Source organism: Budorcas taxicolor, chromosome 2, assembly GCF_023091745.1.
Source record: "Budorcas taxicolor isolate Tak-1 chromosome 2, Takin1.1, whole genome shotgun sequence".
NCBI lineage: Eukaryota > Metazoa > Chordata > Mammalia > Artiodactyla > Bovidae > Budorcas > Budorcas taxicolor.
The window spans coordinates 53,149,867-53,221,955 of NC_068911.1; the positions used below are offsets into that span (position 1 = coordinate 53,149,867).

A 72,089-nucleotide genomic window follows, 5' to 3' on the forward strand; every position below is an offset into this window, starting at 1 on the left:
AATATTTGCAGTGTTTTGACATATTCATATTTCCTGACCCTTTTATAGAATCCACCAAATATGTGCTAATCTCCTGTAGCTTTTGACTTCAAGCATATTGGTTCAGCGGTGGGACACTTCCCTATCATTTCTGTGTTCAAGCTTTGTGAACCTAGTCCGGGAAGAAAAGTAGTCATACTGTTTTGACTAGGCCCTCCTTATGCAAATTCCTTCATGTCATGTTTCCTTATATCAGCAGTTCCAAGTCCAAAAATTCAAGCAACCATTGATCAGGTAGTACTATAGCATTTATTATTGAAAAAAATCCATATATAAGTGAACCCACATAGTTCAAATCCATATTGGTCAAAGGCCAATGGTGCATATGTATATTTGTGCATGCATTTAAATACATATATATATGGATTCAAGTACTTCATGATATGATTTAGAAGGTATATAGCACTGCTACCAAATATAATTTTCATATTTGCAGTGTCATGAGAAAATAGGATTATCCATTTCATTGGTGATTTTAATGAAGTTTAATGCAAATTGTCATTTATCACTTTATTTATTATTTAAGACTACACTTTAATGATGTATACTGTAGCAATGATCCACTATAGACATAAACGAAATACTCTCTAAATTGTTTTTGATGGAGTATCAGTTCCTGCATTTGTGAACATGTACTGATAACGTTGCTCTTTCCTTCCTGATTCCGATGGCAGCAGCGACTGAGAATGTGCATGCATTCTCTTTTTTTCTCTGCCCATGCTGCATGAACATTACACATTTCCTTCCATTTTTGAATACAAAGGAAAAATAGCCTTTAAGTGTGCTTTTCCATTATTTTTTGCTATGGATCTTTAAATAATTTTGAAACAGGAAGTCTCACTCTTCTCCTGAAATCTGTTTCCTATAGGCTGTAAATGTGTTGATTTATCACTTAAAGTCACTTTTCTGTGAAACTCTCTTGCATGAGATAACTCCCTAAATTGTGGAGAAAAATCGGAGCAAACAACTAGCTATAATGTTAAGGCATTTCTTTTTTCAGCAGTTCTGTTTGCAATCTCATAGAAAATCTGGTTAGGAAATTGTATAAAAACAGAAATATATTTTAAAGGAAACAAAGATGAACATTTGGAGAAGGCAATGGCACCCCACTCCAGGACTCTTGCCTGGAAAATCCCATGGACGGAGGAGCCTGGTAGGCTGCAGTCCATGGGGTCGCACAGAGTCGGACACGATTGAAGTGACTTAGCAGCAGCAGCAAGATGAACATTTAGAAATGTATTTCTGTTTTGAACATGGTAGCAAAGGGAAAGAGGAATCAGAAATTGAAAGTTGCATTCAAGAAATGATAGAAAATTTCAAATAAAAGTAGTTCTGACTCAGAAAAGAATAGTTATGAAAAAGATGTGGCAAATAGAATTGCATATGAAAATGGATCTTAATACATACTTAGTCATGTTGATTAGCATTACCCACGTCTCAATTATTGCTATTTAAGTGTGTATTTTCAAGGCTGAAATATGACCTGTGTATCTGAACATTATTAGCTATATGCATTGAAATTATGTGTGTCTACAATACTGAATGCTAACACACATGTTTTAAATATGATTTATGGAATTCATGAACAGAGATGTATGAGAATACACATTAAGTGTCATAGAATGTCATACATGTCAAAGGTATGCTTAAGATTCCTACTGAATTGTGTATAAATCCACATCAACTCTCTATTCATTCGGTATATCTATGTTTTATATTTCAGACATCTCTGAAATCTTCATTAACATAATGAAGAAAGAACAGATTTTGGGGGTTTCTGTATGTCTGCTGCTTAGCTGTGCCTCTGCCCCTCTTGATGCTATTCCTGTGGAAGGTGAAGAATATACAAACATTACAGGTAAAGTGTTAGAAGCATTCATCCTTTTAATCCAAAAATTAATATATTTTTCTTCTTCTTGAAGAAAAAGAAGTTTTATTGAAATGATACTTTTCCAAAACCTTAGTACAAAAAAAGTCACCTTAAGGAACAAGATCTCTCATTTCTCAGACTGTATATTAAAACCTGAAGTATCTCTGGAAAATTGCAAGTAAAAAAAAATGATACAGATACAGCTGTCTACGAACCTTGATGTCACCTTTGACTGGGAAAAGTGTGAGAAGGAAAAGGAAACAGCAGGCATTGAAGGATTCAGTTTTTCTCTCCTTCCCGTCTTCATATTCCTCAAACAAGAACTTCTCAGATGAGACCAGTGTGAGAATATAGCCAAGCTGGATACCGGGAGATGGGGATAATAGAAGATAGTTCTACTCCCATAAAGTTCTGTGTGTAAAAATAAAATACAGTTGACTCTTGAGCAATGCAGGAGTTGGTGCACCATCAGTGAAGTAAAGCATCCACATGTAACCTATACTCAGCCCTCTGTATCCACAATTCCTCTATGTCTGGTGTTCTGCATGCAGATTCAGCCAACCACAGATCATGCCCTACTGCAGTATTGACTGTTAAAAAAAAAATTTGTATAAGTGGACCCACGCAGACCAAACCCGTGTTGTTCAAGGGTCAACTGTTCTAACCATAAAGCAATAGAACAAGGAGGTGACTGTGTAGTGATCATTATTATAGATTTCTTTCTTTCTTAAAAGTACTATTTTGTGACAAATTAGTAAATTATTGATAGAAACTTCAACTCATTGTTAATAATGAGAGACTGAACAACATGAAATCTTCTATTCATATGTGTGTTTGTGATGTACAAACGATTTCCACAAATACCTTTTTATTTCATCTCTTACGGCTCTTTCGTGTGATTTTGTTCAGTGTACTTCCCTTTGATACAGATTGAGTAAATACCTCTTATGTGTCTGAAACTCTGGTAGATGCTAGGGAAGACCAGATGACTGAGACTGGGTTCTCCAAAATGTCATGATTTCACAAGGAAGACAGGTTATTTCAGTACAGTGTAGTAAGTGAAATGATAGAGGCATGCACAGGGTGCTGCTGTTGATACAAAGAAGAGGGGGCCTCATCTATACTTGGCTGTCTGAGAGTGTGGCCTGGGGAAGTGCAGATATACATCCTACACCACTTCAGCCTGCACCCAAGAATCAGACACTGGGACCAGATTTGAAATCAGCCACAGGTTTGAAGGTCTGACCCAGCTGGACCCATAGATTGAACTCCACCCGCCCAAGAAAGCCTAGCCTACAGCAGCCCCAGCTGACTGGTAGATGAGAAGCAAACCCAGCTGGGATCAAAAGTGTCGGTTACATCCTATCCATGTGTGAAAAGTAGAGGCTTATTGTTATATGCCACTAGAAAAAAATATATTCTTGAGAAATTTTCCTAAAGATGGAATGTTATTTAATAAAGTTAAAAACCGTTATGTGTCTTATCAAAGTAGGAATGTCATCACTATGAGATGAATTCTAATCCTTCATTCTGCTCATTTCTCAAAAAAGGGGATGGCTAAAATTTTAATATTCTGGAGGTAGGTAGAGAAAGAATATGGAGATTAAAGTAAATCCTAATAGGAGAAAAGCAAGCAATCCCATTTTAGGAAGTGGGAGGAGAAAGAGTCCAAGTTTTCCCAGTATTCACCTAGTCCAAGAAGTTCTCTCAGTTAGGCTGAGAAAGTGAATGCCAGTTAATCAGGAGGTTCCTGAAGTTGTTGCTACTGCCACAGTCAGCCAAGAAAACAAAATTAATCCATCAATGTTTAAACCCAAGTTTAAAATATCTGGGTAAATACAGACCAAATCCAGCTGGATAAGAAAAAACCTTGACTGTAAAGCCAGATGTGAAGACCACTTAGCTGACTGGCTGCACAGACTTATGCAGTTTTGTTTTCGTTTTGTTTTCAATTAATCTTGTGTTAGCATGATGCTTTGTCTGTCTCTGGGCTTCCCTGGTAGCTCAGCTGGTAAAGAATCCACCTGCAATTCCAGAGACCCTGGTTCGATTCCTGGATCAAGAAGTTCCCCTGGAGAAGAGATAGGCTACCCACTCCAGTATTCTTAGGCTTCCCTGGTGGCTCAGCTGGTAAAGAATCTGCCCGCAATGCGGGAGACCTGGGTTCGATCCCTGGATTGGGAAGATCCCCTGGAGGAGGGCATGGCAACCCACTCCAGTATTCTTTCCTGGAGAATCCCCATGGACAGAGGGGCCTGCTGGGCTAGAGTCCATGGGATCCTAAAGCGTCGGACACAACAGAGTGATTAAACACAGTGTCTGTCTCAATTTAATTTTGGAGATATCATCTATTACGTTATGCCATGTTCACGCCATCATTTTATAGAAATTCAGTGAAATAATGTACTAGTATTTTATTGAAAAACATTACGAGATTTTATGCCTTCTGTCATAAGTCAATAGTAGACATTTTAAAATTAAGTCAAACAGCAGGGAGGATGAATAGAGAAACTTCTTGATGAAACAAAAATGACAAAAAAATTATGGTGAAAACTTTCTTTAAAAAAAATGCCTGTGGACTAGGAGAGACAAAACTATCAGGGAACATTTAGAGAAAAGCAAGTATATTTCATAACACTCAGAATCAGATGGGCCTAAGTATGCATTTGTAGTTTGTCACATGGCAGCTTTGCAAAATTAGATGAGTTTATATAAACTCTCTGACTCCCAGTATCCTAATCTATAAATAAGTGATGTAAATAACTACAGTCAGATGGCTGTTATATAAATTGCATAAAAGCAGCTGGCACATATCCTAGCACAGAGAAGGCAGAGTACATGTCTGTGTTCTATCTTTCCAGAGAAACCAGTCTTTTAGTGAGAGAGTCAAGTAGCATGTAGACTCCCAGGCAGTAAGTTATCTTAAAGCTCCAGGTTTCCAGACAAATCCCAGGAGGAGGAGGACTCCAACAAACAAGGACTTGACACATCCCCAAATATTACCCTGAGCCCTCCCCTCAATACCCCAGGACCGAGGGGAGGAAGAGTGGAATTGTAATCCTCAGACTGTGAAAAATAAAATGCAAGAAATCAATTATGAACATGATTAAATGTGAACCATAATTCTGTTTATTTCAATACGTCAGATTAATTTCCTGTTACATTGCCTTGTGTGTGTTTTCCAGTTGTATGGCCTTAGGTAGAGCCTTGTCACAGTCAATGCTTTCTTCAAGTCTCAGGAAGGAAAGTTACTCTTGACCCCCTCAGAGCAGCTGAAGTATCTTATTAAACATGCTCACAGCATCTTGAAGTTCTTTAATATTTATATAAGTAAGTCTGAGTGTCTGCATGCGCCATGAAGTGGGGGCGTGGGGCGGAGGTCACTGACACTTAAGCTTCTGTCACACCTGCCATGACAGCTCGATACCAGACATACAGGATCGGCACACAGCTGTTAACTTTTGAAAAGGTTCATCTAAAGTAAAAAGTGAAAACGAGACAGACGTTCATCCAATTTTAGTAGTGGCATGGCTTTGTGTTTAAAGGAGCCCCGTGATCACTCCCCCAATCAGGAATGATGCTGCTCAAGTGGGAGGTCACAAGCTCACTGCACAAAAGAATAAAGAATATTCTAATGCAGGATTTGTGTAAGAAATACCATAAAATTTGAATGGTAAAAATGAATAATTACATAATAATTAGTAAAATATGTTAATCAAATTAATTCATAGTGCTTTCTTTAGGAAATTGCTATAAAACCATTACCTGCTTTCATGTTATGTGGCAGCCTGGGAGGGAGAGGAGTTTGGGAGAGAATGGATACATGTATATGTATAGGTTGAGCCCCTTTGCTGTCCACCTGAAACTATCAGAACATTGTTAATTGGCCCTATCCCAATACAAAATAAAAAATTTTTAGAAAAAGGAATAACAAGAAAAAAAAACTTTTAATTTTTATAAAGTAAAATTTAGAAAAATTTATTGAGTATAAATTGTAAAATTCAATCAACATTCTTGATCTAAATGTCAATTAAGGAATCTCAGTCACACAGATTTGTGACTGTATCACTCAGTTATTAAGAAGGTGTGAGATATCTGATATAAAATTATCTGGGGGTCAGATCTAAAGCCATCACTTAAGAGTGTGAACTGAGAAGTTCATTTGTGCAGTATTATTTTATAATTTGCACAGAGGAGATAAAGATGCCTAATTCAGATGGTTGTTGTGGTTATTAAACAACATAATTGCAAAATGTCCGGCGCACAGTCATCTCCGTGAACCATTTGCTGTCTTTCCTACCCAGACTCTGCTACTCTGCAGAGCAGTTACCTTTTGTGTGTGTGGTGCACTGCCGCCACCTGGTGGCACAATTACTAAATAGCAGGTTGAAAATAGGCTATTATTTCTATCTTTAAAACATAAAATGTAAACTAAAAATTTGGCATGATGATAAAGAACATCACATATATGAAAAGCCAAAAATATTGGAAATTATCAATGAGAAAAACCTGATAAAAATTATTATAAGAAATAGTTCCCCTAAATATACAGTATATGGCAAATCAGGCAATGCTTTCCACATTCTACAGGTGTCCTCTTTAAAGGTGCTTGTCTGAAGAACGGCTGCAATGATTTGGTGTCTGTAAAGTTCCGCAATAACTGTAACTTGGGAATCAGGACCATCATATTATATGAGAAGTGCTATGCTGTGTTGTGCTGTGCTTAGTCACTCAGCTGTGTCCGACTCTTGGTTACCGCATGGGTATAGCCTGCCAGGCTCCTCTGTCCATGGGGATTCTCCAGGAAAGAATACTGGAGGGGGTTGCCATGCCCTCCTCCAGGGGATCTTCCCAACCCAGGGATCGAACCCAAGTTTCCCACATTGCGAGTGGATTCTTTATCATCTGAGCCACCAGAGAAGCCCAAGAACACTGGAGTGGGTACCCTGTCACTTCTCCAGAGGATCTTCCTGACCTGGGAATCAAACCAGGACCTCTTGCATTGCAGGTGGATTCTTTATCAACTGGGCTACCAAGGAAGCCCTAGGGATTTCTGAAATAATGGAATATACCTCTACAATTCACAATGTCAGAATACTTGTATTCTAGCTCACTTCTCAAAATTATTGACATACTTCTGAGATCTGATTATAAGATCAGACATTTATAAAACTGATAAGTCAAAATTTGGTCAGCCCTATCTAGAGTAGATAAACATAAAATGATAATTCAGTGACACATGGTGAGCCATCTCTTAGTCAGATGTACCACATAGTGTCTTTGATGCAAAGCCTTCTAACTTCTCACAACTTTCTAACAACTTGGAATGTCAAGTATAAAATTATCAGTCTTCAAGTAAACATAGGAATATAAATAACATTCACAATTATATAAAAATATATTACTCAGAAAATGCTTTCACTTATTTTTGAATTTGAATTGACAATTGTTAACTTCAGTGATAAAGGGAAACTATATATTTTTTAATAAGTCATTTTTTGTTTATATACAGTTATATATAATACTCTAAAATGCTATTATATATTAATTTCTATAGAAAGAAGTTCTTGTGTGTATAGTGTAAAAGAGAAAGTCACTCAGTTGTGTCCAGCTCTTTGGGGCACAAAGTCTCTTTGGGACCGTATAGTCCATGAAATTCTCTAGGCCAGAATACTGGAGTGGGTAGCCTTTCCCTTTCCCAGGGATCTTCCCGACCCAAGAATCGAGCTGGGGTCTCCCGCATTGCAGGTGGGTTCTTTACCAACTGAACTACCAGGGAAGCCCTTGTGTGTTTACTTTAAGAAAATAAATTATTTGGAATTTATAATAAATTACATAAATTTTCATAATTAGGAAATAGTTTAATGAAGTAAGATGTATGCACACATAAATGAACGTAGATACCCTGTTAATTTTTTTCATAATGCTTGGAGTCATGTACCAGCCCTAATATTGTTGCTTTTAAAGACTTATTTTATATGTAAAAAATGATGCAACTATTGATTAGGGAGATATCTCTATGACTCAGTTACATATTGGTCAACTGGTACAAGTTTAAGCAACAGTAAGAATCTATTACAAATTTCAACATTGTCCCTTGATAGTTGGTTAATAATCAATAAAGTTCGTAAGATCTGTTTGGTGAGTTTATATATTTATCTACCTTTTGGATAACTTTCATAGTTTCTTATATTAGCCTGTTCTATTATTGTTGTACTTTTTCTTCAAATTAAAATGTATTAAAAAGGAAGTGAAAAGGAAGTAACATTATTACAGTGTTGATGAAGGATTATATGTTGTTCTTTTATTTTTACCTTCTAGATGCTGAGTTGCTTCCAGTGCGATCTGTACATTCATTTTGTGCAATGAGAGCAGATGATGGCCCATGCAAAGCAATGATAAAGAGATTTTTTTTCAATATTCACACTCAACAATGTGAAGAATTTATTTATGGAGGATGTGAAGGAAATCAGAATCGATTTGAAACTCTGGAAGAATGCAAACAAAAATGTACAAGAGGTAGGTTTTTGGAGACACTATCATCCAGAAACCTTTCAGGTTATTCGATTTAATCATAGATTTGATCATTTTAGAAAAAAAAAATTTAAACTATTTTAACATTAGAAGGAATTTTTTTTTTTACTTTTTCAACTTTAACAATTATTGTTTTTCATTTTTTGTATCAGTTATTATAAAATACATTAAGCTTATTGTCCTATACACTTCTCCATGATGAAGAGGGAAGCAAATCCTTAAGTGTGCAGAACAGATTTTATATCTGCAACAAATTAAGTGTAATTCCATCTCTTTAGGGAGCTATGAGTTCACAAGAAATAAATCATTATTCACAGTGATTTAGACTTTCCTTTTTCAACATGATGATGTCATAGTTGTTTCCATATCAAGATAATGAACTAATCCATTTTGTGGTTCTCAGTAGTTAGTAATTAGAAAATTATAGAAATATATATATATATGTATCTAAGAGTTAAATCCTTCTCTTTGGAACCTTGGAATAATGTAGAAAATGTTATCTCCAGTGGCTTATTAAGACCTTACTGAACCTGACTTTTCATATTTTACTAAATTATAAGTATTAAAAGCACATCACATTCTGTTATTAAACTTAATTTAATGCTTTTATTCTTTTAATTATATTAAAACTTTTTAAATTCTACAAATTACAATGTTTTATGTGGTTTTCTCTCTTTAGACTAAATTCTGAAAAATTACTTGTCCAATTTTATCTCAACTTTATTCTTCTGAATTGAGAGCTACTTGAGAGATAGAAAATCCTGAGTTAGCCTTATTTCCATAGTTTTTAGACCCAGATTTCTGCCTTGCATGTTCTTAGAGTTGAATTACTGTGTAAGTCTATAGAGAGTTTCTTTACTTAACACTGGTGTCTTGTTTTTTGCAAAGCAGGTGGCTTAGCATTTTCACACTGATAATGCTTTCCCAAACCGCTTTTACAAAGCAGCCTTGGCATCATGATGCTCTTGGCTTGTGGGAAGAATCTCAGTGTGGTGAAAAGAAAGAGCTTTTCTCCCCCTATGATTGTTGTATGCTCCTGAGCTGACAGAAAAGAAATGATGTGAATGTATTTCTTTATTTCAGAGCACTTATTTCCCTCTTCTTCTCAGTAGATGTGCTGGAAAATGTTGCTAGCACAGATTAGGCAGTTCGGTGTTTCTCTCTATCCTGTACATTTGGTTTTGTGATTGCCTGGTCATTTTCCATCCATCACAGATTTCTATACCTTTTCCTCTTCCATACCTGCCAAGTATCCTTTTGCATTGAGTATTACTCAAACTCAGTACCTTGGCTAGAGGTCAGGTTGCCTCATTCTTTGTAATCCTCACTTTCTCATGTAGCAGCCTACTTATTTTCATCAACAGGACTATTTCCAGAAACACATATCTATTTAGCATTTATAATTTAAAAATCTCTTATTTCACCATTGTGACAAGTTACCTTTTTCTTCAGAAATTAATCAAATATAATCATTTTGTTCTTCAGTGAGTTTCCTGTTGTAATATTTTTTCAAATACTATAGTAATATAATTATAATAGTTATATTACTATTATATACTATAATAGTTATATTACTATTATGTAATATAACTATAATAGTTATATTACTATATAATAGCTAACTACTACCATAGTAATATAACTATATGTCCTATGCCCCCCATCTCCTCATTATTTCTTCAAATGTCATTGACAATATACTTGAATATCTGAGTGTTTTATATAATAAGCTACAGTTAAGAATATAGCTGACATATAGAAAAAGAATTACTAAACTTTAAAGACATTACCTAAGGAGAATATTCCATCTTCAGCTATGATGGAGTAACTGGAGCTGAATTTCTCTCCTAATGTAAATAACTAAAAACTGGGGGGGGAAATGTATGAAGTAATGTTTTTATAGACAGTGATCAAAATGCAGTACATGATTGTGATCTCTGAGGGAAGGGAAACAACTGAGGTGAGGTTTCCAGTCTCTCCAGTGTTCTGCATGAAGGTACTTCTGCAAAAAAGCAAAGTGGCTGTCTGAGGAGGCCTTACAAATAGCCGTGATAACAAGGGAAGCGAAGGCAAAGGAAAAAAGGAAAGATATACCCATCTGAACACAGAGTTCCAAAGAATAGCAAGGAGTGATAAGAAAGCCTTCCTAAGAGATCAGTGCAAACAAATAGAGGAAAACAATAGAATGGGAAGGACTAGAGGTCTCTTCAAGAAAATTAGAGATGCCAAGGAAACATTACATGCAAAGATGGGCTCGATAAACGGCAGAAATGGTAGGGACCTAACAGAAGCAGAAGATATTAAGAAGAGGTGGCAAGAATACACAGAAGAACTGTACAAAAAAGATCTTCATGACGCAGATAATCACGATGGTGTGAAAACTCACCTAGAGCCAGACATCCTGGAATGTGAAGTCAAGTGGGCCTTAGAAAGCATCACTATGAACAAAGCTAGTGGAGGTGATGGAATTTCAGCTGAGCTACTTCAAATCCTAAAAGATGATGCCGTGAAAGTGCTGCACTCAATATGCCAGCAAATTTGGGAAACTCAGCAGTGGCCACAGGATGAAAAGGTCAGTTTTCATTCCAATCCCAAAGAAAGGCAGTGCCAAAGAATGCTCAAACCACCACACAATTGCACTCATCTCACATGCTAGTAAAATAATGCTTAAAATTCTCCAAGCCAGGCTTCGGCAATACATGAACTGTGAACTTCCAGATGTTCAAGCTGGTTTTAGAAAAGGCAGAAGAACCAGAGATCAATTTCCCAACATACAATGGATCATAGAAAAAGGAAGAGAGTTCCAGAAAAACATCTATTTCTGCTTTATTGATTATTCCAAAGCCTTTGACTGGTGTGGATCACAATAAACTGTGGAAAATTCTGAAAGAGATGGGAATACCAGACCACCTGACCTGTTTCTTGAGAAACCTGTATGCAGGTCAGGAAGCAACAGTTAGAAGTGGACATGGAACAACAGACTGGTTCCAAATAGGAAAAGGAGTACGTCAAGGCTGTATATTGTCACTCTGCTTATTTAACTTCTATGCAGAGTACATCATGAGAAACGCTGAAATGGAGGAAGCACAGGCTAGAATTAAGATTGCCAGGAGAAATATCAATAACCTCAGATATGCAGATGACACCACCCTTATGGCAGAAAGTGAAGAGGAACTAAAGAGCCTCTTGATGAAAGTGAAAGAGGAGAGTGAAAAAGTTGGCTTAAAGCTCAACATTCAGAAAAACTAAGATCATGGCATCCAGTCCCATCACTTCATGGCAAATTGCTGGGGAAACAGTGGAAACTGGCTGACTTTATTTTTCTGGGCTCCAAAGTCACTGCAGATGGTGATTGCAACCATGAAATTAAAAGATGCTTGCTCCTTGGGAGGAAAGTTATAACCAACCTAGATAGCATATTGAAAAGCAGAGACATTACTTTGCCAACAAAGGTCCATCTAGTCAAGGCTACGGTTTTTCCAGTGGTCATGTGTGGATGTGAGAGTTGGACTATAAAGAAATCTAAGCACCGAAGAATTGATGTTTTTGAACTGTGGTGTTGGAGAAGACTCTTGAGAGTCCCTTGGACTGCAAGGACATCCAACTAGTCCATCCTAAAGGAAATCAGTCCTGAATATTCATTAGAAGGGCAGATGTTGAAGCTGAAACTTCAATACATTGGCCACCTGATGTGAAGACCTGACTCATTTGAGAAGACCCTGATGCTGGGAAAGACTGAGGGCAGGAGGAGAAGGGGATGACAGAGGATGAGATGGTTGGATGGCATCACCCATGACTCAATGGACATGGGTTTGGGTGGACTCCGGGAGTTGGTGATGGACAGGGAGGCCTGGCATATTGCGGTTCATGGGGTCTCAAAGAGTCAGACACAACTGAGCGACTGAACTGACCTGAACTTCTGGACCATAGTATAAGAGGGAAGTACAAGCATAGCACACTAGTCTCTCTGGTAAAGGATGTAGAGATTGGAGACTGGTAAACTGATGTGGCTAGGTTCTGAGGGACAGTATGTGAAACAGAATGGACATACAAAGTGAAAAAGCTAAAAATTCTGGATAAGGGTCCCATTGAGTTTGTTGCTGAATAATAAAGCTGCATGTACTTGATGAAATTCCATGAACTGAGAACGTAATTAAAGAGATTTGTAAGTGGAACACCTCCCAGAGCTCCCACAATTAAGAGAAATTTTGCATTTAATTTAATACTGGAATGAAATTAGACCTAGAGTAAAAGCTACTTAACTCCTGCCATAGTGCAGGTTAAACCAAGCCTTAAAAATTCGTTATTAACTACTTGCCAAAAAAGCACTTCTTTAATTGTTGTGCTCTGTCGCTCATTTGTGTCCTATAGACAGCAGTGACCAGGTTTGCAACCCTATAGACAGCAGCACACCAGGCTTCCCTGTGTTTCACTGGCTCCCGGAGCTTGCTCAAACTCTTGTCCATCAAGTCAGTGATGCCATCTGACCATCTCATCCTCTGTAGTCCCCTTCTCCTGACTTCAGTTTTTCCCAGCATCAGCTTGTTTTCCAGTGAGTCAACTCTTCACATTGGGTGGCCAGAGTATAGGAGTTTCAGCTTCAGCATCAGTCCTTCCAATGAGTATTCAGGGCTGATTTCCTTTAGGGCTGAGTGATTTGATCTCCTTGCAGTCCAAGAGACTCTCAAGAGTCTGCTGCTGCTGCTGTGGCATCACAAATAAAAAGTATCAATTCTTCAGCACTCAGCCTTCTTTATGGTCAAATTCTCACATCCCTACATGACTAATTTAAAAAAAATATGGTTTTTTGACAATATGAACCTTTGTTGGCTAAGTAATATCTCCGCTTTTTAATATTCTGTCTAGGTTTGTCATAGCTTTTCTTCCTAGCAGCAAGCGTCTTTTAATTTCATGGCAACAGTCATCTTCTGCAGTGATTTCGGAGTCCAAGAAAACAAAATCTGCCACTGTTTTCATTGTTTCCCCATCTATTTGCCATGATCTTAGTTTTTTGAATGTTGAGTCAGGTTTTTTCACTCCTCTTTCACCTTCATCACGAGGCTCTTTTAGTTCCCCTCCGCTTTCTACCATGAGGGTGGTGTCACCTGCATATCTGAGGTTATTGATATTTCTCCTAGCAATCTTGATCCCAGCTTGTGCTTCATCCAGCCAAACATTCCACATGATGCACTCTGCATCTAAGTTAAATAAGCAGGATGACAATATACAGCCTTGACATACTTCTTTCTCAATTTGCAACCAGCCCGTTATTCATGCCTAGTTCTAACTGTTGCTTCTTAATCTGCATACAGGTTTCTCAGGAGGCAGTTAAGGTGGTCTGGTATTCTCACCTTTTTAAGAATTTCCCACAGTTAGTTTTGATCCACACAAAGGGTTTAGCACAGTCAGTGAAGCAGAAGTAGATGTTTTTCTGGAATTTCCTTGTTTTTTTCTACGAACCAACTAATGTTGGCAATTTGACCTCTGGTTCCTCTGCCTTTTCTAAATTCAGCTTCACATCTGGAAGTTCTTGGTTCAGTAGTATGGAAGCCTAGCTTGAAGGTTTTTGAGCATAACCTTGCTAGCATATGATATGAGTACAATCGGGCAGTAGTTTGAATATTGTTTGGCATTGCTCTTCTTTGGTATTGAAGTGAAACCTGACCCTATCCAGTCCTATAGCCACTGCTGAGTTTTCCAAATTTGCTGAGATATTGAGTGCCTCACTTTAACAGCATCATCTTTGGGGATTTGAAATAGCTCAGCTCGAATTCCATCACCTCTACTAACAGTGTTTGTAGTAATGCTTCCTAAGGCCCACTTGACTTCACACTCCAGGATGTCTGGCTCTAAATGAATGACCATACCACTGTGGCTATCCAGGTCATTAAGACCTTTTTTGTATAGCTCTTCTGTGTATTCTTTCCACCTCTTCTTAATTTCTTCTGCTCTGGTATGTCCATACCATTTCTGCCCTTTATTGTGCCCATTTTTGCTTGAAATATTCCCCTGGTGACTCTAATTTTCTTGAAGAGATCTCTTGTCTTTCCCATTCTGTTATTTCCCTCTATTTATTTGCATTGTTCACTTAAGAAAGCTTTCTTATCTCTCCTTGCTATTCTCTGGAACTCTGCATTTAGATTGGTGTATCTTTCCTTTTCTCCTTTGCCTTTCTCTTCTCTCCTTTTCTCAGCTATTTTTAAGACCTCCTCAGAAAACCATTTTGCCTTCTTGAATTTCTGTTTTCTTGGGGATGCTTTTGATCACCACCTCCTATACAATGTTATGAACCTCCATCTATAGTTCTTCAGGCACTCTGTCTATCAGATATAATCCCTACAATCTATTCATCACTTCCAGTGTATACTCATAAGGGATCTGATTTAGGTCATACCTGAATGGCCTAGTGGTTTCCCCTACTTCCTTCAAGTTGAACCTGAATTTTGCAATAAGGAGCTGATGATCTGAGCCATAGTCAGCTCCAAGTCTTGCTTTTACTGATTGTATGGAGCTTCTCCATCTTCGGCTGCAAAGAATATAAACAATCTCCTTTCAGTATTGACCTTTTGGTGTGTCTTTGTGCAGAGTAGCCTCTTGTGTTGTTGGAGGAGGGTGTTTGCTGTGACTGACAGTAAAACATTATTTGATGGAAGACAATAAAATCCAGCAGCCAACAGCATAATATTCAAAAATATCTATATCCCCCCTTCCCAGAATACTAAGCATTCAAAGATGAAGCAAATTTGATCCATAATTAGGAAAAAAGTACTCAATTCTAACAGACAAAGATGACAACATTAGTCAACAAGAAATTTAAAATAGCTCTTATAAATATGGTAAAGGATTTAAAGAAAACAGGAACGTAATAAGGAGAAAAGTAGAATATATAAAAGTGAAGTAAATGCACTTTTTTGGTTTTGGAATGAAAACTGACCATTTCCAGTACTGTGGCCACTGCTGAGTTTTCCAAATCTGCTGACATATTGAGTGCATCGCTTTAACAGCATTATCTTTTAGAATTTGAAATAGCTCAGCTTGAATTCCATCACCTCTACTAACATTGTTTGTATTAATGCTTCCAAAGGACCACTTGGGAGAAGGCAATGGCACCCCACTCCAGTACTCTTGCCTGGAAAATCCCGTGGACGGAGGAGCCTGGTGGGCTGCAGTCCATGGGGTCGCTAAGAGTCAGACACGACTGAGCGACTTCACTTTCACTTTTCACTCTCATGCATTGGAGAAGGAAATGGCAACCCACTCCAGTGTTCTTGCCTGGAGAATCCCAGAGACGGGGGAGCCTGGTGGGCTGCCGTCGATGGGGTCGCACATAGTCGGACATGACTGAAGCAAATTAGCAGCAGCAGCAGCAGCAAGAACCACTTGGCTTCACACTCCAGGATGTCTGAAAAGCACAATATATAAATAAGAAATCCAAGTCATCATTCTCAGTTTAGTTGTCACTCAGTCATGTCCGACTCCTTGTGACCCCATGGACCACAGCACGCCAGGCTTCCCTGTCCATCACCAACTTCCAGAGTTTACTCAAACTCGTGCATGTTGAGTCGGTGAGGCCATCCAACCATGTCTTTCCTCTGTCATCCCCTTCTCCTCCTGCCTTCCATCTTTCCCAATATCAGGGTCTTTTCAAATGAGTCATTTATTCGCAGCAGCTGGCCAAAGTATTGGAGTTTCAGCTTCAGCATCAGTCCTTCCAATGAGCACCCAGGACTGATCTCCTTTAGGATGGACTGGTTGGACCTTCTTGCTGTCCAAGGGACTCTCAAGAGTCTTCTCTAACACCACAGTTCGAAAGCATCAGTTCTTTGGTGCTCAGCTTTCTTTATAATCCAACTCTCACAGCCGTACATGACTACTGGAAAAACCATAGTTCTGACTACATGGACCTTTGCTGGCAAAGTAATGTCTCTGCTTTTTAATACTCTGTCTAGGTTTCAATGGTCTCCTAAATAAAACAAAATTTCAGCTTCAAAGACTTGAAATATAAGATATAAATCATATTTCTTCTTTAACTTCTATCGATTGTTTCTCTGAAAATTGTCACGTTCTATGGATGAATTTCTACAGTTGAGCTTCTATAGTTGAATTTCTTATAAAATAAGAATTTCACCAGATATACTTAAAGTATGTTATATATTACAGAAGAAAAGATCAGTAAACTTGATGACAGAACAATAGTAACTGTTCAAAATGAAGCACACCAAGTGCGAAATGAGCAAACAACAAAAAATATTGCCCAGTAACCCATGAAACACAGTCAAGGAGTCTGTCAAAATGTATAATTGGAGTTCTGGCACTTGGGACAGAAGATATGCAAACAAGAAATTGGCAAAGAATTATTCACATTTTTATGATATCCACATTTCATTTGATGAAAACTTTAACTTTCAGAACCAAGAGCCTTGACAAAATCAATAAAAGAATGAATACAAAGAAAAAGAAAGCCATGTCAATGAATCACGTTGCTGAAAATTGTGGCTAAAAAATAAATCATAAAAAAATAAAAATTATACATGCCAGAACAAATACCAAGAGAATACCAATTTCTCATGAAGAAAAAATTCACAAGAGAATAAAATGGAACATCTTCTTTAAGGAGCTAAAGGAAAAGATAAACTGCCAATTGGTAATTTAGATCTACTAAAAATACCCTTATGATGGAGATAAATAATTTTTTCAGATTATCAATATTTGAGAAAATTCATTGCTAGCAGACTTGCACTGTGAGTAATTTTAGAGGATTTAGAACAAAAATAGGAGGGTGAACATATGAGATTACTGTTGTATGGTTCTGATACTACAGGTGAAAGTGGTATAAATTATTTGAAGTCAAATTGCCATGAATTAAAGATGCATATTAAAAGTCCCAGAATAGTCACTAAAAATAAAAGAGATATAGCAAATTGACCAATAGTGAAGGTAAAATTGTTATTAAAATATTCAACTAATTCTAAAAAATATCCAGAAAAACAGGAACTGAAAACAGATGTAAAGTAGAAAACAAAGACCTAAGGATTTTTATGCGACCATGATTATAACTACATTAAATTTTAATGGTATCATCACTCAAAGAAAAGGCTTATAGTAGACAATATAAAAAACTAATCATGAACTAACTACATGTTGTCTACAGGAAAGACATTTTAAAAATATGGACACAGAGGTTAAAAGTTAAAAGATGAAAAAAGATACACTTTGCAAGCACAGATCATACGAATGATTAGTTGAAGTAGACTATAGGACTAGGAATATTGGCAGAAGAAAGGGGAGATATTTTATAGGAATGAGGGTCAATTAATCAAAAAGTCATAACACTCACTGTCTGTGTGTATGCTTCAACTGTAGAACCTGAAAACTTTCAAAGAAACAATTGATAGAAGTTAAAGGAGAAATATGATTTATATCATATTTATATAATATATGATTTATATCTTTGAAGCTGAAATTTTGTTTTATTTGGGAGACCATTGAAAATTATGACTTATAAATTGCCATGCCTGAGAATAAATTCAAGCCAAGTATTTCAGAGAATAGGAATTATAAATGTGTTCAGTTTGATATGTATCCTCAGCTGTCCTTTTGCAGATAAAGGTGGTTTATCAGTTGTTTCCAAATATGTATAGTTTTGTGTGGCGTATTTACCACCGTAATAATAGAGACATAGTAACAAAGTTAATAAGGTAGAAAAAGTTAAAATATAGTTTGTTTTTTGGTTTCTAGACACATGGCTTTCAAAATGGTTGTCTTTTGGTTTAGTTGTTTTTTTCCCATAGCCTGAACAAAACAGGGCTCCCCTAGTGACTCAGTGGTAAGAATCCACCTGCCAATACAGGAGACGTGGGTTCGATCCCTGGGTCAGGAAGATCCCCTAGAGAAGGACATGGTACCCCACTCCAGGATTCTTATCTGGGAAATCCCATGGACAGAGGAGCCTGGTGGGCTACAGTACAAAATAGTCAGATAAGACTTAGCGACTAAACAACAACAGCTAAAACAACATTGCATTTAATTATTAGTTTTCAAAAAACTAAGTGTATAAAGTGTGGAAATTAAAAGAATTAGATGAAAGAGATCAAATTCCCATTTAACTATTTAGCCAGTCCACCTCTGCAGCAGGGTTGGCTGTTTACAATTAAATCATAGACTATAAATTCCTAAAACATCTTTAAAGGCTCTAGTAAGTATGCTGATTATACTTATACCAGGGGGCTTCCCTGGTAGCTCAGCTGGTAAAGAATCCACCTGCAATGCGGGAGACCTGGGTTCAATGGCAACCCTCTCTAATATTCTTGCTTGGAGAATCCTCATGGACAGAGGAGCCTGGTGGACTAGAATCCATGGGGTCACAAAGAGTCAGAAATGACTTAGCGACTAAGCACAAGTATGCTGTTTATATTAATTACTATTTTATTGACTAGACTAACTGTGACTTCTGGTTTTTCATAAGGATTTACATGGGAATTTTCTCCACAAGGAATTAAAGAGTATGTAAATACATTTTCCATTCTCTTAATTTTTAACTTTGTTATTTTATGTTTTATTTGTTTGGAACAGTGAACACCTACCTAGTAACAAGAATAGTCTGCCCATAGAGTCTTTTCCTGTCTAGTTAGAAAATTTCTAGGCTGACTTCAACAATTAAGAAACATTAAAAGTTACTGTTCAGATTTTACCCTTCCTGTTCCCAACAGAAAAGAAAAAGAAGAAGACAGAATAGGGCAAAAAATATTTTTTTTACAGTTGTTAAAATGTATACAATAATTATCGCAGGCTTCCCTTGATAGCTCAGTTGGTAAAGAATCTGCCTGCAACGCAAGACACCCTGGTTCGATTCCTGGATCTGGAAGATCCACTGGGGAAGTGATAGTCTACCCGCTCCAGTATTCATGGGCTTCCCTTGTGGCTCGGCTGGTAAAGAATCAGATAACTGTGAATTAATTTTAATATTACTAATGAAAAGTTAAAATGTAAATTCATATATATTAGAATTCAAGGAATTATTAAAATAATTAATAAAATATACTGCCATTACTTCTTATACCATCATTAATAAATATTATGTTCTGTATAAATCTAAGAAAATATCTTTGATAATTAGCTGTAAACCTTATCTATGTTTTCAGACTATAAGTGGCATAAAAATAAACTGTATGTCCGTGGCTGTTCTCAGGATTCTTGAGGATAATTTAAATATACCTATAATACGAATGTGCTAAAACACATTATTTGAATTGGTTACACATATACCAGATGAATTACTCTGACTTAGGATGAAACCAGCAAGGAAAAAGTTCTCTTTTAATAATGTATAAACATTGAGATCAAGTATCTCTACGACTCTTGTCAGTAGCACTCTATATTCTTTCCCTCCTTTCATAAATTAAAAATATGACACAATAGTTGCACATTATATTTTAATGCAAGCTTACTGTGACAGTCCACTATCTAAAAACATTAACTAGAAGTTGGTTGTTTACAATAAAAAAATCAGATTTTAACATTTAAAATACAATTAGAATTTCACACACACACACACACAGAACTTTTTTAAAAAGAGTTTTGAATAAAACATAGTAAAGCTCAGAAAAGAGTTGAGCCATGTCACCTTATCACTCATAGACATTTTACTGTCCAGAGAATAACCTGACTGGTCACTGGCTGAAAGGGGTATCTAACCAACTCATACTCATATTCATTGTCTCTGACCTCTTCCCCCCACCCCCGACCTTTTACGACCTTTTATGTCTCTCTGGCCATCCAAATAGTGATAAACTGCCTTATCCAAAGCTTTTCTGTATAAAACAAATGATTATATGAAAAAAAAAGTTTCCTTATGTTTATATGAACAAATTAAAACTGTATATATCAATTTGAATTTCATTAGCTATCATTTAACTTAAAATTTAGATTCCATACTTGAAATACAGTGGGTTAAAGACAAGTAGCGGTGGAGTAACTCCAATTATTCTATGAAATTAAACCAAAAATGACATCACAGGTATCTTTTGCTTCATTCCTCCTCTGTATTTGGAAATAATAATGAAACTTATAATTGGATTAAGATAATTGGCAGCAGAAGGAATCAGGAAAGGAGGTAATTCTGGTTCCTTTCACCTCTACTCCCATTCCTCTGTACAAATGACCTGTTTCTACAGGCCAAGTAGGCTGTTTGAATTACTTTCATATTTCACATTATTTTAATAAAGATCTATTTTAACCATAGATATTTTGAATAGCAAATTTACTTCACCATGAATTATTATTTTTATAAGTGGGTTAGAATGTTTTAAAATAGTTTTTGAGACATTATTATATTAAAACATAGGTGACTTCATGGTTATACTGTAATAATTTAACTAATTTAATATCTAGAGAAAATAAAAGGAAATTTATTCATTGACATTCTGTATAAGAATAATTTTAATAGTAATAAATACATCATCCTAGTTGATAAATGGAAAGTCATAACATTATATGATAAATTGTGGTAATTGATACAGATATATTATTTTTCTTGCAGATTATCCAATGAATATTACAAAGAGGAAAATAACACTGCAAAAAGGTGAATGTTCATTTGTGTGCTAATTAGTAGTATTTACATAAGGTACTTGGAAATTCAATTCTCAGCTTTCTCTGATAAGAGATTCATCATAAATCCACGTGATTTTTGAAATAGAGTTTTGTTTCAGTAGATATAATAAAAAAGTAGAAACAACATGCATGATAGTTCATAAGGAAAGACTTAAACACTGTGTTTACTCTTTCTCATGCGGTATGATGTCTGGTATGAGATCAGTAACAATCCAGAGACGTGCACATGCTATTCTAACGTCTCCCAAATAGTGATTTAGATGTTGCTGTTCTTTCTTTAGTTCTTAGATATTTAATCCTTTGATAACCTCAGCACTGTGTGGCTCTAGCAAGTTTCATTCAGTATTCTCCTGAGTAGATATGCCTTTGAGTTGTCAAAATCTACATGCAAAAATATGTGGAGATATTTAACAATAAATAATTGCTTCTGTCAACATTATTTAGTGTTTACATATTTTTAATTTGGGGATTTAAATAATTTTACTTACAGTTTTTAACTAAAAATAATTACATTTTGGTGAATATGTTGCAATAAGAAAGACATGCTTCTTTTTAATAAAGGTCTGGAAAATGACTTTGCTCAATTACCATTCACAGCATTTACATAGGAATGAGAAAATATTGAACAAAAGGACGAAATTATTTAACTCATTACATGAAAATGAAAGAAAGTGAGCCAGCAGGAAAGCCCTAAGACATCAAAGAGCTACACAATTCAAAGCGAATTTTAGTTTTACTGACTTTGACTTAATTATGTGAGAAAGAGCTGAAAAATTCTACAACTCATTAATAAGTTTAAGACAGTTTATGGTCCAGAATTACAATCAAAATTTATAAAATAAATTCAGCAGCAAAGTGTACAACCAACATAAGTAAATGTATTTATTTACAAGTTGTAAAATAACTTTCTGTAAATATTGAATTAATTTTTGTGAAAGTGTTCGCTACCTCAATTAAATGAAATTCTTCCTATCTGTAATATCATACTTATAACTAGGCTTTTTTGTCAATCAAGTAAGAGATGATATGTTTAATATTTAATTGTTAGGATTTTTTTTTCAAAAATGTAGAATTAGGAAAAGAATTATATGCAGGGAAATTTACTAGAAAATTATGCTACTTAATTTATATTTAATGATTCAGAATTCATTTCTATTTTGATACTATATATGAAAGAGAATAAAGCTATCAATTCTATTCACATTTAAAAATGGTCAGATGCTGAAATTAATCAATAATGAAGACCTTTAAACTACTGATTTGAAGTTAACTTTGTCATATGCCTCCTAGTATCACCATCAGAACAGTTACAGAGGCAATGGAGATTCTCTACAACCCGCGTTGGGAGAAAGTTTTGCTTCAGACAGTTATCAAGTTTGCAGCTTGGAACAAATGTTAGGAGTGAGAATTATGTGTCTTATGGAAGTGGTATATAGCTTAAAGTTTCATTCTAGGTTTTAACTGAGCATCAATTTAGAGCAAGAATTGTATATACAGATTCAATACAAATATTAAAAGTTTATTTATCTGAGGAATACTGGAATGAATTTCTTAATTTTTAATCATAAATATTTTAAGCTGTAGGCCTAAGCAGAATAATTTTACAAGTATGCAATATCAATTCCTAAAATAAAATTCTGTCCTACAATGGGGTCTCATAAATGATAGCAACTTCCAGTTGTATAACTCCTTAATTACATTTCAGGATAATTTATTACAATTTTTTCATCTTTATAGTCAATATTTTTTTTTTACCTACTCCCTTTTGTTAAGCTAGAATTCTTGTATTGTTTGTTAATATGATTTAAAGTTTTATAAGAAGTACATACTAAGACCTAAACAAATCAACTTAGTGATCAAATATATTTTTCTTTCTCTTATAGCATATTAAAAAAAATTAAGGAAGTAGGATTTTTCCTTATTTCATATATCATATTTAACCACAAATTGTTACCATGGAAATAATAGTAACAGTCACCTTAAGAATAAAGAGGCAGTAAATAGTGAACAAAATAATTTTCAAATTGGTACTTTGAGAAGTCATAGAAATAGATACTTTACTCTAATTAAAATAGTATATTTTACTTAATAAAATAATTTTTTCATGTAGATTGATTTTTCTACTGTTGCAGAAATCATTAACATTATTAAATACATGTTCTTTTTAAAATAAACACTCATGAATATTGTTTCCTTGAGATGGATACAGTATGCTTTAAGATGTGAAAAGATTGTATAGTTCATTTTTGCCTCTAAAGGCAGCAGCAGAGAGGGCAGGAAATGGGGAAGCTGGAGATTTTCCCTAAAAATCCAAGCACAATATATCTTGCAATCATAATAATTTTGAAAATAATTTGAAGCTTTTCTTTCTGAGTATGCATGTAAACAAGGTTTGTAATGTAAACCACAGTGGCACAACTTTTATCGACAGCTGTGTTTAGCCTGGATTGGAGCACTATCAAAGACGGGGTATTAGGCTTTTTCAAAAGCCTCTCCAATCCCTGAACATGTATTTCCTTTCTGCCTCTGCACTTTTGGAGTCATTCCAATGCCTGGAAGAAAAATAAGAGACACAGTGGTGGAGGATGTCATACCTAATACAGATATTAATTTCAGAATAAGAATTTAGGAGCTTCTAAGTATAGCCGTGAAAGACTCCACCCCGCCTCAAAACTTCCCTGTTTATAAAAATTGAAGCCATTCATAATGAAGCAGCACAGTATACTTTAAAATTATAGTACACATCTGAAAATTATGAAATTTGTGCATCTTTCCTAAATTTAGATGCACATAAAGTTAACAAAAATAAGTAAACCAGATTTTTGCCATAATACTTTACACTTCCAAACCAAGGGTAATCAAACCCCAATATCTTTTATTCTCTCAATTTATGAAAGAGTTGATAGTTAATGTGCTACCTGACACTGAGAAATTTAGAACTTGAAATTCCAATAGATTCAATGTATGACAGTTGTACACACATTGTTCTAAATGTCAAAGGAGATAAAATATAGTTGTGGATAATGTTATATTTTACCTTTTATCTTTATCTTTTCATATGTACTTCTTAAATAACTTCAACTTAACCAGTTGTTTATATTTTTAATTAACATAATTAAATTATTCAAAAAAAGAATACTACTTTCTGATGTTTTAATAATTTCTAGAAAAGCCAGATTTCTGCTTTTTGGAAGAAGATGTTGGCATCTGTCGTGGTTATATTACTAGGTATTTTTATAACAAGCAATCAAAGCAGTGTGAACGTTTCACGTATGGTGGGTGCCTCGGGAATCTCAACAATTTTGAATCACTAGAAGAATGCAAGAACACCTGTGAAGACACATGTATGTTTATTTCTCATCTCCTTTTACTTCATTTTATAGGCATTCTTTTTAAACTAAGACATCTTAAAGGATGTTCAGGGTTACTCAGATTTTGTTGCAGCCATGCAAGTGAAGATCCATTGTATTCACTCTAAATCTGATATAAATTCAGTTCAGTTCAATTCAGTCACTCAGTCGTGTCTGACTCTGTGACCCCATGAATTGCAGCACACCAGGCCTCCCTGTCCATCACCAACTCCCGGAGTTCACTCAGACTCACATCCATCGAGTCCGTGATGGCATCCAGCCATCTCATCCTCGGTCGTCCCCTTCTCCTCCTGCCCCCAATCCCTCCCAGCATCAGAGTCTTTTCCAATGAGTCAATTCTTCGCATGAGGTGACCAAAGTACTGGAGTTTCAACTTTAGCATTATTCTTTCCAAAGAAATCCCAGGGCTGATCTCCTTCAGAATGGACTGGTTGGATCTCTTTGCAGTCCAAGGGACTCTCAAGAGTCTTCTCCAACACCACAGTTCAAAAGTATCAATTCTTTGGCACTCAGCCTTCTTCACAGTCCAACTCTCACATCCATACATGACCACAGGAAAAACCATAGCCTTGACTAGACGGACCTAGTCACTATCTTAATTTTTTGTTTTAAGGAATAGAGAATTAACAAATTTATGTGTGCTAAATTCTTTGTCATGTCCAATTCTTTGCAACGCTATGAACTGTAAACCCCAGGCTCCTCTGTCCGTGGGATTCTCCAGGGAAGAATACTGGAATGGGTTACCATGCCTTCCTCCAGAGGATCTTCCCAACCAGGGGTCAAACCCACGTCTCTTATGTCTACTGCATTGGAGGGTGGGTTTTTTACCAGTAGTGCCACCTGGGAAGTCCTAAGAAATTTATAGTCGAAATTATTTTCATTGAATAAAAATTTGTAGGTTAGATTATCTAATTTTCCTATCTGAGAATACTGTAGTAAAATTGAAGCACAAGAGTAAGACTGCTAAAATCCCTTAGGTTTATAACAATTTGAAGGAAAATGGTTCTTTGGAAACTACCACTGAAGATCAGCTTTATCTAGCTATAAAATTAATTAAAGGAGTGACTTAAACATTAACTGTTACCCCCTTTTGTTTTGACAAAGAACATCAAAGATACTCATGGAAATATTATAAGATATATGTATAGATAGGTTTAAAGATTCACTGTTCACTACTTTCCAGGTGGCTCAGTGGTTAAGAATCCAATTGCCAACGCAGGAGATGCAGGAGACTCAGGTTTGATCCCTGGGTCAGGAAGATCCCTGGAAGAGGAAATGGCAACCCACTCAAGTATCTTTGCCTAGAAAAATCCCATGGGCAGAGGAGTCTGGCAGACTACAGTTCATAGGGTCTCAAAAGTCAGATGTGACCGAGCGAATGAGCATGCGGCACAATTTAACAAAGCAATGTAAATAAAATTTCTAGACATTTACTTTTTTAAACACAACTTCCATGCTTTGTTTTATGTGTACAATTATGAGCTTGTGACAATGTCTTCTATTTTAATTGGCTATATATGTTTTCCAGTGAATGATAGAATCCAGGTTGATGCACCTAGCAAGAAACCCAGCTCCTTTGGTAAGACTCTGTTTTAATTACTGCCAGAAAAATATTATCATGGTAACAATAGAAGAATGTGTAAGAGAACTATGTTTTTTAGAAAATTATACCTCTTGTTCTTTAATGATAGATCTGATGAAATACTGAGTATTTCAGTATTTACTTCAGTATTTATACAGAATATTTCAGTATTTATATCAGTACTATTATTTCAGAAATAATAGTAGATGAAATACTGAGATTCAAAACTGTTTAAGATCTTTAGTTCCAGAAAAATGATAATTTTCCTAATCTATTTTAAAGTATGCTTTGAAGTAGGTTTTTGATTACATATCATATGAAAACTTTTACATGATACTTAACTCTATGCTAAATTTATCTTGTAACATAATATCTAGGGGTTATCAGCTTCACTGCCTAATTGTAAATGTTTGCGACGGCAGCCTAGAATGGTCTTAAATTGGGCCTAGCATTGGCCTAGGTCTCTGGTGTCAGTCACTGGAGAGATTAGGAATTTGGTGACTAACCATCCTTAAGGTTAAGTTACTCCGAAGGACTTTTCTTTTGGAGGTATGCAGAACTCTTTTTCTGGACTCTATCCTTTCAGCATATTTGTAGAATTTAAAGAAACATACAGGAAATATGCCCGCAAAAATGCAGAACTGTGAAAATTCTGGGAAACATAACCAGACACAACAAATATCTAGACAGAAACCACCCGAAAAGTTGGAAGTTAATGGGATGAATGTAAGTCCTTACTGAATTTAAAAAATCACATGTGCTCTTCCAGAAATTGAAGGTTTTGCTTAGAAGTAGTCCATATAATATTGTTAAATGTAAAGTCTGCATTGTTCAAAGAGTTCTGTGACATTAAAATTGCAACTTTAAGGTGAAAAGAGACATACTGTCTCCACCCCAGTCTTGTGTCAAAAACAGATGTGGTTCTGAACGTCTTTGAGCATCTTTCTTTACAAAAAAACAAATAAGCAAGCAAAACTTCTGCCCAGATGGATTTAAGAGACTGTAATACTGACTGATTTGTCTAGAATGAAGAATATAGACCTGCATTGGCCTGATTATTTCTACGGACTTGTTTCAGCCCTGAATGCAATACATTAGAGGTCCTCACACTGTGACTTGGAAGAACTAGAAAGAGTAAGATGTGAGACCTAAGAGAGAACACTATATATGCTCTTGGTGGTTGAAACACTGTCCTGTGAAAGGAGAATTAAATTCTACACATGCCTCACTCAGCCCTCTCTATTTCAATCTTCCCTATTCACACACCCGGACATGGTTCCTTATCTCCCTCAACCCAGCCAAAGTATCAGGTTTATTGAATGAAATCTAAAGCACAGATTTCTTTCTGTAAAAGTGTTTCTTTTTAATGTGAGGTCTTCAAAAATGGATGAGTGCCTCAGGGACTAAAGTCCCCAAATTGTAGGCACTGACCCAGTATTCCAGTAGCACTTGTGATGTCATAAAGGGCATGCAAAATTTCAGAGGGAGTTAGACACTATAGTATATTCAAAATGCTTTCAGGTCCTTAGATTTTATAATTTTAGAGCAGTGAGTTCAGTACCAAATGAAAAGAGTCTAAATTTTAAATACTACTTTTTAATAATGTAATCCTAAGTATCTTTGTACTTCTAATTTTTTATCTGTGAAATTAAATAATTCCACTGTATTGTTTCTTTGTGTCCTTCCAGCCCTGTGTCTTTCAGTGACATTTTATTTTATCCAATTAAATATCCCACGTTGAAAAGCACGCTAACTCTTATTGCTGTGAAAGATGTGAAAGTTAACAACAAATATATTATTGAATGTAAAGATATGTGTGATAAATATATCTACATGTGAAATTAGTTTTTAATGTGTTTCAATTATTTTTGTTTGGGTTACTTTACTAATTCAAATAGAGATCATTAGTTATTTACCATTAAAGTGAATAGAGTAGGTTAGGAGATGGTTTTGTCTTTGAGTATAATACTTGATTTTTAGCAGGCATACTAGAAAAACAGGAAGGGGAAAATGCAGAAAAATGTGAGAAAATAATGCTTTAAATATTATCTGCTAAATGTCCTCCCTAAGTTTTTATGTAGATGCACATTAAAAAGTATATTAAACAAATTAATGGTTTTAAAAGCATATCATTAACTAAGGAAGCAGTAACATTCACACCATAAATTTAAAGGGAAACAATGTTAAGAGATTTTTTTAAATTTCAAATAATAGACATTTGAGGGATAGTTCTTTCATAGTAACTGCATTTAAAATTAGGGCACATGGTCTCCCTTTTTGTCTAGAGAACTATTTTATTTTTGAGGGGTTTGTCCTTGCTTCAAAATCTAAATTCCTCTAGCTATTTTGACCCCTAACCGTCTTTTCCTGGGAGCATTCTCTTATTCTTTTGTTTTGCAGCATTCCTAATTTAAAATATGAAACAGTGTTGCAATAACTTCTCTCCAGTGGCTTAAACATGTAAAGGATAACAATGAAGCTCTGCCTCTAATCTTCCTAAAACCTACATGATCCCATGTCTGCTCCATCCAAGATGAGGCAGGTGGAGATGCAGCTGTTCCTGTCCATCATCTAAGACCTAGATGATCCCTCCTCCATCCCATCCAGAAGCAGAGTGTAGGAAGGCAATTGTGCCCCCACCCTTCCAAAACATAGATTATCCCTCCCTCAACCCTTCATAAAAGGCTCTGTGGAGGTCTATAAAGACACTCTTGATATTCCAAATCAAAAAGTATTACATCCATCACTGCTTGCAATTATATTAATACATGTTACAATAATTTAAGAAACTACAGTTCAATGTTTACAGTAAAACCTTGTTGAAGGTTTTAGCAAATGTAAAAGTTTCTCTGTAGTGTTAGATTCTTTTGAAACGATGTAAATCCTTGAAGATTTTGGTTCAGTATACAGTGCTAGAACATGCCCCACAATACAAACAGAATAGCATTCATTTAAAATTTTTGTCATTGAAAACAATCCTTAGGTATTTGAATATTCCAAAAATACAGTGAGATTGTGTAATTGTTAAGTGAAATATTTGCAAATATAATTTTCATGTTTATCTTTCTGATGATGATAGAAAAACAATTTAGAAACATTGCTGAATGTTACTAGAAAATGATTTGGTAATTTTTAAGATTGCTATTCTCAACCACAATGTTGCTAAGTAGCATGAGAATATGTTTTTTCCAGTGAACCTTCTTGACTCAAGATATTTGAATGCTTATTAAGCACAAGTGTTAGTCGCTCATTTGTGTCCAACTCTTTGCGACCCCATGGACAGTAGCCCGCCTCTCCAGGCAAGACTACTGGAGTGGGCTGCCATTTCTTTCTCCATATTAAGTACAACTGAGGTTTAATTTTCTCCTTTCGTTTCTGTATTTCAATATTAATAGGCTCCTGCTTTGCAAGCAGATTCTTTACTGTCTGAGCCACCAGGAAAGCCCAATAGGCTACACGGATGACCTCAAAGATTGAAACATGCTCTTCCTTAAAGAGGTTTTTATAAATGTTTTGTAAGCATGCCCCTGTGCACAAGTGAGAGAAAATTATTTGAGTTTGATTTATTGTTCTGAATTATGACGATCTCCTTATAGTTACAAGAAATGTATCCTCCGTACATGCAGGAGAGAAATAATTCTAACACAATATCTCTAAATGTATGCAGTTCTGTGTATGATCTTCAGGATGAAAGACTGTCGCAACTGCTTCTTAACTTTTGTGGTGTGATTGGCACTATAATATAGTGGATAAGAGGAATGACTCTGCGTCTGAAGACATGGGCTCAAATCCCGTTTCTTCCACTTACCACCTGTGCAACCTTAAAATAATTCTTAACCTCTCTGAACCTTACTTTTTCCTTCTACAAAAAGAGGATGGTAGTAATATAGTGCTTACCTCATAGGCTTCATTGTGAGGTGAAATCATTCACTATACATAGCTTGCTTAGGACAGTGGCTGATACCTCTTCAGTGCTATGTAAATATGATTCATCATTTTTAACCCATATGATTCAGAGAAATACAAGCCTTAGTTCCCAGGCCTTAGTTTCTCACCTCTAAAATAACTCTTTGTAAGTTCCCATTTGAGGAAAAGGTGATACTTCAGCCACTTATAAAATCTCTAATTATTCAGATAGAGTGCTTCAGCACATATACTATAATAAAATGATAATCAACTTTTAAAAGAGAAGTCACAGTAGAACTAAATTAATACATATATGGAAACTTAAACAGTTCAAATGTGTTTCCTAGAAACAAAGAATACTGGTATGAAGTACTGTGGGGCTTTGGGACAAAAGAATTTTTTCTTTACATTTTATAATATTTCCAACTTTATAGATTTTCAGAGTTCTGCTGTCATTTTCCCATTTATTAAAGGTTGAGCATTTGATAATCACTTTTGATCACTTCTCTCCTAGTCAGTCATTAAATTTTATTACTTTCTCTGATGAAATGACCATTCTCATCTTTTCCATTTTCAATCTTACCTATTTTGTTCAGACTATCGTTCCTTGATGTTTAGATTACCTCAGCAATCATATGTCATCCAAACTGGGATGCTAATGAAAGTAGGATGCTAAAAATCATTTATTTATTTACAATATATATTTATAGATAGAAAGTTAGGATTCTGATTTTGGCAGATAAATAGTTTTATTTTAAAGTGTATTACAATTTTTCAAAAATCATATATATGTTGGAATATTATATACCAAAAAAATAACTATGAACCAGTGCTATCTCAGGCAAACCAGACGTTATAGACCATTCTGTTCAGTTCAGTCGCTCAGTGGTATCTGACTCTGTGACCCCATGAACCACAGCACACCAGGCTTCCCTGTCCATCATCAACACCCGGAGCTTGCTCAAACTCATGCCCATTGAGTCAGTGATGACACCCAACCATCTTATCCTCCCTCTGTCATCCCCTTCTCCTCCTGCCTTCAGTTTTTTCCCCTTCCATAAGGAAGACTTCTTCCTCTCTCTCCCCATTGGCTTTTTATTTTGATTCATTTAATGATTAAATTGATTTTTGTGTCAGCTCCGACTTACTGACTAGATGGCAAGTTTTTTGAAAGGAAGAAACAATGGATTTTGTATTTTGTAGACTCCCTTCCTCCCATGTTTATCCCACTGTTAGGAACTGGAGTCCCTTGGACTGCAAGGAGATCTAACCAGTCCTTTCTGAAGGAGATCAACCCTGGGATTTCCTTGGAGGGAATAATGCTGAAGCTGAAACTCCAGTACTTTGGCCACCTCATGCAAAGAGTTGACTCATTGGAAAAGACTCTGATGCTGGGAGGGATTGGGGGCAGTAGGAGAAGGGGACAACCGAGGATGAGATGGCTGGATGGCATCACGGACTCGATGGACATGAGTCTGAGTGAACTCCAAGAGATGGTGATGGACAGGGAGGCTTGGCGTGCTGCGATTCATGGGGTCGCAAAGAGTCGGACACGACTGAGCAACTGAACTGAACTGAGGCACTGGAGAAATGACTTATATATTTTTATTTATTTATTTTGTAATCCACAATTACAACAGAAAGAACAAATGATGGTTAGAAGAATGCTGATCACACTTACTAGGTGTTTTTGAACATCGTCGGCATTCATGTCCCATGCTCATTCTAGGATTATATACCATTTTATGCATATGCTGATAATTGTGCTTTTGATATTTCTTTAATATTTATATGGCATGTGTACAGATGCATTCCATTCTGTACCGTTAATAACATTTGTACCGTTAATAACGTTTTGTATTTATACAGAGAGAGTTAATATATTCCTCTCCATATATCTCTTTGGTAAATGTCTAAATAGCAAAGAAAAACGAATGTTTTCTTTTTTTTTTTCTTTTTTTTTTTTAATTTTAAAATCTTTAATTCTTACATGTGTTCCCAAACATGAACCCCCCTCCCAACTCCCTCCCCATAACATCTCTGTGGGTCATCCCCATGCACCAGCCCCAAGCATGCTGTATCCTGCATCAGACATAGACTAGCGATTCAATTCTTACATGATAGTATACATGATAGAATGCCAGTATTTCTATTGGTTCTGAACCTTTTGAGTAGACCTGACTCATTCATGAAAAAAATAAATTATCCCGCTTCTCATAGCTGACATTCTTCTGTATATCAACTGTAAAGAGCTGTCTTAGGACTACTCCAGTTACGTGATATTTTGGAAAAAAAAATCTTTGAATATATTTTGAAAGACTATTGCCAACCCAGTCTGATACTTGTTGTCGGGCTGAGAAAAGGAATATCTCTATACCTGACCTAGTCCCATGTTGCTTCCTGGCAGCCTCCAGTCGAGGGAGAGGGACTGGGTGGTATTCTGAAGGCCATTTGGGTACCTGGAACTCTGTCTCTCTCCTGACTGTATTCACTGTATGACATAGTGCCAGATTCCATATATATATATCTGTGAAAAAAAATTTGTAGAAAAGAAACACACAACACATAGATCTTTTAAATATTTTTTGCTTCTCATTAGCCTTCTGGAAGAGGTATTACACTCACAAATTGCCTGCCTGACACCAAATACCATTACTTATAGTCAATTTAATATTTGAAAGATAATTTTGTCATCTATTTGGCCTTTTGTTGAAAATTTGATTATATAAAGAAAAATATTAAAACCATAGACACTTTGGAAAGAAAATAATCCCCATCAAGTAAAGATTTATTGCATGTAGCTGTATACCACAGTGAATCACTAAGCACTGTCAACAACTCTTGAAAACCCCAATCAACAACTCATATCCATAGTCCCAAAGAAATATCCTATTTTTCATATGGTGTTCTCATATCAAAAGACACAGAAATTTCCCTCATAATCTAAACATGTCTGCATGATGAATCTGATGCCATTGAGCTGGTTTCACAAAAATAGATAAAAACTTGTGGTAAGTATCCATCAGACCTCCTGCTTTCTGGCAGGAGCGAAGTGAGAAGTAAAAATGTAGCACCGCATCTCTGCCAAGATGGCGGCCATCCAAACACAGTCACCCTAGGTGACCACTGACTACTTTTTGCCATCCTTTTCTTCCTGGCCCATCCCTGGTTTTAACAAGGATAAATTTTTTTTTTATCATAAGATTTTATTGTAAGATTCCTCCAGAGAAGTGTTACAGATGCCTTTAAAAGAGAAAATTCACAGACCTCCATTTTGTGAATATTAATTTTGTATGAACAAGTAAAATGGTAGGAATAAATTTCTTAGGCATGTGACCATTATACAACTCTCAATCAAGCTTCTGTTCACTTCAGTTGCTCAGTTGTGTCCAACTCTTTGTGACCCCATGGACTGCAGCTCACCAGGCCTCCTTGTCCATCACCAACTACTGGAGCCTACTCAAACTCATGTCCATCATGTTGGTGATGTCATCCAACCTTCTCACCCTCAGTCGTCTCTTCTTCCCCTGCCTTCAATCTTTCCCAGCAAGAGGGTCTTATCAAGTGAGTCATTTCTTGGCATCAAGTGGCCAAAGTATTGGAGTTTCAGCTTCAGCATCAGTCTGTCCAATTCAGAGCTGATCTCCCTTAGGATGGACTGGTTGGATCTCCTTGCAGTCCAAGGGACTCTCAAGAGTCTTCTCCAACACCACAGTTCAAAAGCATTAATTCTTTGGTGCTCAGCTTTCTTTATAGTCCAACTCTCACATCCATACATGACTACTGGAAAAACCATAGTTTTGACTAAATGGACCTTTACTGTCAAAGTAATGTCTCTGCTTTTTAATACTGAGTACTCTTGCCTGGAAAGTCCCATGGACAGAGGAGCCTGGTAGGCTGCAGTCCATGGGGTGGCGAAGAGTCAGACACGACTGAGCGACTTCACTTTGACTTTTCACTTTCATGCATTGGAGAAGGAAATGGCAACCCACTCCAGTATTCTTGCCTAGAGAATCCTAGGGCTGCTGTCTCTGGGGTCGCACAGAATCGGACATGACTGAAGCAACTTAGCAGCAGTAGCAGCAGCAGGTTGATCATTGCTTTTCTTCCACGGAGCAAGTGTCTTTTAATTACATGGCTGCAGTCACTGTCTGCGGTGATTTTGGAACCCAAAAAGGTAAAGTCTGTCACAGTTTCCATTAGTTCCCCATCTATCTGCCATGATGGGACCAGATGCCTTGATCTTAGTTCTCTGAATGTTGAGCTTTAAGCCAACTTTTTCATTCTCTTCTTTCACTTTCATCAAGAGACTCTTTAGTTCTTCATTTTCTGCCATAAGGATGATGTCATCTGTGTATCTGGGGTTATTGATATTTCTCCTGGCAGTCTTGATTCCAACTTGTGCTTCATCCAGCCCAGCATTCCTCATGATGTACTCTGCATGAAAGTTAAATAAACAGTATGACAATATATAGCCTTGATGTACTTCTTTCCTGATTTGGAACCAGTCTATTGTTACATGTCCAACTCTAACTGTTGCTTCTTGACCTGCATACAGATGTCTCAGGAGGCAGGTCAGGTGGTCTGATATTCCCATCTCTTTCAGAATTTTCCACAGTTTGTTGTGATCCACACATTCAAAGGCTTTTGTGTAGTCAATAAAGCAAGAGTAGATGTTTTTCTGGAACTCTGTTGCTTTTTTGATGATCCAGTGGATGTTGGCAATTTGATCTCTGGCTCCTCTGCCTTTTCTAAATCCAGCTTGAACATCTGAAATTTCATTCACATATAAATACAATACAAACTACAAATAAATTATAATGATAATAAACAATAAAACATAAATTAATAATACTAATTGATTTATTTAATGGCATATGTTTTTTGCTAATAGGGAAAAATCTCTATAACATGATTTTGGTATGGACTGCTATAGAACAGGTTAGGAATGAAATAGGAGCAGGATAGAAAAGCTTGTGCCATTCTTGGTTGTGTGTTCTTTTACTGCCCTTTTTCCATTTGAATGCTGGACAATCTTTACAGGAATGAGCCTGAAAAGCATTGATATAACACGTGTAGTGTAGGGGAATCTCAAATTTATCTTTCCTAGGGACTCAGAAGAATGAGTTTTCTAGTTTATCACCTATTAATTCTATTAAATAAATGTGACTGACTAGTGTAGATATGATCAGAGAGGGCATAAAATCCTAAAACGTTGGTCTAATTCTAGAATCTGCCCAGGTTGAACATCATAACCCAGTAATTCTTGCCTTTCAAATATTCGAGCTCTCTGTATGCTGTTTGACTCAGAATGTTACTTCCAAAACTTTTTGGCCTTCTTGTTTGATAAATCTGCTTTGTTAGGTATCTTTCTCCTGTTCAGACTTATTAAATTCCAACTCCATTCATATAACTGAGGATAAGAAGCATTTACGATACTCTGAACCTGAGCTTCAAAGAAGACAGACTTTGAGACTCAAATATAAAGGGGAACTTGTGATTACTTTCATTTTACCTGTTAATAATTAAAATATCTTTGCTCAATTATTTTTTATTTCCTAGTTAGTTTTTAGAGTTTTTCTATGACATACCGTAGTCATTAAGTGCATTGGCTTTATGGGCAGAAAAATGTGGGTTTAAATTCCAGTTCTATTTGCAGACTCTGCCTCTGGCCTTGAAAAAAATTATACCACTCTCAGCCTCAAGTTCCTCATTTGTTATATGTGAAGAGTAATATCTCATAAAATTTTTGTGAAGATTGTGATGACTAAACTCATTATTTAGCACAAATAACTCAAAGGCGTTAATGTTTAAGTTTTTTATGATAATGGTATCTGTGATTATCCAGGATCAACAGAGGTTTACAGCTGGGAAAAAATAAAATAATCAGGGGTACCATTTGTATACATTTTATTACATTTGTATTATATTTTATAATAATTTTTAATACAACTAAAGTATGTAACCTTGAAGTTTCTTCATTTAATATACTTAATACTATGATTACCTGAAATAACATAAAGCATTTGTAAAATTCAAACATAATTATAAAACACCAATATATGTTTTATGTCTTTGGGTCTTCTTTCTAATCAAAAGAATATCAAAACTGTGTTTCCAACTTAATCTTATGACTTGAGGTATGGATTTGTTATACTTTTAAATTTTGGTTCAGTTCCACATACTGAGTGCCTCCTATATGAGGATTTATCATGCAGTCTGGGAGTCTAATAATAGTAAACAGAGGGTGGTTTTGTCCTTTATTGGCATGCCTGGAAAATAGGGGCATATGTAGATGTTTTCAGTGTCTACTGTATGCTCAGACAGAGACCTGAACAAGTGTTAAGGGAGGACAAAGTCTTGATGTTGTACTTCCATTGAAGAATGTAAAAATTAAAATTTTCTGTCTTCTCAAAACTTGGGTTTTATCTTCTAACGTCTTGGACTTGTTTGCCTAGATGCTAGCTAATCCACAGGCATAGTTCACAATTCTGTCTTCATTCAGAGAAATTTTCTGAAGTATGATGTTCAGTTGCTCAGCCATGTCAGACTCTTTGTGACTCCATGGACTGTATCCTGGCTGGCTCCTCTGTCCATGAAATTTTCCAGGCAAGAATACTGGAGTGGGTTGCCATTTCTTCCTCCAGGGGATCTTCCCGACCCAGGGATTGAATCTGTGTCTGCTGAGTCTCCTGCATTAGCAGGCAGATTCTTTTAACGCTATGCCACCTGGGAAGCCATTTTCTAAAGTAAAGCCACATTGAAATAAAGCCATGATTACAAAATTACAAATTTGGAAGCTATTGGCTATATTTTATAATATAATTACATTTCAAAATACATTAGAAAACATTCTATCTTCTAAGTCAACTAATCTAGAAATAATAGAATTTGCCTTCTCTCTATCTGTCACCAACCCACATTCACTCTGGTGCTTAATTTTAGCCATTGTGGCTCTAACTGCTGTAGTTAGGGTTCTCTTATACTCTGCTCTTTTTTCATGTCTCCTACTGGATTCAGCTGACACATACATGGTTGAATTTGTTTTATGTATAAAGATAGATAGTAATTGCCTCTTTTATCCTTTTATATGTTCAGTCATTTTTAATGTTTATATCATAAACTCAAATAGGTTAGCATTAAAGGACCTGCAAATTTGGTCTGAATTTGCTGTTCAAATGAAAGATTTGGTCTTCAGTTCCATGAAACAATCTCAGAAGACAAAAAGAAATTTCTTCAACAAGTGATGAGGTGGTTCCTAAAACCTAAGTTGGTTGGCAAAATAGAAGAATCAATATAGGCATGTAAATAGTACACATGGGCATCACCAGATGGTGAACACCGAAATCAGATTGATTATATTCTTTGCAGCCAAAGATGGAGAAGCTCTATACAGTCAGCAAAAACAAGACCGGGAGCTGAGTGTGGCTCAGATCATGAACTTCTTATTATCAAATTCAGACTCAAATTGAAGAAAGTGGGGAAAACCACTAGACCATTCAGGTATGACCTAAATCAAATCCCTTATGACTATACAATGGAAGTGAGAAACAGAATTAAGGGACTATATCTGATAGACAGAGTGCCTGATGAACTATGGACAGAGGTGCATGACATTACAGGAGACAGGAATCAAGACCATCCCCAAGAAAAAGAAATGTGAAAAGAAAAATGGCTGTCTGAGGAGGCCTTGAAATAACTGTGAACAGAAGGGAGGCAAAAAACAAAGGAGAAAAGGAAAGATACAAGCATCTGAATGCAGAGTTCCAAAGAATAGCAAGGAGAGATAACAAAGCCTTCTTCAGTGATCAATGCAAAGAAATAGAGGAAAATAAATGAATGGGAAAGACCAGAGATCTCTTCAAGAAAATTAGAGATACCAAGGGAATATTTCATGCAAAGATGGGCTCAATAAAGGACAGAAATGGTATGGACCTAACAGAAGCAGAAGATATTAAGAAGAGGTGGCAAGAATATACGGAAAAACTGTACAAAAAAGATCTTCACAATGCAGATAATCACAATGATGTGATCACTCACCTAGAGCCTGACATCCTGGAATGTGAAGTCAAGTGGGCCTTAGAAAGCGTCACTACGAACTAAAGCTAGTGGAGGTGAAGGAATTCCAGTTGAGCTATTTCAAATCCTGAAGGATGATGCTGTGAAAGTGCTGCACTCAATATGCCAGCAAATTTGGAAAACTCAGCAGGGACCAGAGGACTGGAAAAGGTCAGTTTTCATTCCAATGCCACAGAATGCTCAAACTACCACACAATTGCACCCATCTCACACACTAGTAAAGTAATGTTCAAAATTCTCCAAGCCAGGCTTCAGCAATATGTGAACTGTGAACTTCCAGATGTTCAAGCTGATTTTAGAAAAGGCAGAGAAACTAGAGATCAAATTACCAACATCTGATGGATCATCAAAAAAGCAAGAGAGTTCCAGGAGAACATCTATGTCTGCCTTATTGAATTTACTAAAGCCTTTGACTGTGTGGATCACAATAAACTGTGGAAAATTCTGAAAGAGATGGGAATACCAGACCACCTGATCTGCCTCTTGAGAAACCTGTATGTGGTTCAGAAAGCAACAGTTAGAACTGGACATGGAACAACAGACTGGTTGCAAATAGGAATAGGAGCCCGTCAAGGCTGTATATTGTCACCCTGCTTATTTCACTTCTATGCAGAGTACATCATGAGAAACGCTGGGCTGGAGGAAGCACGAACTGGAATCAAGATTGCCGGGAGAAATATCAATAACCTCAGATATTCAGATGACACCACTCTTACGGCAGAAAGTGAAGATGAACCAAAGAGCCTCTTGATGAAAGTGAAAGAGGAGAGTGAAAATGTTGGCTTAAAGCTCAACATTCAGAAAATGAAGATCATGGCATCCAGTCCCATCACTTCAATCCAAATAGGTGGGGAAACAGTGGAAACAGTGGCTGACTTTATTTTTCTGGGCTCCAAAATCACTGCAGTATTGCAGCCATGAAATTAAAAGACGCTTACTCCTTGAAAGGAAAGTTATGATCAACCTAGACAGCATATTAAAAAGCAGAGACATTACTTTGTCAACAAAGTTCCGTCTAGCCAAGGCTATGGTTTCTCCAGTAGTCATGGATGTGAGAGTTGCACTATAAAGAAAGCTGAGCCCCAAAGAATTGATGCTTTTGAACTGTGGTGTTGGAGAAGACTCTTGAGAGTCCCTTGGACTGCAAGGAGATCCAACCAGTCCATCCTAGAGGAGATCAGTCCTGGGGGTTCACTGGAAGGACTGACGTTGAAGCTGAAACTCCAATACTTTGTGAAGAGCTGACTCATTTGAAAAGACCCTGATGCTGGGAAAGATTGTGGGTAGAAATAGAGGGGGACGACAGAGGATTAGATGGTTGTATGGCATCACCGACTCAATGGACATGGGTTTGGGTGGACTCCGGGACTTGGTGATGGACAGGGAGGCCTAGCGTGCTGCGGTTCATGGGGTCGCAAAGAGTGGGACGTGACTGAACGACTGAACTGAACTGAAAATAATGCAGAAAGAGAGACTCTACATAAAGATTAATGTAAGTATAAAGTTAAAGGTTTACTGTATAAATTTTAAAGCTATTTCATAAGCCAGTTTATATATAAAACTGGCTTTTGGAGTATCATCTTATAGTTTAGGAGTCATGCTATATCAATCACAATTCCTGGCAGAATATGAATTTATTCTGAATTCTGAAATCTATCATAGACCCTCTAAATGGAAGCTATCCAACTCGTTATTAATGGTGAAGTCAAGACAGTGCATTTTGTTATTAAATTCCCTTTGAAAATGTACAGAAGTCAAGTTAGTGTCTTTTATTCAATCTTAAATTTCCACAAATTATAATCTAGGCCAAAATATCACATTGTGCAACTACTTCAAAACCTTTATATTTTCTTTCATTGTAGATATCAGAATCTGTATTTTGAATAGGTGAGTGCCTTGTGTTTATCTAGAATAAATATGTTAATTGAAAATAGTCAAGTTTATCTCTTGAAAGGGAACAAAAAATTTCTATTTCTTCACCTTTAGAGATTGAATCAGATGATACTCAAGGACTCAGTAAATCTGGAGCTATAATGTCCATGAGAAACCATCTGCTTCATTTTTTTAATTCTGTTTTTTATACTAGATTAATTCAATGATAGTCTTAACTGCATCAAGCTTAAATGATTTTAGGAGAAATAATTTATGTAGTGGGTATAATTCATGTTTCTGAAGAGTAATGTCCTTTAAAAACTTCCCAACTGATGGTGATTTATTGCATTATTAAAAACATAATTTTTTAAAAAATTTGAAATATTGAGTTGGCCAAAAAGTTCATTTGAGGTTTTGCATGTTATACAAAAACCCAAATGAAAAAGAAAAAGAAATCTTTGGCTTACCCAATACAGCCTTTTTAGTGATTAATGTCAAGCTATAACTCCCTATCAAAATGTTATTATCTCTCTATATTAACCTGGGTCAAGTGTGAGTTGAGTCTGATGATCTGTTTAGGTAGTGATTAAAATAGGACAAACAAATGATATAGTCATCAGATCAGTCATGGAGAAATACTTTCTGAATGGGAGCTGCTATGTGGTAAGATAGACAGTTAAGTCTGCACACCAGATCCCAGACTGTCAGAAGCAGCATTCCACATATCCTCTGATTCAGAAGTCACAAAGAGTTTCAGGCAGAGGTAATCTGATGCTTGGGGCAGTCCAACAGCTGGTGAAACTCTTTGATGACTCTGTACTGTCACCTGTCTGTTTGCTTTCAAACTTATCCCCTGCATTATTCTTGCTCTTTCCCTTGGTTTCTGAGTAGCTTGGTCAGTGGCAAACTGTTGGAAGACTGGGTGACTAAAGGAAGACAGAGAAGTATGTCTCTCCACCAAAACTGTGGTATATGCTCCATGGTTTCAGATAAGACCAGGCGTGTTCTGGGTGGTATGGCCATAGATGCCCCATGGTGTCAGATCGCAGTGGAGAGACTGTTTTGCTTCTAGCTTTCAAGTGATGTTCCAGGCTCCTGGTCTATGATAGCAGAGGCACATTCCCTGTTACCCTTAATCTAGGAACTATAGCCCCAGATATACTATGCAAATTGTCTTCACTTTGAAATAACACTGATTTTGTTATGGGGCCAGTTTTACTTTAGGTTGTGTATTTGGCAGAAAGAGATGATTTGTTCCCTGTAATCAGAAATTTCTGTCTGTCTTGGAATAAGAAGCTTTAGAGCACTGCTATTAAGACATAATAAGTAACATTTGTGAAGAAGTATACTACAAGGATATCTATAATATATGTATATGTTATTATTTTCAACTTATTGTGGGCTAATATATTTTGTGTACAATATGCTAAGGTGAAATAGATGTATAAATCATACCATGGTACTTACTTACACATCTACTATGAGGCATCTGTGGCTGCTTTTTGAGAATAATATTTAAAAGAATAGCAATTTCTTCTGTTTTCTCTGTTTCTCAAATCAGGCTAATTGCTTGTGGGGTATTTCATTTGTTTCTGAGCATGGATGATAATTTTAGAAGGTCATGGAATTAGAAGCAATGGCAATTGATAACTGTTATATTCTTGGCTATGGACTGATGAGAATCCACAACTTACCCACTGGAAAAGCTTTCACGCAATATTGGGCTCAATTACAGCATATCTCTCCTAGGCTGTTACAAAATTCCTCTTACATTAACCATTTTTGAAGAAAAAAGACCTCAACATTTTCAGAAAATTAAGCACACATTCTCACCAAGTACATTTTAATTTCGTTTTAAGATGGCAGTAATAATGCTCTATAATCCCTAAATGGGGTGAGGCAAAACATGAATTAGACTACATGATTTTTAGTCAAGTTTTTTTTTCAAAATCTCAGGAGTTTCTTTTAAATCAGTATCTATACACCTACTTAAAGATTAAGTAATACAATTTTAATCTGATTTCAGTTCTTGGATTTTGACGCAAAATGTCACCTTTTTAAACTGTTTATCATAAATTCTTCCCTTAATATTTTCAATACTTCTCTCATACTTTCAAGAATTTCTCTTTTACATGACACATTATATCTAGATACTCTAATCTTTATTTATGTATCTAGAAGGTAGGAGGTCATAAAATTTTGTTTATCAGTTTAAGATTTTTTTCACTTTTTTTCTCAGATTATTTTATTTATTTTTTAGTCCGTTCCCCTGGCGTTCACTTGCCATCAAACCAGTTCTTGCTTTTTGTACAAACTCTTTGCCTTCATTGCTACTGAATTCCTCAAAGTTCTATTTTCTGCCAATATTGTACATTCAGCATATCCTCTTCATCTGCATTTGCTGTACCATGTCTTGCTATATTGATTCCTGGGCTTCCACCAAATTATCTACAGTTTTGGTTTACTAATAATATCAAGCAGTTTAGCTCTACAGCTAAAAAGACTACCAGTTTTCCCTCACTGACAGGAATTCCAGACGGAGCTGAAAACCATCATCAGGCTGAAACCATTTTTATGCTTTGTCATAAGGAAATAAGCAATCCTTTCATTACCCTAGCTGTATTTTTTTTCCTCTCTTTTTGAAAGTGGTTGGTCCCATTGACAGACTAGCCCATCTGTCTGGTTTAAACCTGTAAATGTGTGATCTTACCTGCCTTCAGCAATATTCCTTCCTTTGCAAAAATATCTAACTCATCTAGAACTGCTGGTTTAATTCACACACACAAAAAAACTTATTACTAAGCCAAATCATCTTTCCAAAGCTTAAGGTTAGAATTTGCTGTACCTGAATCCCTATGCTTTAAATTGTCATATGTTATGTTATTCAGAACTTTGGTCAGGGAATGACCTCTTCCTTATCTTCTGTTTGTTTCATACAGTGAGTAAAGTTTTTGCTCATCACGACTTTATTTGTGAAATTGAACACTCATGAACAAATGATATATAAGCAATCATAATTTTTTAAATGGATATGGTTAATAAATTTTCTTCAATTAAATTGTTGAATAGTGGTTGTTTATATTATGTAAAACTAGTTTCGTCAGATAAAGAATAATCCTGGCACTTTTCTTTAACAGATGTACCTACTTTCATATTTACTGGAGAAAGGTCTCAGTAGAGTGAATGCTTGGAGACTGGCTAAGCATTTTCCTGGAATTGAAATATATGAATTTTATGTTATTCATTCAGATTACTGTTTCACATAAACATGCCTAATAAGACTAATCTACAAACTAAATATGAAAGTTTCAGACTAACTATTATATATGACTTACTATGTTTTCTTATCTTTTCAGAATTTAATCGCCCCTCCTGGTGTCTGACCCCAGCAGACAGGGGATTGTGTCGAGCCAATGTGACCAGATTCTACTACGATTCAGTCATTGGGAAATGCCACACATTTGAGTACAGTGGATGTGGAGGGAATGAGAACAATTTTACCTCCAGAAAAGCATGTTTTAGGGCTTGTGAAAGAGGTATAGAGGGCATTCTCCGATTAATTCGCTACTGTTTAAGACAATTATTGTATTGAAATCATGAATGAATTTTAATCTGGGAAAGTATGAAATTAGTTCTATTTATGATAAGAAACAGTATTTTCATTTAACTGTGTCTTCTCAACTACATTTTAATAATATTGCCAGATACGTTAACTATAGTTCCTCTCAGTGTATCTTCCTCCCCCAGAGAAATTTAAACAAAACATTTTATTTCTTTAATGTTTATATACTAAGCTTTCATTTTAAAGCATTATACCAAAATATCTTTAAGTTTTCCAATGCATAGAAATTTAATGTATTTATTTTCTTCTGAAAATAAAAATGGTCCATATCTATAGAGTCTGTGCATGCTAAATCACTTTAGTCATGTCCAACTCTTCATGACCCCGTGGACCATAGCCACCAGGCTCCTCTGTCCATGGGATTTTCTAGACAAGAATCCTGGAGTGGGTTGCTATGCCCTCCTCCAGGGGAGCTTCACAACCCAGGGATCAAACTAAGTTTCTTAAGTCTCCTGCATTTGTAGGTGGACTCTTTACTGCTAACGTCACCTGGGAAGCCCATTTATAGAGTGTTAATATGTAAATAAAATCATCTATAACTCCACTCAGTCATGTTACAGCCACATGTCCACTTTAATAAAAGAAGCATTAATTTCTAACTGAAGATGAATAATAAAAATCAATGATGTTTACCCATTCATGCAAACTGACATCCTTAGAAAGAGGATGTTTACACAAAGAAATAGACAAATGACTGTTAAACCAATTACACTTTTTTGATTTAAATCATTAAAAGATAATTTGAAGATATTTTAGATTATGTTTTGTTATGTTAGTTTATCATGTATACATTTATTTATCTTCCTTTTCTAGGTTATATCCGAAGAATATCAAAAGAAGGATTACTTAAAACCAAAAGAAAAAGAAAGAAGCAGCTAGTCAAAATAGTATATAAATTTGGTACATTACAGCATCATTTCTACTAAATATTTCGGACAAACATTTTCATTATGATTCTTATTGTTTCTCTCCTGAAATCTTTGTAATGAAAATCTCATGAATCTTCTATGCATATATTACCTGCTATTAATACCTTTGCATCAGAGTTCCTTTTCCAATCTAATCAAATTGCTTATTCTGTGGCTATAACTTATTAACTGTCTACTATGAATTTATTATTTTCTTGATTCCTTTCTAACTATCTGTCATTTAACTACAATTTATCATACTGCTGGCCCCATCAAGTCAGTCTGTTTTACCATCTGGTGGTTATCTGTTTGAGAATATGTCATCACTTATTTGTTTTTATCACACATACAATTATATTCTTTATACCCTATGTTCAGATTAACAAATATAACTATTAAAGATCAAGTGGTTTGGGGTTTCACATTTAAAATGGTGGCAAGCATCTTTTTCTGATTAAAATCACTCAATATTACATTTGCAAAGAGCTAATAACAACAGAATTCTGTAAGATGAGTCACTCCCTAGACATACTTTTGCTCCCTTTACACTAACCAGCACTTCAAACAATCCTAAGCCAAATCGTATCTGAACAAAGAGAGTCAACTCTGTGTCATGTGCCTGCCTGATTTTGATTGATGTAGCTTTTGTGTGCTTCTGGCCCATCTTATCAGTAAAGAGGGTTGAATAGTTGTGTGTTAAATACAGATCATGATAAGAAAAGTCCTGGTGGAAAAGAGTTTTTAATGGCAATCTGAAGGAAATTATTTATGTACTTTCTAATTTTATTGTTTGACAAAATTTTCTCTTCCCGAAAATGGCAAGAATATATAAACCTCCCAAAACCTATTCATTTATAATTAGGCTTTGCACACAATGCAACCAGTAATTCATGCTTTAAAAAATGTCATACTATTTCTGTAAAAAAGGAAGACAAAATTATCAGGAAGGAAAAGTCTCCTAGAAAAATGCGTATTATTCACTCTCAAGCTTTTAACATTTCTCTGGAGTTAATTCAGTTTATCTAGATCCATACCTTTCCTTCTCTGCTGAGTCATGTACAGTTTGAGATCTCAAGAGCCTTGTTCACTTCAAATTTCACATTTAAATTTGAACTTGTCATCTAGAAACAGCTAACCACTTTGTCCATTTAGTTTAGTAATAGTAAATAAATTCTGCCTGTTCCTCAGTCTTGAAAGTTTGAACCCAATTTTGATTTCTTCCTTTCCTTCATATACAGCTTATAATCAGTCTCTAAACCCTATTGATTGTTTGGTCATAAAGTTCATCTAACTCCCAGTCTTTTTACCTCTACTTCGTTCTTCACATCGTTACTGATTTAATTCTTAAGAATTAACTCGTGTGTTTCTCCACTACTCAGAACCCTTCAGTGATTCATTAATTGGTACTTAACTTCACCCTATCCTCCCAATTTAATTTTGATATATGTATGTATTTGTACTTACCTACACTACTCTTTCATGACCATTTCAGTTTAGTTAAAATGGTACTCATAGATCACTGAAAATATATCTCATTACTTAGTTTATTCATGCTGATTTCATATTTTTAAAATATGATCCCTTCCAGATCATTCATGTGAAATCAGACAAGCTGATGTGAACTATAAAATCACTGTCTTTTGAGGCATAATATGACAAATCCTAACATGCATCCTATGTCATAAAAATTATATCATTACAAAATATGTCAATTTTTTCACTTAAGAAAATTTTTATCTCTTGTTTTCAAATATTCAGTGCATAATCACATAAATAACTGCCTTAAATTGAGTCTTCTATGGAATTTGAAACTTTTTGAAATCAAAGTCTCTTGTGAAATATGTCTGTTGTCTTTTACACATGGATAGCAACACCTTTAAGTAAATGGTAAAGTCTTCTTAGGTCAAGTGGCAAGTTGCCACCAAGGACATATAAATACCATATTGGTGACTTGACTATTTTCCCCAACAACTATTCATAACTTCATTACTTAGTCAAAAGACATACACTGAGAGATGGTTTGCAATGCTTAATGCATGTTAATATGTTTACTGTGTTTTTAAATAAGATTGTCTCTGGTGGTTTTGTCTTCCCGTATTTTGCATAATTGAATGCATCTAACTGTGAATTTTATATAGAATTACATTATATAGCATCTGATGCTTATTTACCGACTCTGTTTATTCTGTTCAAAATTAACAGGTTATACTGAAAATTGATAAAATGTTTTTATTTTTTACAGTATAAGAAATAAAATATATTATCCTAAATAATAAAGTGTGACTGTTATACTTATGTTAGACTTAAAAAAATAAAAATTAATGATCTTCAGTTATTGCAAAGGTAAAGAGTTCTAAGACAAAGAAAAAATTCATTTCACAAGCTGCACTCTACTTGCCTCCATCTATATATTCTACATTTATTTCATATGTATTTCTACCAGTCATCCAATTGTATAAATGTAATATATTCAAATATATATTATATAACAACACAGTATATAAATGACTTCCAATCCTGACTAGCCTCTCCAGTTTTCATACCAGAGGAAAGAAAATGACATTAAAGTAACCAACTATTTAAGGGACTTTCTGATTTTTTCACCTTCTTTCTCAAGAACTTGAGCAGAAACATGTCTTGGTTGACTTCCCTGCAGTCTCCTGTGCTTCGGAAATCTTGATTCTTATCAGCCCCTCAGGCCCAACCTCTGAACTACTCTAATCACATAGCTGAAGTCTTGGCTAGAACACCACTTTTAAAGAAGTAGTATTTATACCATTTTAAAAATACACAATAATTCATCTTACCAAAGAAAGAGAAATGTACAGACATTTAATTGTATAATGTAACAATAAGTTAGGACAATGAATATGGGCTCCTCATCACTTTTCTTAAAAATAAGAAAAATTCTGACTCACACAGTCAGAAACAAAACATGGATATTTTTTGTCAAAATTGAAAAAGTCAAAGGTATTTGACTTCAGTATTGATGGATTCAGGACCTCATATTATTAAAACTCAGTCTCTCTCCACTTCTAATTCTGCTGCCCAACATTTTTTTTTTTTCTTTTTTGCTTTTATTTTCTAGCTTCAAAGATTTCAAGATGATTTCCAGAATTTAAGTCCCTTTAAGCTCAGAGTAAAGTTTTCTAGAAAAGTTTGAACTCTCTTACTTCAAAAAATTGAATTAAAATTCTGGCCTCGGGCATGACCAATGAAAGAAATAATTGATAAGCTAGACTTCATTAAAATTAGAAGATTCTACTGTACGAAAGACAGTATCAAGAGCTTAGAAGACAAGCTACAGCCTAGGAGAAAATGCAGAAACACGTTGGTTAAAAGACTGCTATTGAAAATATACAAAAAACTCTTAAATCTCAAGAATAAGAAAACAATCCTATTAAAAATAGATCAAAGACCTTAATGGACATCTAAAAAAACCTATGGAGCTGGCAAATAAGTTTATGAAAAGATGTTCCACGTCATATGTCATCATGGAAATGTAAATTAAGAAAACAGTGAGTTACTACTACACACCGATTAGGATGGTTAAAATAAGATGCATGATACTACCAAAATCTGTGAAAGATGTGGAAAAGCAAAAGCAACTCATTCTTTGCTAGTAGGAATGCAAAAGAGTACAGCTACTTTGGAAGGCAGTTTGACAATTTCTTTTTATACTGCTCATGGGGTCCTCAAGGAAAAAATACTAAAGTGGTTTGCCATTCCCTTCTGCAGATCAAATTGCCAACATCTGTTGGATCATAGAAAAAGCAAGAGTTCCAGAAAAACCTCTACTTTTGCTTTATTGACTATGCCAAAACCTTTGACTGTGTTGATCATAACAAACTGTGAAAAATTCTCGAGAGATGGGAATATCAGACTACATTACCTGCCTTCTGAGGCATCTGTATGCAGTTCAAGAAGCAACAGTTAGAACTAGACATGAAACAATGGACTGGTTCCAAATTGGGGAAGGAGTACATCAGGGCTGTATATTGTCACCCTGCTTTTTTAACTGACATGCAGAGTACATTATGCAAAATGCCGGGCTGGATGAAGCACAAGCTGGAATCAAGATTACTGGGAGAAAATAACCCCAGATATGCAGATGACACCACACTTATGGTAGAAAGCCATAAGAGGAAGAGGAACTAGAAAGCCTCTTGATGAAAGTGAAAGAGGAGAGTGAAGAAGTTGACTTAAAACTCAACATTCAAAAACCTAAGATCATGACATCTGGTCCCATCACTTCATGGCAAATAGATGGAGAGACAATGGAAATAGTGAGAGACTTTATTTTCTTGGGCTCCAAAATCACTGCAGATGGTGACTGCAGCCATGAAATTAAAGGTGCTTGCTCCTTGGAAGAAAAGCTATGACCAACCTAGACAGCATTTTAAAAAGCAGAGACATCATTTTGCCAACAAAGGTCCATGTAGTCAAAGCTATGGTTTTTCCAGTAGTCATGTATGCATGTGAGAGTTGAACTATAAAGAAAGCTGAGCGCCGAAGAATTGATGTTTTTGAACTGCGGTGTTGGAGAAGACTCTTGAGAGTCCCTTAGATTGCAAGGAGATCCAACCAGTCAATCCTAAAGGAAATCAGTCCTGGATATTCATTGGAACAACTGATGCTGATGCTGAAGCTCCAATACTTGGGCCACCTGATGTGAAGAACTGACTCATTTGAAAAGACCCTGATTCTGGGAAAGATTGAAGGCATGAGGAGAAGGGGACGACAGAGGATGAGGTGGTTGGATGGCATCACCAACTCAAAGGAAATGAGTTTGAGTAAGCTCTGGGAGTTGGTGATGGACAGGGAAGCCTGGTGTGCTCCTGTCCATGGGGTCACAAAGACTCAGATGTGACTGAGTGACTAACACTTTCACTTTCAGAGATGAAAAGAAAATTCTAAAGGACAGAGGAAAATGTGAAGGAATGGGCCACATATAGATAAGTAGGAATAAAAAAGGCATTGTGCTTCTCGATGACAAGAATGGAAGGAAGCCAGAATAAAGTTGGATGTGGAAGTCTGAGGCATGAAGAATCACTGTTTACTTTATTACATATGTTTAGTGCTAACTGATCTTTCAGTTACATGTCTAGAGTGCTTTGCTGAAAAATAGAAGTTAATTAAAACTAACGTAAAGTTGTTCAAGGTTTTAACTTTCAGTCAGAGGCTGTGGGGAAATTTTCTGAATTGTGAACTAAGAGAGATTGTTTCTTGTACTAAGACTGACACTACTTGTACTAAGACTGATGACTGAATTTGTCATCTGATTTGTTTACCACACATTGACTCATCTTTAGAAACAGTGTTTTGGATTTGACTGCTTATAATAATTCTTCTAGTTTGGCACTTTAGAATTTTATGAAAATGCTCTCTATTTAAAAGCCAAACAAATGTAAAGATATTCTGTGCTTAAAAAACAAAAGTCAAAATTGTCTAGGCTCTTCTTTCAGTAGTAACCGCATCCCTTGTAAGGTAAAGAGATCATTTACAGCCAGTCATCTGCTTTACTTCTCCGAAGCTTGCCTTGTTCAAACTGACTACACCTGTAGCAGATTTCTTTTTCAAGGCCTTCTCAGTGCTAAGTCATGTCCAACTCTTTGCAACCCCAAGGGCTATACCCTGCCAAGTTCCTCTGTCCATGGAATTTACCAGGCAAGAATACTGAAGTGGGTAGCCATTCCCTTCTCCAGGGGATTTTCCCAAGCCAGGGATCAAACCTGGGTCTCCCGCATTGCAGGCAGATTCTTTACTGTCTGAACCACAGGAAAGTCCCAAGAATCTGGGAACAGGCTGCCATTTCCTCCTCCAAGGGACATTCCAGAGCCAGGGATCAAGCCCATGTCTCCTGTGTTTCCTACACTGCAGGAGAGTTCTTTACCGCTGAGTCACCTGGGAAGCCCATTCAATGCCTGATTAGTCCCTAAACAACAAAAGGTTTTTATTTTTGTTTTATGAGAGGCTTCCAAAAGCACTACTTTGCAAAGTAAAGTGTTTTCCCAACAAAGTAGGGGCCTTACTTTGGAAGAGTCTAAAGCCTTAATATTTGACTTTCGCTTATGCTAAAAAAATTTCTGAACCGTCAATATTTCCCCTCTTAAGATTGTATGCAATCTAGAGAAAATAATGTATGTCCTTCTGATTGATAGTGTTTGAGGCATTTTAAGCTCATTAAATATTTTGAAACAATTTTGGAAGCACTTGTCTATTTTAATAATCATTCTTAAAAGAGCTAGCAAAATTTAGTGAAGAGTAAATTATTTCTAGTACCAAATATTTATTTCAATCTACAGTTTATTCTAATGTTTTAAGCAAATCCCATTGGACCAAAGTTAACCTATTCTTGTCATAACTTTTAATTTGCTCTTCTTACAATGAAGTAATATCAGCTAAGTCAGTTATGAACCTGGGTGTCTTTGGGACTTTAACCCATATTTAATCTGTATTTTCATAAAGAGTATAATTTCAACTTCCTGACCTCTCTCTTAAGCTGCAGGTGCCATCAAGTTAGAAGCCAGAGGAAACTGCTACTTCCTTCTTAGTCAATTATTAGAATCAGAAAGCAAGAATTTTGACTTTCAAAAGTAAATTTTTTAACACATTCCCCATTCTCAACAGAATGTTCTACAAAATTTATAAATCACTCCAGGGAGATTTCCAGAGAGTTTCAAAATGTGAACAGCTGTGAGCTACCTAAATGACCCATCTTGCCAAGAAGTTTCTACTCCAGAGATGAAGTAATAAGTCATTATGAGTTTTTACTTAAACTATCTGCCACTGTTCAATGAGAAAGTTTGTAGTTTTCTTTAGCTCTCTCTCATCTGAAAGTAAAAATAAAATCTTATTCAGAGTTAAAGAAAATATCTAAAGCACATAGTGTATTTCTGGGAAAATGCCAGTCATCAACAATATTCAGTTCAGTTCAGTTCAGTCGTTCAGTCATGTCCAACTCTTTGCGACCCCATGAATCGCTTCCTCAATTTATCCTGAAACAGAAGGAAGTTTCCAGAAGCGCTAAGTACTTACAGATACACTAATTAGTAACCACGCAAAGTTGAATTTGTTTTTATGCTTCTTTACAATTAACCCCCCAAAAGAGGGTCCTCCAACCATAGTATTTTTAATTTTCTGAATAGTGACAAATAACCATGAGAATGTAAGTCAAGGACACCATATATAAGGAACCATGGTTAACCCTGTGAACATTAACTTTGCTGAAAAGGCATAGAAACATTTCCCAGGGAAAGATTTTCGTACTTGCTTACTTATGCCATCCCACCACCCCAGCCTCACCCAGACGCACAGAATAAAGCATAAAACTTGATTTGAGTGCATGACCCATTGCAAAAAGATTAAAATACAAATTCCTCATCACAATCTACATGAGCCTACGTACAGTGTCCTGATATACTTGGGTGGAATTCTCTTCTTGTTCACAGGTCTCTGGACTCTAGGAACTATTAAGGTCCCGCACCTGAATAGGTTTTGCTTACTTGTGCTACTATTCCTAGTAAACTCTGCTTTGGTGTCCTTCCCCCAACCCATAATGAGCTGGTACATTCATCTCCCTGTTGCTGGGAGAACTGGCTGCCAATAGCTCCCACCTGCATCATTGTCCCCAGCTGACAGTAGTTACTTCCCCTAGAAATTATGCTTCCCAGAGTGGCTCATGCTGCTGCTGCTGCTGCTAAGTTGCTTCAGTCGTGTCCAACTCTGTGTAACCCTATAGATGGCAGCCCACCAAGCTCCCCGTCCCTGGGATTCTCCAGACAAGAACACTGGAGTGGGTTGCCATTTCCTTTTCCAATGCATGAAAGTGAAAAGTGAAAGTGAAGTCGCTCAGTCTTGTCCGACTCTCAGCGACCCCATGGACTGCAGCCTACCAGGCTCCTCCGTCCATGGGATTTTCCAGGCAATAGTACTGGAGTGGGGTGCCATTGCCTTCTCCGAGAGTGGCTCATACAAGGACTGAAAAGAAGCTATGAAAGACAAACTCCTGTGCATCAAGAGAGGACAAATCTTACATGCAATTTACACTGCAAGCCCTTGTCCTATGCGTTAGGCCAGATCCAGATTTTACCTGAGACCACATGCTTGCTCACCTCATTCTTCCAATTCTCCTTCATTCCCTTCTTTAATGCTTTTCAGTAAGTTATGGGAGCTCAAGTCCTTCTTTCAAGATCTGTTCCTGGGCCCTATGGAGAACAGACTCCTTTCTAACTCGTGGAATATCTCCTATTTCTTGACTTTTAGGTTCCAGAGTAATTACTACCTTCAGAAAATGCTCTTCTACAAAAAGTATGTTCACCCTCTATCCCTCCCTTCCTATCTACTCAGCCCTGGTCTGTTTCAGTCATTGAACATACTGCCTTTTACCAATCTGAGTAATTGAGCAATATGAATAAAAATAAGTGTTTTTCTATTAATAAATGTCTACCTGAAAATACAAAGAAAATTCCTTGAAAGCATAGACCATGTCCCTATTATCAAGCTTTGTACTCCTAGTATCTATCCAAATCCTGGGCACATAGCAGATGATCAATTAATATGAAAATCAATTAGCATCCAAATGGATGGCTCTACTTCAGAAACTTTGCTTTCTGATGACATAACTGTTTAGAGAGATATATCTCAGGGGTAATTAATATGCTCCCAAACTCTGTGTCTCAAATGTCAGCTGAATTATGCCAGAGCAGGTTTATAATCAATTAATTGCTGATGTTTTTTCCTAACACATTGTAGTAAAACAAAGATTTTTCATGCTTGAATATAGTGAGGTCCTTGATTATCAGATGTGACACTTTTTAGTCTGTTTTGAGATTTTAAAAATCTGATTTGTATTCCTGATGTGATAGGAGTTAATCCACTTTAACCTAGCCATAGGTTCAGAGTTGTCTAGCTTTAGATCATTTCAAATGTTTAAATATATATATGTCACATATATGTGGTATGTACATTTATTGGAAGACAAAAGGTAGTGGGTCATTTTAATTTGAAATATTTCATTTATATTGTTTCAACGTTTAATGATTTTTTTGCCTTTGCATCTAAATAGTGTATGAAGTACATATTCTTTTCACTGTATATAAAATGATACCTTAATTGTATAGTACACACTAAGTACCTGCCCATTATAACTCTAGCTATCATGTGCATCAGAATGTTTTCTTAGGAATATTCCCTTGTTATTGAGATTTTGATTTAAAGAAAAAAGCCAATAATAATTTCATTCTTTTTTATTTTACTGAGAGCAACTTTGGCAATTTGAGGATGCTTATAATAGATGGCCGGAGAAGGTAATGGCACCCCACTCCAGTACTCCTGCCTGGAAAATCCCATGGAGGGAGGAGCCTGGAAGGGTGCAGTCCATGGGGTCGCTGAGGGTTGGACACGACTGAGCGACTTCACTTTCACTTTTCACTTTCATGCATTGGAGAAGGAAACGGCAACCCACTCCAGTGCTCTTGCCTGGAGAATCCCAGGGACGGGGCAGTCTGGTGGGCTGCCGTCTATGGGGTCGCACAGAGTTGGACACGACTGAAGCGACTTAGCAGCAGCAGCAACACTAGATGGCAGGATGAGACTGTAGATTCCCAACTCCTCAACACTATAAAAAACAGTACTTTCTCAAAGGTGCTAAGAATTCTTAGGCAAATACACTGTATTCTTCTTTAATATATGCATTTATATAGTTCTGGGCTTCCCTGTTTACTCAGACGGTAAAGAATCTGCCTGCAATTCAGGAGACCTGGGTTCGATCCCTGGGTTGTGACGATCCCCTGCAGGAGGGCATGGCAACCCACTCCAGTATTTTTGCCTGGAAAATTCCATGGACGGAGGAGCCTGGTGGGCTACAGTCCATAGGGTGGCAAGAGTTGGACACAACTAAGTGACTAAGCACAGCACAGTATATAGTTCTACATTCCTTTATATTTAAGAGTTTTCACTGTATATAATACAGTGATATTAAATGAATAAATTATTGAAAAGAAAATATAACTTGCTAATAATTTTAGAAGTTATACAAATATGACAATAGCTGAATAAAATAATCTGTGCTGGGAAAACCTTCATGATATTTGGCATTCTCAGAACTTAATTATTAAATTTTTAATCAAACTATAAAGATGTGATCAGTTAATCAAATGCTGCTTAGGTCAACATGAGTAAACACAAAGTTAAATAAACCATTTATTATTTTCGCAATGAAGGTTGATAGCAAATAAAGAGCAGTTCAGAATAAATTCACAATAAATATCCAGTAATGAAAAGGGCATCTTTCTCAACGCCAACTAATGCTATCCTAGAAATAAAAACTATTTTAAACTCTTCTGGGAAAAGCGATTCAAGTTTCCCAGACAAATTACTCACTCTTAGTATTTTGTACCGCTCGTCAGTGCAATATGGATAAGCATTGCTAGGGTGACTGTACATAATTTTTCATCCAAACCAGGACACTTTCAAGCATAAAATATAAACTGGAACTGCCCTAACAAACTTGGGCATATGATCACCCTGATTAGGGAATTTCACCCTTAAGAAGTTCATTTTGTGAGCATTTATGAATTTGTTGTATTTTTAAATTAATTTTTAATTAGTCCATGGCATATCTCATTTGCCATTGTTAGCTCTTCTATCAACAGGCAGCCCTTTTAGAGGAGGAGAGGCTCAAACACTCAAAATCCTGAATTCCTTGCAAGATCCTAATCCATCAGAACTTCATAAGAATCAATGAAAAGAATAGGCAAGTTTTTAGCTAATTATAATTGATATGTTTGCCTTTGTTGGGAAAACACATTATAAAATAGTAAGAGAAATAGTATGTGTAAGCTAGTAAAATAATTTTAACTATACGTATATGTATGGACCTGATGTCATGATACTCACTTCAAATTTAAAGTTTTCTGCTCCTTTGAAATTTGTATTTATAGTAAATATTTTAAAAGCAACATTGATTTGTTGATAACTTTTGTGTACAATTAGAATGAAATCAACCCTTTGGTTTTAATAATGGAAAATAGCATGTTCACTCTCAAAGGCCCTGACATCAGACCTGGGTCTTTTAACTACCTGCAGTTCACTTAGTAATAAAATAAGTTGAAAAATGCTGAGCGACTTAGGTAAAATAATAGAAGGTCATGCCAACTTACTTCCCTACTAGGATTGTTTTTTATTTTTGTGTGTTTCTCCTCAAATTATTGGCACATTTTAACCAAAACATCGTATACATAATTTCCTTGATGCATAAATTATCTAACTGTAAGCAATGACTTTCAGACAATTGAGAACACAGAGGAATTATTAATTTATAACATAATACCTGAAAAACTTCATAGAAATAATTTTTAAAGTTCTTTCTTACACTCTTACCAGGGACAATCTGTCCATAACGCGTTTTGTTTAACAATGTTTTGTTTTGTTTTGTTGGGCAGAACTATGCTCCAAGGCAGTAGCCACACCATTTCAAAATAAGTGGTCAGTTCAAACCAAACCACATTTTTGGTCTAACATGACTAAGTTAGTAAAATAAAATAAACAGTAATCCAGAGATTTTTAGATAGCCTCCTCCTGAGTGTTAGTCAAAGTGTATTTCAAGTGGTAATTAGTACTCCTTGCTCAAGGACTATTGCTCTTGTGAGCCTTCCATGGAACCACAAAGGTAAGCACAATCTCTCTTGTAGGATTCTGAAATGGACAAGCATGATTAATTATTATTATATATGTCATTCTTCCTTGGAGGTCATTCCTGAGTTCTATAGAAAACTTTATTGATAGTGCTCTGCATGGTTTCATCTAGACTGTGTTGGTAGCATTAGTTGCTAATTTAAAAGAATACAGCACTTGATTCTTCATGTGCTACACAATCTATGCTGTAAACAACTAGGTAACAGAATACATCCTGTTTTTTCTTAATTCCCCAACACAACTAGTACGGTATTTAGCTCAAAATATAGGTCTGATCATTAGTAATTAAATGACTGCAAGTGTCATTAAACATATGTTCTGGAAAAATATTTTATAAATAAATACAATACATAGGGCTAAATTAACATATTGATTCATATCTTACTGGCCAAGAATTACCTCATTGATTATCAAAATATCTTCATTTTGTTCTAGTGCATTTGCCCAATATTTATGTCATGTTTCAGTGTGAAGATCCATATTTTCGCCTGTGCCTTCATACCCAGAGTGGCTCTCTGAAAGTCCTCATGCCATTTATTTCAACTGGAATTTATAAAACAGCAACTCTGAAGAATTTGATTAGAAGCATGCAGTTTATCTGTTATTTTTAAGTGAGGCTTTTAAAGGATAACTAATTAAAATTATCCAAGGGACTTCAAGGAGTATAAGCATGCCTGACCAATAATTTAAATATAAATGCTATAATCTCTATTAGCCTTCCTATTTCATATAGAACTTGATGTAAACTAGAAGAGAAAGAGTAATAGTTTCAGTATTTTAGGACATAAATTTGCAGCGTAGATTTTTTTCACTCACTAGAGTTTATTAGTGGGCAAATGAACAGTGAATCTTGAAGGAAAAATAATTACCATCTTCTGCAAACTTATTGGCAAAAGTTTTAGTTCTTCATAACTTAAATTCAAAAACTATATATTGATCTCTTTCTGGGAGTCAGATGATAAACCAAGAGTGAGTGTTGAGATGACATGAACAGTGATCATTCATGCACATAATAAAGTCTAGTATTTTATTTTGCTCTGAATTTTAAGATGGGAACAACAAGACTTAAATTTTGTCAAAGGCTGCACTAGAAAATATCAGAACCAGGACTGGAATTTCTTGTCTCTTGGTCCAATCCTAGTGATTTTTCTGTCTTCTTAGTGGTTCCCTGAACAGTGTATTCACTCCACAGCAGAATTCAGGAAAACTTTCACCTGACAATATCCACGTCAGTATTCTGATTAAAGAACCACTGTTTGTGGAGTCAGTCATAGTCGGCAACTTGGACTTTTTTTTTTTTATCATGGCCTGAAATAAATTACTCAAAATGCAGCCTTCCAAAGCAAAGCAAAACCAAGCCCTAACTGCAAGTAATGATATTCTACAACCTTGCAACCTCTGGTTATTTTCTATCTCCCAATAACTAAAGAGGCATAAGTTAGTTTCTTATAAGCTTTATAACTATAATTTGATAGAGATTAGTATGTATCCTGTTTATATGCATTTATTTTTATTGACCTTGATCCTATTGATCATAAAATCACCAATTATGTAATGTTTCTTCTGTGGATCCAAGCAATAAAAATGTCAGCAGGAACATACTGTTTAAAAAACATGAATCTTCTTTAATTTATATTGCCTGGTCTTTTGTTAATTTTACAAGGAATTTGAGCATCTCATTTTGTTCTGGAATTGCAGTAATATACCAATATCTCAGTGCCTCTGATCTCAAATTTATTCAGAATTGAGAAATCATCATGATATCATTTCTATTTCTAAATGTTACCTAATTTGTTGATTGAAAATGTTAAAAATATAGGAATTTTAGATATTATTTGATACATCTCTTCTAGTTTACAGATGAGAAAATTGATATCCATACAAAGCAAGTGACTTTTAGTGCTGTTTAAGTTTCAGAAATTATAGTTATTATTGTATTTCACACCTACTATATTGTTTAAAAAAGTACATTTCAAATTTAAAGTTTTCTTCTGTGATAACTTCCAATGATTTATTAAACACATTTTAGAATAAAATTACGTTTTGAGGCAAACCTTTTTGTAAAATGTAAAAGTATGTTATATAATTTACCTTGTTTCAAAATTTATATTTATAAACTATCTGCATTTTTGTTAAGGCTATTTTGAGGTTCAAGTTATTAATTACTTTTTTACTTCATAGGTGATAAGTCAAATATTTTAAAATATGTGCAATTATTTACATGTATAAGTGTTCTCAAGGTTACTTTCTCTAAAATATATATTCATATATAATGAAAAATAATTATATATGTATATCTATACACACAACACATATACACACAATGGTTCTGGTTAGGACATATTCCTATGTCATGAACAAAATAAAAAAAAATGTTCAAAAAACCTGCAGGAAAGAGTTTCATCATTTAATTGTGGAAAACTGATAAGGGAATAGCTCTGATTATCAGAGGTCCAAACTAACAAGAATTAGATCACAGAACTAATTCTGATGGGAAAATAGTTATTACTTTTCTGTGTTCCTCTGTGAAGAAAGACACGTTACATTAAAACATTCCCTTGATGCTTTGTGAAGTATAATTCAACACACACACACACACACACACACACACACACACACACACACTCCCGAACTCCTTTAATTCTTTGAGCAGAATACTATTCAGATTTCCTTCAAACCATAGGCAGCTCTGTTTGACAAGTTCTAACAGAACTCAGTCAAGGTGAAATCCAGCCAGCTTTTGCTGCTAACAATGTGTTCATACAGCATATGATGTGTGTCTGTTCAGGCTGCTTCTCTTTCCTGTCTCAGAATAAAAAAGGAGTGCTGCTTTCCTGGGGTATGCCATTTGAGAAAGAAAGTAACCTAACACTAACTGCAGGCGGGGTCAGAGTGATGTAACAGGAAGCTCTGATGTTTCCCTTCTGCTGCTGAGCACATACAATGTGACAACCCTTCCAGTCCACTCAGAACAACACTCTCTCCAGCAGTGTCACCTCCTGCCTGAGGATCACCAAGCTCTGCTAACTGGACCTCACCCTGCCTGCAGGATCATATTGCAAGGCTTTCACCCTTCCCCACCTTGCCTGGGGGTACATTTCTTCTGCGGAATCTCAGAAAATCAAATTCCATCCTAAGAATAGTTCACCAAGAATTTCCTTAGGAGCTGTTCTGGGTAAGTGCATTATTCAAAATAAATATATTTATTCAGAGTAGTATTCTCAAGTTGTTTGACAATGTTTTTACTATAGAAGTCAGCTAGTAACATTGAAATTATGTTTAAACAATTTACATTTATTTCATGTGTTAGAAAAATGACAGTATATCTCCCCAAGATGTACACAATACCTGTTACTGCTAGATAATATTAGGTACAGTGCTACTCTAGAAAATAAATTTGGGAAGTAATAAAACATCTAAATGTATTTAAAGCCATACTTCTGAACAAATATCTTAATCAGGGAACAATGCCTTTTAAAATTAGCTCTACTATTAGCTAAGCTTAAATTTTGACAGCTGGAAAACATTTTTCCCCCACAAGAGTCTTTAAACTTTCCATATAATCACTGTTTTAAAAAGGGGGGTGAGAAAATACTTATGGGGATCTTGGAGCCTCACTCACTCTGCTGTTAAACACAATGGAGAATCTAAGGAAAAGTAATAACTTTGGATTTATTATATTTGTCTTCTATTTGCCTTCTACCTCTATTTACACATACATCTCGAACTACTGAACTAATGGAATTTTCATTGTTCGCTGTTGCCAGATGTGTTTAAATCTCTTTGACTAACCCTGAACTGTTTCCGCTGTGTTGGATCATGGGGTGGGCAACAAAGGAAAAAAAACTAAGGTTGAGAAAATGTTGGTATTTCTATATTAACTCTAATTTCAAAGCTTTTTATAGCTAAGAAGTAATAGAATGTGTTGCTTCCATTTGTCTGATAACCTTCTGCAAGCTTTTTTGGGAGGGTGTGATATTGAGATAACAAAGAAAATAGCAAAGATTTCCCAATTGGGTATATCAGATTGTTAAAGAGAAATTAAAGTGTGTTTAAAAAAAAGTAATTTCCAGGATAGAACTTACTGAAATGTTGAGATGAAACATCTGTTAATGCTTCTTTCAACAGTACAGACAACTGGACAGTTTAAGAAACGAGTGTCTACTTTATAAGATGTTCGTATAGAGACATGACAAATTTATTGCTGAGGAAAATAGATGTCAGATTTGGGTTCAAATTATATTGATTGACATAATTTTAGTATATTTTCATACCCAAATGAAATTATAATCTGCAAAATGTCTTTCCATGGAGAAATTCTGTACTTATTCATCCATAATCGGGCACATTAACAGTGGACCACCAACTCATTCTCAGTAATTCCTTTATAAGTTTCTACTCAATTCTTCCATATATTTCTCCAAATAATGGAAACTTCAATTAAGTCTTGTTTTTGTGATTCTTTAAAAAATATTATGGCTGGTTTCCTATCTCCTGTCATTCATTAATTGTACTAAGTTCCTTGACACATTTGTGGAAATGGATATTGTTTTTGAATGTAACTTTGTAAATAGCCATTAGATAATTAGGGGAGGAAATGGAAAGAACACATTAAATGCCGAACCCAATGTCATGGGGTAGTAACAAAACCTAAAAATGGCAGTTCTTTTAGCTTACTTTCTTAGAAGGAGAATTACATTAAATTAATATCATATTTTATAATAAGAAACTTCCTCAAATTCTCTAATCTCTAGTTGCTAACCAAGACCCCACAATTTTCTTGAATAGCTTATTTTTGGTAACAATTATAATGATTTATAATTTTTATTTTCAAATAATAGTGTGGAATATTCAGGAATGAATATTGTGGATCTTTTGGCAAAGGCTTATTATTTGAGAAAATCATTGAAAATTTGAAATAAGAATTCATATTATTATATTCTACAGTTTGCTTTCTTTAATTGTAAGGAAATATCAGAGCACTGACACATGCTTTCAGCCATAAAGAATTAATTTATGTTTCTGGATGATATTACCCTATAAGATCATAAAATGAATGCACAGAATCTAATGTCAGTTCTAAATATGTAAGATAAAATATAGAATTGAGAAATTACATGGGTAATGTGAGCTAAAATATGTTTACCTGCAATATTTGGTTGTCTTTAAGATATGCTTTTGGTTATTGCTACAAGTCTCCTCTTCCCCAGTATATCTTGGCACATGCCAAAATATAATTTTGTTAGATAAAATATGTACACTTTTAGAATACATAAGATCTTTCATTCACTTGGAAAAAAATGAATAACAAAATATTATAAAGAAATCAGACTTGGGTCTGTAATTTTAAGACTCTGTTAAATGAATGGCCAAGGTGTATATACTTTTCTCATTGGTGATGCCTAGGATATAGTGAACTTTAAATTGCATCAACACCTAGCATACATATGAGAACCTTCACATTCACTTGTACATAGTCTATCATTCTTTTATGCATAACAGATATTTACTTCCATAAAAAATTCAAATAATATCAGAACAAGACGTTTACTTTATAAGCTCTATGTTAGCATGGAAAAATTATTTGATAAACACGTATAATCTAATCAAAATTCAGTTAATAGTATTATTACATATTTCTAATTTAGATCATATCTGTAACAATTATAGCAATATTTTGTTTCCAACCTTTACTTCCATAGTTAAAATTTGAGAGTTAATTTTTAAGACTTGCCCTAGTGATTGCTATAGAACAATTAACAAAATACTTTAAAGATCAAAATATGCATTTACTATACAAAACTTGTTTATGTATGACATTGAACACAGCTTGAAAAAAAGAATTCTGTTTTTAGAGATACCATGATAATAGTCAACATTTCAGAAAACAAATATATTTAAAGAGCATTATTTGAAGTCATTGGTTTCATTCCTTATCTTTGTTTACGATTCAGAGAAGCTTTTAACCCATAAACATAAGCTATATCATTGCAATGGTGTTAAAGACAGACACTCAAAGAGTCAAACTTGTAGCATCTGTTAGTTCTTGACTTAATCAGACTTTCAGAGAATGAACTTAAGATGGAAAGTCAGTATATACTTGTTTAAAAGATTTGTCTGTGTCCGGTTTTGAAGTCTAGGGACGCACTATATAAATGTCTATAATTTCTTAGGAAATCTTTCCTTTTCTACCAAATTACTACTACCATGTTGCTGTTGCACTATTAAATTTAGGAAATTCTCTCATTTAATACCAGAAAATGCTCTGATGCAGTTAAATGGAAAATAAAAATTTACCAGAGACACAGGGTCTGCCTACTAATGCCATATATTACACACTTTCCCGTTTATTCACATGGACAACCATGCCTCCCAAATTCTTTCATCAATCCATAGTTATGCAACTCAAAGTAACTGTATAGTTTTCATACCTTAATTTTAGTTTATCTACTTATAAGTTGGTTAATAATTTTGAAGATATATAGACTTAACTAGTATAAAATTGCATAATATAGAATACATTTAATTGTAAAATTTGGAATGTAAATATTGATTTAGTGTGATTTAAGGAAAAAGAACATATGATTAGATATATGATAATTAAATCAACAAAACCCATTTAAATAATAAGATATTCTTTTATACATACTATTGTCATTCCAGCTTAAACAACTTAAACTTTCCGTCCTCAATAAATCCAGATTATTATCTTTTCATATCTAATTTGTTACAATATTGTTCATTAAATTAGATTAATTAAGTAATCTATATTTTTCATATTTGAGTAACTTAAAATCAAATTGTTTTTAACTTTAATGTTATTTACAAAAAATTAATAAATGGATTTTAAAGGCCCAATAAAAGTCTTCTTAATATTAAAAAATAAAATGGAATCATTGTCTGTGACAGAGTTAGGTTCTATGATTATTAGGTTGCTGGTATTGTTATCAAATAAGTTGCAAATGCTTTACCAGAACATATTTCTTCCTTTATTTCCCTTAAATTTCTTTACTTAAAAAAGACAGTATCATGCAAAACTAACACAACAATATATTATCACTTGCAAAAATGGTCAAAGGGGTGTATTTACTTTTAAATATAAATCAAGTTTTAATCTTTTTCTTCCTTCATGGTTTAGTTAAATGCATCATATGCTTTCTACCTTACAACCAATTAATAGGACCAAAACTCAACCCAATAGAAATCTAAATAAACAATTAACCAACCCAACCCTGTGGTATTAAGGTTTTATACCTTAGTGCAGTTGTTGGATGGAGCCAATAAGAGAAATCTTATCTGTCAATATGGAACATATTTTCTAAATAAAAAATGTTAATATGGGATAAACTTGTGTATAAATCTGTCATTATTTCTCTATTCTGGCTTAGGTTAACTCAGACCCGATTGCGCTTCTCATAAATCATAGCGACAAGAACAAGTGGTATAGTGAAATAGCAGCTAGAAGGTTTACAAGGTGTCTGTTCCTCTCCTTCCAGCCTAGTCAGTGGGGGGTCATTAGCATATTCATGAGCACACAGACTTGGTTTTATCAATGGAAACTAAGTAAATTTGTCTTATATCCATGCACTGATTTGATACATTTTACAAATGAGTATTAGTTTGAACCCATAACCATTAGTTAACCTGACACCAATTATTATGCAGATATCTGTGCATGAACTTCAGTCTTGCTTCCCTTCCAAGGATAAATTGAAGGGAAAATTGGAACTTCGCTAAGTACTAGAGAAGAATAAATAATGTGATAGCAGAAAATAAGGAGGATTAAAACTCTGGGGAAAGAATGCCAGCAAAACAAAATTGTTGATCTTTTTTTCCTCAATTGTGTTCATTTCAAATATGAGGCAAAATAGGAGACTTGTTTTTATTAGACCTAACATTAGAGTAACAGGCTTAAATATTTTATTAATCAATTTACATATTTCTTTTAAAAATCATTTCAATGAAATTGTTTTGGTTTCAAATCTTTTTTTACAACATGACAGTAAACTTTATTAGCTAAGGCAAAAATATAACTTTTGTAGTTGTGCTTTAGAAATTTAGATATAGTTGTTGTTTGAAGCAGTTCCCTGGAATGGAGTATGTTTTAGACCACAATCATATCATATTTAGTAAAGACATTGCTACATTTTAAATGTGTTAAACACAATTTTATTAAAGTCCTGGTTAACTAAAATATCTTGGAATTGTCAGGTTTACTTGAGTAAATACATATATTTATTGTCAGGTTGCTTTGCTTTCTTATCCTTGACAATATAAGATGAGGATGTGTTATTGAATGAAGGAGGCATTGTTGGATTTTGTTGTTGTTTAATTGCTAAGTAGTGTCCAACTCTTGGAACTCATGGACTGTTGCCTACCAGGCTCCTCTGTCCATGGATTTCCCAGTCTAGAATATTAGACTGGGTAGCCATGCCCTCCTCCAGGGAATCTTGGCAACCCAGGGATCCAAATGGAGTCTTCAGCATCAGCAGGCAGTTTCTTTACTGCTGCGCCATCAGAGGAAGCCTTCATTATTGGATTGATCTATCTTAATATTCCTACAGGAGAGTCTGCCTCCTTTGCTGCAACCTCTAACAGGAGGATCTGCCTTCCCTCCTACAGCATTCCTTCCCAAGGTCAACAGAAGGTGAACCTGTGCACACTGCATTCATACACCAGAACCCTGTTTTAAAGGGTGGCTTGCTGCTACTGACTTAGGTAAATTCTTTGAGGGTTTGCTATGTGCCATAGACATTATTAATTACTAATGTATAAACACCTTTAATCTTCCCTCAAAGCCCTGGAAATATTATCCTTGTTTGCATGTATGAAACTCATAAACTAAAGCACAGAGCTCCTAATTAATGTGCCCAAGTTCATACAGTTATCAAGTGGCAAAACAAAGCCTTGAATCCTGACTCATGCTCTGAACAACTCTGCTTCCCTCTTCAATTGGTGATTGCTACCATGTCATCCCTAGTGCAAAGGGATGCTGTTCCTAGAATCTTAAGTGTAGTCAGTTAGCTCAGTCTCTCAGTGTTGTCCGACTCTTTCCAAACCCATGGACTGCAGCATACCAGGCTTTCCTGTCCATCACCGAATCTTGGAGCTTACTCAAACTCATGTCAATTGAGACAGTGTTGCCATCCAACCATCTCATCCTCTGTCATGCCCTTCACCTCCTGCCTTCATTCTTTCCCAAGGTCAGGGTCTTTTCAAATGAGTCAGCTCTTCACATCAAGTGGCCAAAATATTGGAGTTTCAGCTTCAACATCAGTCCTTCCAATGAACACCCAGGACTGATTTCCTTTAGGATGGACTCGTTGGATCTACCTGCAATCCAAGGGACTCTCAAGAGACTTTACCAGTACCACAGTTCAAAAGCATCAATTCTTTGGCCTTCAGGTTTCTTTATAGTTCACCTCTCACATCCATACATGACCACTGGAAAATCCATCTCCTTGACTAGATGGACATTTGTTCACAAAGTAATGTCTCTGCTTATTAATATGCTGTCTAGGTTCCTTCCAAGGAGTAAGAGTCTTTTAATTTCCTGGCTGCAATCACCATCTGCAGTGATTTTGGAGCTCCAAAAAATAAAGTCAGCTACTGTTTCCAATGTTTCCCCATCTATTTGCCATGATGTGATGGGACTGATGCCATGATCTTAGTTTTCTCAATGTTGAGCTTTAAGCCAACTTTTTCACTCTCCTTCTTCACTTTGATCAAGAGGCTGTTTAGTTCTTCTTTACTTTCTGCCATAAGGGTGGTGTCTTCTGCATATCTGAGGTTATTGATATTTCTCCAGTCAATTTTGATTCCAGCTTATGCTTCATCCAGCCTAGCGTTTCTCATGATGTACTCTGCATAGAAGTTAAATAAGCAGGGTGACAATATACAGCCTTGACGTACTCCTTTTCCTATTTGGAACCAGTCTGTTGTTCCATGTCCAGTTCTAACTGTTGCTTCCTGACCTGCATACAGATTTCTCAAGAGGCAGGTCAGGTGGTCTGGTATTCCCATCTCTTTCAGAATTTTCCACAGTTTATCGTGATCCACACAGTCAAAGGCTTTGGCATAGTCAATAAAGCAGAAAGAGATGTTTTTCTGGAACTCTCTTGCTTTTTTGATGTTTTAGTGAATGTTGGCAATTTGATTTCTGGTTTCTCTGCCTTTTCTAAATCCAGCTTGAACATCTGGAAGTGCACGGTTCACGTATTGCTGAAGCCTGGCTTGGAGAATTTTGAGCATTACTTTACTAGCATGTGAGATGAGTGCAAATGTGTGGTAGTTTGAGCATTCTTTGGCATTGCCTTTCTTTGGGATTGGAATGAAAACTGACCTTTTCCAGTCCTGTGGCCACTGCTGAGTTTTCCAAATGTGCTGGCTTATTGAGTGTAGAACTTTCACAGCATCATCTTTCAAGATTTGAAATAGCTCAACCAGAATTCCATCACCTCCACTAGCTTAGTTCATAGAGATGCTTCCTAAGGCCCACTTGACTTCACATTCCAGGATGTCTGGCTCTAGGTGAGTGATCACACCATAGTGAATATCTGGCCATGAAGATCTTTTTTGTATAGTTCTGTGTATTCTTGCCACCTTTTCTTAATGTCTTCTGCTTCTGTTAGGTCCATACCATTTCTGTCCTTTATTGAGCCCATCTTTGCATGAAATGTTCCCTTGTTATCTCTAATTTTCTTGAAGATATCTCTAGTCTTTCCCAGTCTATTGTTTTCCTCTATTTCTTTTCTTTGATTGCTGAGGAAGGCTTTCTTATCTCTCCTTGCTATTCTTTGGAAATCTGCATTCAAATGGGTATATCTTTCCTTTTCTCCTTTGCTTTTTGCTTCTCTTCTTCTCACTGCTATTTGTAAGGCCTCCTCAGACAGCCATTTTGCTTTTTGCATTTCTTTTCCATGGGGATGGGCTTGATCCCTGTCTCCTGTACAATGTTACAAACCTCCATCCATAGTTCATCAGGTACTCTATCAGGTCTAGTCCCTTAAATATATTTCTTACTTCCACTGAATAATCATAAGGAGTTTGATGTAGGTCATACATGAATGGTCTAGTGGTTTTTCCACTTTCTTCAATTTCAGTCTGAATTTGGCAATAAGGAATTCATGATCTGAGCCAAAGTCAGCTTCCGGTCTTGTTTTTGTTGACTGTGTAGAGCTTCTCCATCTTTGGCTGCAAAGAATATAATCAGTCTGATTTCAGAGTTGACCATCTGGTTATGTCCATGTGTAGAATCTTCTCTTGTGTTGTTGGAAGAGGGTATTTGCTATGACCAGTGCGTTCTCTTGGCAAAACTCTATTAGCCTTTGCCCTGCTTCATTCTACACTCCAAGGCCAAATTTGCCTGTTATTCCAGGTATTTCTTGACTTCCTACTTTTGCATTCCAGTCCTCTGTAATGAAAAGGACATCTTTTTTGGGTGTTAGTTCTAAAAGGTTGTAGATCTTCATAGAACCGTTCAACAGCTTCTTCAGCACTACTGGTCGGGGCACAGACTTGGATTACCATGATATTGAATGGTTTGCCTTGGAAATGAACAGAGATACTTCTGTTATTTCTGAGATTGCATCCAAGTACTGCATTTCAGACTCTTTTGTTGACTATGACGGCTCCTCCATTTCTTCTGAGGGATTCCATGGACCTAATATTCTAGGTTCCTATGCAATATTGCTCTCTACAGCATCAGACCTACTTGCATCACCAGTCACATCCACAACTGGAGTGTTGTTTTTGCTGAGGCTTTGTCTCTTCATTCTTCATGGAGTTTTTTCTCCACTCATCTCCCATAGCATTTTGGACACCTACCAGCCTGGGGAATTCATCTTTCAGTGTCCTATCTTTTTGCCTTTTTATGCTGTTCATGGTGTTCTCAAGGCAAGAATATTGAAGTGGTTTGCATTCCCTTCTCCAGTGGACCATGTTTTGTCAGAACTCTCCATCATGACCTGTCCATCTTGGGTGGCCCTACATGGCATGGCTCTTGGCTTCACTGAGTTAGACAAGGCTAGGATCCACATGATAAGTTTGGTTAATTTTCTGTGACTGTGGTTTTCATTTTGTCTGCCCTCTAACGGAGAAGGATAAGAGACTTTTGGAAGCTTCCTGATGGGAGAGACTGACTGAGGGGGAAACTGGGCCTTGTTCTGATGCGAGGAGCCATGGTCCATAAATCTTAGGCACGGCTGTGTTCCCTCCCTGTTGTTTGTCCCAAGGCCAAACTATGGTGGAGGCAATGAGGATAATGTGGACCTTCTTCAAAAAATCCCATGCAAGCACTGCCACACTCAGTACCTCTAACCCTATAGCAGGCCACTGTCAACCCATATTAAGTGTAGTGTGCACTTAAATTCTTTCAAAACAGTGATGGAGTAAATAACCTTAGCTTTCCAGGTTACTCCATGAGTTTAATTTTTTTTTTTTTTTACCATCTTTATCAGTTGCAAAAAATAAAAAGCTACAATATCAGTTAAAATATGAGCCACATTACAGATGTGAAGCTTAATGGACTTTGGCTTTAGGTTACTCACGTATGAACCCAAACTTCACCACTACTTAATTCCCTCTTGTGTCAAATGGAAGTGATAATCATACTGCTTTAAAATGTTTTGTTAGGAATCCAAGAAACATTCATTGAAAATGTTTAGCACAGCCCTTGGCACTTAGTAGGTATTCAACACATTTTAGTGCTCATCATAAATTTTTCGTGAACAAGAGGAAATAACTGAGGACATAACTTGTGTCTCTGCAAAAGCTTATTTCAATCAACTTACAGAGAATTAGAATACAGCCCCTTCATAGGATAGGGAGAGTGAACAAGAGTGATTTGTAATGTTTTTAGACTAATCACACTTTTGCAATCATATAATATATGCCAGAACTTAATAAAACTGACATTGCTAACCACCATTTCTACAAAGTTTGAGCACTTAAAAGGGATCTTCATGCTAATAATTTTAAATGTATATTATATAGAAATTATTGTTTTTTTCTTTCTTTTACATATGAAGTCCAATGAAGTAAACGGTGTTCCCAAAATCAAATGGTCATCATTGACAAAGCTCTGGTTTTTACGTATGTCTACTGTGATCCTGAATCCTAACTATTTTGTTGAACTTCTGTGTATTATATTTTATTAGATCTATTATTACAATTGTTGCACAAAGTTGAATAACAATAATGATCCATCAGATCCAAACAGTTTCTTCTAACTTAAGATAATACAAATAAATTTAATCACGTTACTTACGTGGACTTTGTGAAATATGCTATGTTAGATATAAATTTAGATGTCTGTCAAGAAATTTTTAGTTTTGACTACTTATAGAAGTTGTAGAAACTCAAAATTTAAAGAACATTTAGAAAGATTAAATTAAATGTCATTGTAGAACTCCAAGTTTCTGGTGGTTATTTATTTTTTAAAAAATGTCTTTATTGAAGGGCCTTTTATTGATGTTTAATGGTACCCACTTTATTATCTTATGTATTATATTTCAGAAATATGATGAAAGAATACCTGTACAATAAGATTGTTAACATTCATTTAGGTTTTAGTTTAAAATAATTTATTCTGTTTTTGAATATTATATGATATATAACCCACCTTGAGAATATAATGAAAACTACAAACTCTTTCTCCTGTACAAAAACAACTAATCTATATTCATAAGATAAATGTCATAGAGGCTCACATTTTACATATAGCTGTGTGAGTTTCAAGTGACCTCCCTTTTTGATGGATCCAGTAAGAGTTTTGGATCTCAGTTATGAAACTTGCTAATTAATTCAAATGACAACTTTTCTTCTAGAATGAAGTAAATTATATGTATATATTTTTCATATACCTCAGATACATTTATAAGTACCTACAAACTTAAAAAATGAGAAACCCAAACGGCCTATAAGATTATTTTCATCAACTAGAGCACAATGCTGCATGAAAAACTGCTCTGGGAAAAACTACACAGCAGTAGAATCTGCAATTGGTAATTTTCTGTCTTCTCTCCCTTTTCCTTTCACTGTTTCTATACCTACACCTGCACCTGCCTAATCCTCACCCTTCTCTAAACCAAACACTCAGCAGCTACTTTCTGGCCGCAGATGGTCAAGTTCAGTTCAGTTCAGTCGCTCAGTCGTGTCTTACTCTTTGCGTACCCATGAATCGCAGCACGCCAGGCCTCCCTGTCCATCACCATCTCCCGGAGTTCACTCAGACTCACGTCCATCGAGTCAGTGATGCCATCCAGCCATCTCATCCTCGGTCATCCCCTTCTCCTCCTGCCCCCAGTCCCTCCCAGCACCAGTCTTTTCCAGTGAGTCAACTCTCCTCATGAGGTGGCCAAAGTACTGGAGTTTCAGCTTTAGCATCATTCCTTCCAAAGAAATCCCAGGGTTGATCTCCTTCAGAATGGACTGGTTGGATCTCCCTGCAGTCCAAGGGACTCTCAAGAGTCTTCTCCAACACCACAGTTCAAAAGCGTCAATTATTCGGCACTCAGCCTTCTTCACTGTCCAACTCTCACATCCATACAGGACCACTGGAAAAACCATAGCCTTGACTAGACGGACTTTTGTTGGCAAAGTAATGTCTCTGCTTTTGAATATACTATCTAGGTTGGTCATAACTTTTCTTCCAAGGAGTAAGCGTCTTTTAATTTCATAGCTGCAGTCACAATCTGCAGTGATTTTGGAGCCCCCCAAAATAAAGTCTGACACTGTTTCCACTGTTTCCCCATCTATTTCCCATGAAGTGATGGGACCAGATGCCATGATTTTCGTTTTCTGAATGTTGAGCTTTAAGCCAACTTTTTCGCTCTCCTCTTTCACTTTCATCAAGAGGCTTTTTCATTCCTCTTCACTTTCTGCCATAAGGGTGGTGTCATCTGCATATCTGAGGTTATTGATATTTCTCCAGGCAATCTTGATTCCAGCTTGTGTTTCTTCCAGTCCAGAGTTTCTCATGATGTACTCTGCATAGAAGTTAAATAAGCAGGGTGACAATACAGCCTTGACGTACTCCTTTTCCTATTTGGAACCAGTCTGTTGTTCCATGTCCAGTTCTAACTGTTGCTTCCTGACCTGCATACAGATTTCTCAAGAGGCAGGTCAGGTGGTCTGGTATTCCCATCTCTTTCAGAATTTTCCACAGTTTATTGTGATCCAATAAAGGCTTTGGCATAGTCAATAAAGCAGAAATAGATGTTTTTCTGGAACTCTCTTACTTTTTCCATGATCCAGCGGATGTTGGCAATTTGATCTCTGGTTCCTCTGCCTTTTCTAAAACCAGCTTGAACATCAGGAAGTTCATGGTTCATGTATTGCTGAAGCCTGGCTTGGAGAATTTTGAGCATTACTTTACTAGGATGTGAGATGAGTGCAATTGTGCGGTAGTTTGAGCATTCTTCAAGAGAAGCATGGAAAAAAATCTTGAAGAAAATTTTTTTCTTCTTTAGGAAACCTCAATATTTACTCTTAAAGCCTTCAAATGATTGGAAGGCTTTATCACATACATTATCAAGGGTCATCTGCTTTACTTAAAATTGACTGATGGTAGATGTTAATCACATCTACAAAATAGCTTCACAGCAACATCTAGATTAGCTGTGATTAGTTGTTTGATTGATCAAACAACTGGGCACCATAGCCTAGCCAAGTTAACACATAAAATAACCATAATAACTACTTAGGGGGATTCATCTGTATTTGCTCTTTTTTCTCCATAATGATTTAGATTTTTATATTTGGAAAGTTCTTCAAAAATTCCTGCTGGAATGATAACTGGAACTATAGTGAATTTGCTAGTTATATTGACAAGAACTGACATCTTAATGCCATCCAACCATGAGCATGGTACATATTCTCTAGTTATTCAGGACTTTCTCTAGAAGGATGATAGGGGCAGTCTGGTGTGGTTTAAATGTATGTTGAGGATATATTTAAAGGAAATATAATACATATTATTATAATATGAAAATATTTT

General features: G+C 35.7%; 1 protein-coding gene across 1 annotated transcript; it reads left to right on the forward strand.

The window, feature by feature from the left end:
- Nucleotides 1-1,768: 1,768 nt before the first annotated feature.
- On the forward strand, nt 1,769-44,413 carry TFPI (tissue factor pathway inhibitor). Its single transcript, XM_052636147.1, has 7 exons — nt 1,769-1,897; nt 8,231-8,428; nt 20,982-21,026; nt 24,223-24,399; nt 25,955-26,005; nt 43,222-43,401; nt 44,301-44,413. The coding sequence occupies exons 1-7, from the start codon at nt 1,789-1,791 to the stop codon at nt 44,411-44,413; spliced, it is 873 nt and encodes a 290-aa protein (XP_052492107.1). The 5' UTR covers nt 1,769-1,788.
- Nucleotides 44,414-72,089: the final 27,676 nt, after the last annotated feature.

Coding starts and splice junctions, on each gene's coding strand:
- TFPI (XM_052636147.1), top strand. CDS start 1,789: ATGAAGAAAGAACAGATTTTGGGGGTTTCTGTATGTCTGCTGCTTAGC. Junction 8,429..20,981: donor CAAACAAAAATGTACAAGAG/GTAGGTTTTTGG, acceptor TTTTTCTTGCAG/ATTATCCAATGAATATTACA. Junction 26,006..43,221: donor CAAGAAACCCAGCTCCTTTG/GTAAGACTCTGT, acceptor TTATCTTTTCAG/AATTTAATCGCCCCTCCTGG.